Raw genomic sequence first — 72,089 nt, 5'->3', positions numbered from 1 at the left:
TTCTCCCTGGCAAAACTGCTTGCTAAAATAAATTTGGAAGTGCTTTAAGTCAGTGTATCAAGTTGTACCCAGAATCTGGTCCAAGAGGCTGAAAAGTGAAAAAATTCTTTCTCAAGATGGCCTTTTTCATGTGGTCAGGACTCCTCTGACAATGCTCTAGCAGTTGTGAGAACCATTTTAAATTCTGGGGATTTTTGGTCATGGTGAGAAGGTGGAAGAGTGTCACCGACATCTTTTCATAAAAATCCTTTCTTTAGGATTTTTCCCTCTTCTGAGAAGCTGAGGCCCCAGAAAAAGAATGTAAACAATGGTTATTGCATTCAACAGGTTATTGCATTGCAACAGGTGCACCTGTGATTGGCCCACGTTGCATGTTTACAATTAAGGGCCAATCAGAGACTGAGCTCCTTTATTATTCATTCCTTTTCTATTCTCAGCTTAGCAAGCTTCTGAGACTTTTTCTCTCTATTCCTATTAGCATAGTCATAATGTAACATATATAATATAAAAATAAATCCAGCCTTCTGAACATGAGGTCAAGATTCTCGTCTCCTCTTCACCCTGAAAGACCCATGCAAGCCCTGTAACAGAAGAGGGTGTTCTGTTATGTTACATTGGACACTGCCTACCTGAAGTGTCTCAGACTTCTTGGTTGCCTTTCAAAAAATGAATCCATGTCCCAGGTAACTCCTAAGTTGAAAGATGGACAGAAAATACAAAGCAATGTTACATGGCTCTACCAGGTTAGAGCAGCAGAGTGATGCACTAGGACAGCTGGACAACAGGGCAGCTACTTCATGTACCTTATTCCTGCTGACAGTACATCCCTAAACGTCCTAAAGACCTAAAGACCGCTTTCTTGCAAGTCTTTTTTTTTTTTTTTTTTGCTTTTTCAAAAAGGCAAGAAAAAGACTGCTCAGTACTTAAAATCTGGAGCTTATAGTCTCTTCTCAAACTGCTGTCTCCTATCAAGAGCCTATAGAAGAGATGCCTTCAGTGCTCATCACTGGAAAGAACCAATTCACTGGAAAGACCCTCATTCTTGGAGTTCTACCATCATGCTGCATACAACTGAGTGCCTGCCCCAATCAAACAGTTTTTGTTTGGGCACACAGCAGGATGAGGAGGTGTCCTGGCAAGTGCTGGGAATCAGGAAGAGACATTCAGTGACATAAAGTCCTCTGGGTGTCTCCAGTGTAGCCTGCTGAGCTCGTGGGGCACTTGTGTCCGCCTCAAGGGAGCAGAGTGTGACACAGGGAGTGTGCGCCACCTGACAGCATCACCACACAGATGGCCCCAGCAAGCATCCTCAAAGGGCCCTAAGAAAACTGAAATGAGGAAAGAACACAGATGGTATGATTTAAAGTGTCACTTAGCTCAATGGCAAGATCAGAGTGCCACTAGCACTCTTGAGGGGGGAAATCTTCCCAGCAACTTGTCCTTTACACTGTGCTCCTTTCAGGAAAGAGGGAACTGAGGTTGGATGGGTTGGATGTCACTAGTGTCAGCAGGAGCAGAGGCACTTGTGAAGAAAGGCACAGTCTAGATAAGTATTTGGTCATTGCAGGACCTCCTTTCTTCTCTCAATTCTTTTGTTATTTAGTTCTTTGCTACAGTGGGAAATCACCAAGAGCAAGAAGGAAGAAAATACCATTTGTAAATCCTTTCAATAGGCTGGCTACCCAGCTCTGACAGTGGCCACGGGTTGGAGGGTTGCCACCTGGATTTCCAGATCAGACAGCAACACCATTTTTCCACATAACTTTTGTATACAGACCATTTTGAGCAAAATGAAATTATTAAGATGCTTCAGCCAGCTCTCTGAAGAAAACTACACAGGTGTGGACCTATTATACTTGGGATGAATTCAAATACTTTTCACAGCCTTGTCCCAAAATTACAGTCATATTTAAACACCATTCAAGAGCTTCCTTGGCTATTGTAATGCCACATTTACATTTGGCAGAGCTCTTGCTGGCTCCTGTCAGCCCTTTTCATTTGCTCTGAACCAGACAGCACAGTCTCAGAGAAGGGTATTACAGATTTAGACCCTAAATTCAGCTCTCCTCCACACCAGGTTTTGTTGTCTGAAAGGTGAACTCTGAACTGTTGAGGAATTGTGTTAGGTTGTAACAGTTCTCATGAGAAATGAGCAGCTGAGAGACTTCACAGTTTTCATGACCGCCAAGATTCTTCAATTTTATTTTTATACTTTGCACCATTATCCAGCAGGAAGACTTACAGTGGAAACGGGGATTCCATTGAAAGGTGGAAGCAAAACCAGAAGATATTTTGTTGAATTTGCTTTTAACTGGAAAAAAAAAAAGTCTAGTCTTGTTAACTTGTCATAAATACTGTCAACCTCCTGTCCTTCAAAGACAATGCAAAAAGAAATTATATTTTTTAAAAAGTTTCTATTTATAAGTAAGCACTGAAGACATAGGACTTGTAGATTAGTTAAATTAGGGGAAATTATTAGATAGCATTAATAAAAATTCTCCTTCTTTCTCAAAAAAGCCCTTTTGCTGAAGCATAAGCCAAGTTTTTTTAAATAAAACTTCTTAAAACATCTTAACCAAAAAGCATACAGAATTATCACAATGGGCAAGCCTCAGCACTAAAATACCACTTCCACTAAGCTAAATGACATTTTAAAAACAATATCAGTAAGATTTAATATAAATATAAGGCATTTTTATTAATAGACCATGTGGATGGATTATATCTAAAGATGAATATTAGAAAAGTAATTCTTCTGAGTCTTAAGCACCATTCCATTAGCAGCTGTTACTTACAGAGTGTCAGCACAACTTTAGCATGCCTATATTTTGGTGTTGAGTTTTTCAGAACACTATCCTAAGGACCATAGAACACTGCAAAAAAAAATAAAATCTATAAAATATTTCGTATACTAATACTTATTGCTTAAAATCTGTGGACAGAGAGAGGGAGGCTGAACATGGAAAGCATTTGGTGTTCCAAGAGTTACCTGCCTGTTGCTATAATTAACATCAACATTTTTTCAAAATGTTTGCAATTTTAATGACAAAAGTATAATTTTATAAAACAGTAATAAATTTAATTGCCTTTAATTGCCTGTATTATTAGTATTGACTGACACTTGGCACAAGAAAGTCGTGAACCTGTTAGAGTGGGTCCAAATAAGTGCCACAAAAATTATCAGGGGGCTGAAATGCCTCCCCTAATGAAGAAAAGCTGAGAGAATTTTGGTTGTTCAATCTGGAGAAGAGAAGGCTCTGCTGACTCCTTATTGTAACTCACTCATAAAGGAGCGTAGAAGAAAGATGGACAGAGCCTTTTTACCAGGGCATGTGGTGACAAGACAAGGGGTAACGAATTTACACTGAAAGAGGGTAGATTTGAATTAGATCCAAGGAGGGAATTTTTCAATAATGAGGATGGTGAGGCACTGGAACAGGTTGCCCAAAGAAGTTGTAGATTGTCCATCCCTGGAAATGTTTCAGGCCAGGTTGGATGGGGCTTTGAGTAACCTGGCCTAGTGAAAGGTGTCCCTGTCCATGGACAGGGGAGCTGGAACTAGATGATATTTAAGGTACATTCCAAATCATTCTATGATTCCCCAACAGGTGGTTGCTGAGGCAGTAATAATTATCATGGGTTATCTACCACCCTATGGAAAACTAGTAAACCACATATTAAAGTCTGTTCTCCTGGAAATGGTTTCTTGGAATTTATAACTACATAAACACATGCTGCAGGTCACCTTGACCCTTCCCAGCTTTAGAGTTTCAACATTTTCCTGTCAAACACTGGAAAATGTCAAAAGCATACAGCTAACATAGGATTAGCTCAGCTCTCAGATACTGACTAAAGGAAGTAGCTGGGTAGGAGTGGTTGTATGTTACTAAAATATAATTGGTTTTTCACTTCAGCTCTTCAGTGGGTCTGGGTAAAAATAATTGCTGAATATTCAAACACATGGCATCAAAACATGAACTTCAATTAATTAGATTCTTCTGGATATAGCTTAAAATATGACACTGTGTTCAGCTAACTTTCACTTTGGGGACAAAATGCCCTACAAAATCATGCTTAGAGGCATTCTGTCCCTTGCAGTTTGTACAGAATTACTTTCTGGAGACCTTTCACATTGAAATTCTTCAATAAGTTTTCTCTGAACATCCTCTTAAAATCAGAGAGTAATCTCAAAATAATCACACTTACTTGAGATACGGTGCTCTTGCCTCCCTGTTCTTTTTCTCTAGAACATCACCTAGACAACCTGACAGTGCATTTGTGAGACACTGACATCTGCGTATGTCGAGAGCACCGCGTTTCACACTCCTGCCTCATATTCCTGTACATTCTCCTCAAGTCTGTCAGCTTTTCCTCCAACTTCTTTTGAAGTGCTTTTGAAAGGCACTGTACAGTACTTATTTACATAATAATGCCATATAATGGTACTTGCACTGTACTAAATTTGGTATCTACTACCGCCGTGACCCATGTACTTTCATTAAGGTGACGTAGTGGTGGCCATTAGACATTAAATACAAGAGTCTTGAAAGTATCATGACAAGACACAGTTGATAAATGCTAATTGATCTTCTAATAAAGTAATTGTGTGAGAAGGGAAAAAACTTTCTGGAAGACTGAAGAGTCTTAGGATACATTTTCCAGGAATAATGAGAGTTCTTGAGCACTTCATCACCTTAAGAAGTAATTGTGCAGCTTACTTTATAACAGGTAGTTTCAAAGGCAATGATGAGAAAATTCACAGCTGCTTTCTACATGCTGCATAATAAATAGACACTTTGGCAGTGATTAAGTGGCTTCCTTCCATTCCGTAAATTGTTGACATTACAGACCCAAGTTCTTTGCTGCAAACTAAAAAAGCACTGGCAAAATTTTATTCCTTGACATCTTGCTGAAAGAAAAGCAGTTACTAATCTACTTTGTAAGATTTGCAAGACATTTAACCACTGTCTAACCTGTACAGTAATCTGTACTTCTGGGTTGTTCTGGGGGTGGTTTTCCCCTTTTAAACAGAAAAAAAAAAAAAAAAAAAAAAAAAAAAAAAAAAAAAAAGTTAAAAAAAAATCAACCAACCAACCAAACCAAACCAAACCAAACCAAACCAAAAAACCACAAACAAACAAACAAAACTCCACCAGAACCAAAACCAGTGCTTTTGTTTGGAGTCTAGTGAGTGCATGAAACTGTAGAACATTCTTATCACTTGCTCCAGCTTCTAGGATTACGGCCACTTGCCAAAACTCTTGGCACCAGGGCAAAAATGGATTAAAACAGCTTGGTGTAACAAGTTACATCCTTGAGAGTTGCCAGAGAGTTAATCACACTCAGAAAATTAAGCCTATGGCAATCCACACTTGGTCTTCAGCCCTAAGATTTCGGAGACTGCTTGGAATAAAACCTGCTGTCTGTGAAGTCAGTGGCAATGGAGAGGATGGTCAGCAGTGTAGGGAGATGATCTCTCCTACCTGTACCCATGGGAGCATGTAAGCATTTTCCCTGTGCAGCCACCTTAGCCCCAGGAACTTCAGGGTTGTTACTTCACTTCATGCAGTCCTTACTGGAAACACTTGAGGTGTCTGCAGGGCAAAAATGACGAATCAGAGTGGCTGCATCTTTTCTACTCATGGACACCTGAATGACTTTTAATTTGGTCCAAGTTATTGCTTTGTGTAAAACTACCAGAGGGGAAAGTAATAACTGATTTAGTGTTAACTGCCATACTGCTCCAGCTAAAACTCTGACCTGCAGCAGTTTTTCAGCTACTTAATGTTCTTTCATCATTGTTAAAGGAGCTTATGCTTTTAACAAACTGACTTGCCTATGAAGGAAACAGGAAAATCCACTGCTTTACTGATAAAATTTTTGTCTCTTGGGTTTTGTAAAGTTCAGATTGATGCTTCACAATACAAAAACACTTTATGGGATCTGTATTGCTCATAATAATATTTATGTTGATAAAGAAACAAGACTGACCAAATTATAATAAACAATGAATCAGTTTGTAGCAAAGGACAATATTTCTATAAGCAGCTTAGGGTTTGAGAATCTGTATTTCAAAGTATGATCTAGGAAGCATACATCCTAAATTTCTTTTCAGTCATTTCCCTTTTACTTACGTTAATTATTGTACTTAAAGTTGTTGTCCCGTTGTCCACCAGCTTTCCTCAGAATATGTGTTGTATACCAACATGTTTTTAGTACTTCCTTCACTCATTCAGCTTTACCAGCTGAACATTGTCAGTCAAAAATGGATTTCTCATTCAGCTAAAGTTCTGTTCTGAGTTTTTCAAGTTGGTGACTCCAGCCAAGAATTGCCACAGTGTGCCTTTGTAGGCCATAGTAAGTAGCATTTTAGATCCTCATATCTTCTTTAGTGAAAATATTTACACACCCCAAAGAAGGAATCACAGGTCACTGCCTTTAGCAGACAGAACTCTCCACTGTCAGAGGCATTTCCCCTGGATCCCAGAAATACATAGTTCTTTGGGTGGTTTTTTTTTCCTGCCTTCCCTCTGGATTTTCCTAGTCTTCTTATAATGCTGATAGAGGGGTTATACCCAGTATTCCAGTCCCAGCATAAAAATCACCTCACGGCTTGCCTATTTAGACGCCCAAGTATCATATTAACATTTCTGGTACAAGATGCACTCAGAGTTTATATAAAGTTGCTAGTATTTCCAAGGTCTAAGTAATTTTCAGAGGCAGGATATTCTATGTCTGAGTCATTGCAATCAGATTATGACCTGTTGCTTTGGTTTTCTTTTTTAAGAGATCCCTCAAGATGAAAATGAGGTACTAAACTAGGGAATTTCTGAGGTGTTAAAGAGGGCCTTGAATTAAGATAATGCTGGGATGCAACACTGTAACTCTCATAACTTAATCTAGAAAGTTTATAGCAACAGTTTCTCTCAGTTCCTCTTAACTTTTCCTGCATCCCTTTTGTCCCTACACACATAATACATATCATTTGACAGTCAGCACGTCCATTTATAATTGACAATTAAAGTACCTGTTCTGTACTGCTTTTTAATAAAGAGCCATTTCAATCCTTCTGATTAGTCACGTTTTTTTCATTCCTTTCTTGTTTACTCTGAAAGGCCTTTCATCTGATTCCATGTTCAAGAATTTCCGAAAGGAAAGTTTTAAAAGTGATTTCAGTACGCTACACTGCAGAGTGACATTGCAGCTAAAGACATAATTCGTGGTGAAGTAAGGAGGCTGATGTTTGCCTATGTCTGTAAACTGGATAAATGAATTATTGATTTTGCCTGGCTTAAGTGATTGTTTGGTAACTTTACAGATAAACATTTGTTAGCAAAATCAGTGATTTCTCAATTAATGACTATGAAGGAAAGCTTACTGAGTACTAAAGGAAAACAAGCTCTAAGATGTCTATATGTTAGGTTTGTCTTTGAACAAGCCAAGTAATGAAAATAAACTTTATGTCTCTAACTAATAATAACAAGTGGCACAGCTTAGATGATGAATATCAAGGATCAAAACAGGTTATTTGGGAATGATTTACTAAGAAAAATGTATAATTTTGTTAAAGCAGTCTGCAGAGAATGTACTTAATTTATGGAATAATTCACCTAACAAAACTTCTGAAAATGTTTTGGCCATTCAAATCCATCAAAGTGTTAACTGAATTAAGCAACCTACTGAATTAAGCATACCTTGAGAGGTATGCTTTTAGTTCTGTGGTTCTATTTTTTGTTTACACTAGTGGTTTACTCAAACTTTATGTACAGAGAACAGCTGTGATGGTCCAACATTTACATACTGCCTCTTGGCAGTAATAAATAATTTACATCCTAAATTCTACACCTGTCCTGTGAGCACAGCTTCCAGTGAAGTCCATAAACAAAGTAGACAATGAATCAAAATTCCAAGCAGTCCCAAGCTCTTTTCATCAATCAGAGAAACACTGCAAGCGCAACCTGTATACCCATACAGCTTACTGATGTTATTCAATGGATAAACCAGGCAAGTGAGAGCACAAAACTTCAGCCATGAAGCCAAGAACTCTTCTCTTTGAAATTTGGAGCAGACTGGAAGCATCATTCTGGTCTTTCCAGCAAAAAATACTAGTGCTTCTTTAACTGCAAGTGGTTATGGCCTTCCATTTAATAGCCATAGTGAGACCACAAATATCCTCTGTAACAAGCAAATCCACTTGGCATAAATAGAGATTCATGCAGTGCTATTGCCAATTTTTTTACAGCCTCGCTGTTCTATCCAATAACTGGGAAGCAGGGATGAAAGCTCACCACTCCTTTCTGCTGAGCAGTACATGCTGGTGTGTTTAATGGTGTTTGCAGAAAGCTTTCATCAGCAGATGTGCAATATACGCTCATCATATTCTGCAAATTTCATCTTATAATTTGCATCAAGCTGTCCACCTCAGAATCATGTAAATCCAAAAGTGAAAACTTTGAAATCATAAAAATTGAAATCTTAATAAAACCAGGATTGCCACACTTTGGAAAGACTTTTTCACTCATCTAATAGGCTCTCTAGGGAGAGACATGCTGTTTGAGACCTATTTTTTTTAAAGAAAGTTATTGATTTGCTGAGAGACATTTGAGGGACAGAATTGCAGAAAATCTCAAAGAAAATGTTGGTCTGAGTCCTAATGTGTTCTCCTGGAATAAGAGAGTCTATCACCACAAGGAATTTTTTGCTGAATTTTACTATTACACTCATATAATGTTCATTTTTAAGACAAGGCAACTTAAAATTCCAGAAACTGAGTGCTTGTAGAAAGTTCATATCAAAGTAGATAGAGTGATTATAGCCACTTGAGATTCAGAGCCCCTCTTCTACTCCTTTCAGGGCACTCATGCATAAGTGATGATGTCGAGTTGTTCCTAATAATTATTTCCTAACCCAAGTGATATATTTCGATTTCCATGTTAATTAAATTCCTGTAACAAGACTTACTTATCCGAGTGAAGCTGAAGACCTGAAGAAAAAACATTTCCTGAATTATGAGAGTCTTTTCAGTAATGTAAACTGTGATTAACTCGTATGTGCAATTTCCTTCTGCCTACAGCGATCCCTGGGCTACGTGCTGCATAAACACTGCTGGAAACTGGGCTTATATGTGCAAACTGCATCAGGATGCTCTTTCTATCTGATCCCTGGTAACCCCACTTCTCCTCCCCCAGATCTAAGCACAGACTTGCTGTAAGACAGGTTGCTCAATCAAATCATTAGGATTTCTCTTTTCATTGTGCCAAAGAAATCCACCACATGGACAAGCCAAAAATCCAGCAAAAAATCCATGGTGGTTTAAGAACCTCATATTCTTCCCCACTTTCAGGACATAAGAGATTTTTTAACATTTATCCAAGAGCTTTAACAGAGCCCTGAGATCTCCCCTTTGCTCTCTTTCACCTCAAATTACCTGGTACAGATAATAGAAATACATTTGTTCTGGGAGGTGTTTGGCATGCTGCTACTTCCTCTCCTACTATACTACATAAAAAAAAAATCCCTTCTATCCAAAATTTAATTTCATTCATTCCCTTAAACTTTAACTAGCTGTCTTTTTGAAAATGGGAATGAAAGCTAGACAAGGAAGGAAATACAGGTGTATGTTCTTCCACAAAAAGTGCCGCTAGACATCCTGCACCTTCCCCAGCTAACCTTCACCCAGAGGGACAGGAACCCATGCAGCTTGAGTCACACAGGTAAGTGTGATGTGTGAATAAGCTCCAAGCAATGGAGTCCATGGGATGTATTTGTGCAGGCAAATTCAGGTGCACTTGCTGGCAGGATGGTAAGGCAAGTACTTTCCTGGCAGGAGATTTTATATGAGACATTGTTCATATGTCAGACATCACATCCTCCAGGGCTGGCACCATGGCTTCCATGTGGTGCTACTGGTGTCAAGCTCAGGTGATGCTAGAAGGGATCCAGACAGCTAAAAAAAACACAAACCCAAACATAACCCAGATAAGAAATGGCTTTTGAGAAATGAAAGTCAACTGGGTATAATTGCACTGCCAACTTAGGATGCTTAAAGTTTTCCATAGAACACAGACAGTGTGTATCCTTGCTTATCTTGCCCTCTTTATTTTAAAAATCATATTGGGTCCATCACAAATCCAATCTTTCTTTCTCAAGATTCTAGTCTCAAAAAGTTGGATATGCTAATAAACAAATGTATTTCTCCAAGATGGAAAAGGGAAGAGCTCAGATTAGTTTTGGATATTCAAACAGGAAAGTGTTAGGTCTATTACACAGAACATCAAAGAAAGATAAAAATAATTTCCAAAACATTTTAAATATTAGAAGTGTGACAAATTCTTTGAAAAGCAATAACATCCCCTTTTCTACCAGCTGTTACTGTTGAAAAAGAAAACAGTTGTTGAAGGTAGAAGCTCTATTTCAGAAATGAATGAGAAGCAGAGAACTTTAAATATAAATACAAGAACAATGTTCTGTATTTAACATGATAATTTTAAATTATATACAATCTTGCACAAAACATGGTTTATATTTTAAGGGTACAAGAGGGTGCTGAGAAGGGAGAGGTGATAAAACCCCCTCTCAAATGGAAAATAGAGGAGCAGACACTTATCTAGTTCATCTGTAATGACAGCCTTTCCTTGGGTTTCTTGTTTTAATCTCTTTGATTCACAATATAACATAAGAGAGAGTTCAGAGTGTTTTCTGGGAACTGGCTAATGGGCAAAAAGATAATAGTATGGTTTTTTCTGTTTTATTTTTTATTTTGCAGCTAATTTGATTTTAATTCCACTCAGAAATTATTTTTTAAAAAACATATAAATGCAGAACATACTTTTCCTTTCAGCTTCTGTGTGGCTAATACAGTTTTTAAAGCTTCGTACTGCTTTGTACAGCATGTTACTATTTCTCCTCCAGATTGAAACACTGTTTTTCAAACACTTGTGTCCAAAAGGTCTGCTTATGCAAAAGCTGTAAAAATAAATTTTACTGACACAAATACCCTTCAAGCCACATGAGGAATTATTACTGCTCTGTTTTGGAGGCAGAATATCCATCCACAGCTGTGGAGGCCAATATTGCTTTGACTTCAGGTTCTGACATTGCATAACAAAAGAGTTTAATAATAGTTTTATTACATATGGCTGCCTAAATAGGTTTAACCAAATAAAATTTAAAACAGAAGCAGCAATTTAAATTGAATATAAATTTAATTTAAATGTCCAAATCAGCTTCCATTAAAAAATAAGAACTCTTAATTTCTGTGCATATGACACTGAATGATTCTGCTTTCTCTGGAAATACCCATTTCAGAAGTCTTAGAGGTGCTCTTAGGCACACACACATGGTCCTGTGGTAAAAAAGGGTGTGAAATGGCAGCACAGTGGCTGGAGCTTACCTGCCCTTGTCCTCTGACATGGGGCAGCTGTGTGCTGGCTCTGCCCTTGGTCGCAGCAAAAGCTGTGATACGGACAGGGGCACTCATCACCCCGATAACACCGGGCACTGGCAGCCTGAGCTGCTTCTTTCAACATCTTCCCATACACTTGCTCTTCCTTAATGCAATGTAGGCCTTAACCACCCCCTGATCAAGTGAGTTGGAACTCCACTGGCTTTCTGTAGCAAATAAAGGAAAAGCCACACAACTCCCCCAAAACAATTTGTTCTATGCACCTGAGTTCTGATCATTTTTCCCAGTAATACAAAACTGTGTAGTTTTGTGTATCTGTATTTCATCTGTAGTCAGCATGGCAATATAATTTTATCCTCCCACATGCCTTTCACAGCCTTTTGGAAAAATCTGTGTTAATAAGATGACTCCTGCAGTTGTGTAATGGGCTCTTACAAGTAAGGGCATGTCAGGGTTCTGTCAGCTCTCCTCAGACCACATGGAGAAAAAGAAAGACATTGGTCAACCAAGAGTCCTTGCTGGTACCTTCCAAACAATTTACCTTGCACTGAATAGGGCTAGAGGAGGGTGTGTAAGAAAATGCACAGCCAAAATACACCTTGGGCATGAAGGAGGGCAGTGGTGCCAGCTGAGCTCAAGTTTCTACCTGGGAATCTAATCCACATGCTTTCCTACACAAATTTAGTCAAAGGAAAGGGATATATTTTCAGATTTAAAAAAGCAGGCAAGTTAGTAAGGCTGATGACAGCTACACAGGAAAGAGTCCCAAGTGTCAGAGATGATATTCTGCACTGACCAAAGGTCAGAGACACAATCAACAGGATAAGCCGTGGAGAAAACACTCATCAGGGAAGATTTGACAAGTGACATAGCTGTCAACAAACAACTCAAAGGTTTGCCTGCCAGCTCAGTACAAAATTTCTGTAAAGTAATGAAATTTTTAAGAAATAGAGAGGCAGGTGACACAGTCCACTATTAATTTGTCTGTGGTATATTCCAACTTCTCTTGGACATTAAAAATAGTGAATTTATGAAGGTCACGTACTTCAGAAGTTCTCAGAATAGGCTTTTAATTCATACTCTAAGGCAGCTAGAAGGTCTTTCTATTACTTGGATGCAATGGATCACCAAATATATTAATTCATTGAAATTTTTCCTCCATATCCTAGTCTGTCTCACACATGTCAAAATAACATGAGTGATTCATGCACTATTTATCTGTTGCCAAGTACTATGCCTGTCAAGGAATGCAAACTTGGATTTAAAAGGTGTCTAAATTTATCTGGCAAAGTAGACAATTATTTGGATTACTCATTAGCATCAAAGAGCTTTCCACATAGTGCCCACAAAACACGACCCTCTAGGCCACAATTACCCCCTCCTAACTTGTTATTTGTGTGTACATGGTGTGCAGGACAAAATACACAACAGAAAGAGTGTGATCAAATCAGGCACTTCATTATCATGTTTTCCACTCATCTGTCCAATTATGATTCATTTTACTAGGTGAAGTAAATGGTTCAGCACTGACATGCATACTGATCTTGGCTCTTCTAGACACTGTGAATAGATCCAATATTTCCCAATTTAACGTCCCCCTGATGCAGAACAGGTCTTATTTTTAACAAGTAATGTGCATGGGCAAGGGGTTGGTGGAAGAAGATTTTAAGGCTCTTCAAAGCTTTTAAATCCTTTTTAATGCTCCACAGAACTTTAAAATAGTTCATTTTCTCAAAAGCAACATGAATGTGGAATAGGCTTTCCCTCAGTCAAAATATTCATTGACAGAAAGTGTAGGAAGTAGTTTCATTTCCATTACATGAATTCTGCCTTATTAATTAGGAAAATGATTCTCAAAGACTTTCATTGACGAAGACCACTTTTAAGTAAAACAAACACCACTCTTCATTAACTAAAATGTTAAAAACTATTTTCTGCTTTTGTGTTGCTAATTTTTTACTAACCTGTTAATGAATATTGGTAATTCTTCACCAGCAATTAAGAATAGATAGATAATCTGGGGGTTTTTTTTCCCCAATTTCTGTCTTTTCTTTTTGCTTGCCTCTTCACTAAACTCAAGATCATGTATTAATGGCAGCACCATCTGCAACATCTGAGTTCATAAAGAGTATATTGTAGCACTTAAGATTTCCTGAATCAATGCTTCTGTCTTCTATTCCCAAGAACATGCACAAACACCAGTTTTGGAATATCCCCAGCACCAAAACAAAGAGTACTCAGCAGGAGCAATCCACAAAAAATCTTTGCTAGAATGGGAGAGAAGCCCCTGTTTGTTGCTGTATCAGCTGTTGACATCTGAGGTCAATGCAGTTTGTGCTGATAGGTGCACCACTCCCAAGAAATCCTACTCCCACATACCCATCCCATTGTTTAATGGCTTCCATAAATAGCAGAAAACTGCCCACATTTTTCAAATTAAATATCCTGGAGGTGAGAGTGAGAAAAAATTCCCTTTATTTCTAACTGCAGCAATACTCAACATTTGCTGACAGTCCTCTTTGACTCTATGACTCAATAGCAGTCCAGATCCTTTGGTTAGGGAAAACTGCCCTCGTGGTCCAAAAGTCAAAGTACCTGAGCCCTTGATACAGGAGCATGCTTCCACAAGACCAGCATCCCAAGGCAAAGGATGGCAGGAGATGGGAGAGGAAAAAATTTTATGTTGTATTGAAGAAAAAGAAAAAAAAAAAACCACAAACCTGGAAAGCTCTGTCCATAGGGAGATCCTTCTCTCCGCAGGAAAAGGAAGGTAAACTGAAGAGGAAAGCATGACTCCAAACTTTTCGATTTAAATCTAATAAATCTTTTTAATTTTAAAAAAGTATTACTCCTGTAGTTTGGTTAAAAAGGTCAAAAGGAATTGATGCTTTAGTAAGGTCAGGACAGACATGAAAAAAACATGTGGATTTGTGGAAAGAAATTGGGATGCACCAGCCTTGTAAATTGTGCTTAGGTAATACCTACACCACGGGACAGAGCAGCAAGCCAAGGCTTTGTCAGGACTAAACTCAGATACAAAGCATTCTCCATGCACTGCTTTCCATGGCAAGTTGGCTGTCACACAGGCCAAGGCATCCTGGCCCATTCAGGATAATCTCTGTCTGTACAGACAGGGAACCAGGACATAACATTTCTCCAGGTTTTTATGCCTGTCCCTGCAGGACAGACATCTTGAAGCCAATCAGAGCCACTGATGAAGAGCTCAGTGGGGACAAGAACTTTCTGTTCTGTTGGAACACCCTCCAGCTGCACCTAGCCTGTCCATGTTACTGGTGAATGAGATGAACATCCTACGTCCAGCACCAGAAGGAATTGACCCAGCTACTAGCAGCAGCAAATACAGAATAAAAATTTAAAAAAACAGAGTGTGAACAAGACTTTTCAACTGGTTTTGTTTGTTCTTTGTATGTCAATTTCTTTGACAAGCTGATTATACTTCAATAAATCAGAAAAAATATTATTAGAGAAAAAACATCATGGAAGAGCTGGAAAAGACCAGTATACATGACAAAGCCGGCTAATTCTCCAGCCTCATCTCAGAAACTCTTAGATATTCTTACCCCAGTGAACCCTGGCACTGACTACAATAAGGTTGGTTTGGGATAAGAATCCATCACAAAGGACAGGGTTCCAGTGTTTGCCTTTCACTTACAGCGCAACTCATCATGTGGTATAAGTGCCTCACTACTGCACAGACTTTCACACTGGAATAAAGGACAGAGATTAAATAAGGGAGCAATTACGATAAGACATCCAGAAATTAGCTGTCTACAGGTGCTACTAGCAAATCAAGCTTATTTCTATTTCTACTATCTGATAAGGCTAGATGAATTCACTTCCAGATTACCTTTATTTAACTGAACAATAAAATACAGCAGCAGCAGCAAATACAACCAACAGAGAAATCTTCCCTGTGTTACATCTTCCCAACCATTTTCTCACTTTCTAAAATAATTTTATTTACTGCTGTTTTGCTAACTATTAAAAGCATGATACTTTTCTCTAATTTTAAATTCACTTAAAGTCATAACTCATGGCAGCTGAGTACAGCTATGATTAATGTCCCAAATCACTTCTGTTCAAGTTGCCACTGCATTTCACTCTGCAATATCCGAGCACTCAGCACCATCTCTGGCCAACTGTGCTAAGTACAAGCTAAAAATTCAAATAAACAGAAATCCCCGGTACCAAATTCACAGGACTAGGGACAGATGAGGTTGACAGGAAGATTTTGTAGACAAAAAGACCTTTGCTCATCTGGAACATAAGGTGCCCCCAGAAGTGAAAAATGTGAAATTTGATTCAGATCTTTCTATAAAACTCAATGACATTTCTATAAATTTCTATATTATGCTTTACAATTTGTTATTTTGTTTCTCTTTTATCTAAGAAGCATTAAGCCCCTGTGTTTCCTTTTGCACGATGGCATTGTTTTCTGCCTTGAGTTAATCTCACTCTTTAATAGCTGCAGAATGATGGACTAGATAGGGAGATGCTGTGAGCATTAAATCTCTGTGAGGATGGGAATCCATATTTCACACTTCGGCCCCTTACCACAATGAACCAAAACTAAACCACAAATCAAAATACTCATTATTATAACAGAGGAAAATACTGAATTTGAGCTTACATATCTGAACTAAAAAAAAAATGCTCTCCCCAACCTTCATACCATATATTGAAGCGTGCATTTTTCCTTCATATTTTAAAGCGTATATATACTTAAAAGATAAAGATAATATGTGGAATCTGATTTGCATGTCACTTTTCCTTTCAAATCTTAGGAAAAATCAGCTTTAACTTATTTGGTTGCATTAACTCTTTTTCAGGGTTGCAGGTTGAACAATATATGGAAAATATAAAATTACTGTAGTTGAAAAATCATTCTCTCAAGCTACATAAGCTGTAACAGAAATACACTCTCCCTTCCCCAAACATTCATAAATACATGTATGGAAAAGCTACAGTTTTGAGGCTTGTGGGTTAGATCAAGGCTTAGTCTCTGAAAGTGGTTTCATTAACATCTGTTTTTCTTCCCTAGCCTCACATGCATACTTAGCAATGTCCAAGAGGAAAACAAGATCTTCAACTGCATTTGGATTGTACATAGAACAAGGACAGTGATCTCTTGCTTTATAAGTCTGTGTAAAGTGTAAGAGTGTATTTAAATTACACATTAAATTCTGATCCCTGACCCAAAATCACCCAGACATTCACATTGAAGTAAACCTCATATAAATCTTCCTTTCTATTTTCATTCTGTGGTCTCACATTCTATAACATTTCAATTTCTTCTTCACATTAAAAACTGATAATCACCTAATTTATTTAAATGATTTATCAGAATGAGGGTTGACTCATAGGAGAAATCTCAGACTTCAATTCTACAAAAGCCTAAATGACAACTTAGAATAAAAGTATTACAATAACCTATCATAGAAAAGACTGCATCTATTTCTCATCTACTTAAGTTTAAACATATATCATTGGTATTCTAAGTAGCCAGGCATGAAATACCAATGAATCATCCCATTGCACTTTCTCAGATATGCCAGAGACATTAAAAAAGAAATCTAAGTTTTCTTCCCATTTTTTTCACTAGTCCTGTCAAGTATGAAAAAGCTTTACTCAAGAACCACAAGCAGAACGTCTGCTCACCAAGCATGAAAATGTCTGCTCACTGAGCATTTGCTCAGACTTTCATGCTGATTGACTTCCTGCGTTTTCTCATTCCTTGCATGTTCTCTTCCTGTTAAGGTGAAAAGAAACCAGCTTTCAACCGCCTAATGTGGTTGTGGAAAAGACATTTCGGTACACATCTTTGAATAACTACTTGGAAACTTGATTATAATCAGTTATCCTCCTTCATGCCATCTGGAACCTCAGTAGTCAGATGTCATTTGTGTCTCAGTCCTAGAAGACCACACTCATTGCAGCTTCTGAAAGTTGTGCAAGTGTTGCATAAGCAGGGCTCACTGCTTTCCTGCATTTTATTCCTTCAGCTCCCTGTGTGCCATCTGACCCCCGTCCTCTGCTTCTGCCTCATCCAAGGGCTTCCCATCTTCACCCTCCTCCCAAACAGCTCATCTTCAACTCTGCTGTCCCACATTTCCATTTGCCATATTGCCATGCAAAAGGTGTCCCCTACCCTCTTTAATTCTGTCCTCTTTTCTGATGCCAGGATGTCTGGGTAGCTAGTCCTTCACATGCCACACTCTTTTTTTAGATCTTCTTGCTAGGTATAAGGTTTCTCCATGTGTTTACCCCTTCCTATTGCCTCTGCCTCTTACAACTCCTATGAAGTTGCCCACAGATCTAATGCACCGCCCCTGAAAGAAGGTAGGAAAGTAACAATGAGGGTGGTGAAAACAACTTTTGGACAACACTGAGCCTTGCTTGGCTGAGGAAATAATACCAGGGAAAAAAGGGAAAGCAGGAAAAATGAAGGTTAAGAAACCCTGTAATGTGTGTTATTAAATGTTAGTTAGGTTTCTTCTATAAAACAAACAGTAAGGGGAAAAAAATATCAGGAGAGAAAACTGTCTTCTGTTTCTTTCCATACCCCTTTTTATTCATGCTTTCCTCTCAGTTCAGTAGGGTTCTCTCTGCCACTGCCAAGAACCTTGCCTGGAATTTTCATTCATGAGATGCAATTTTCAAAAGTACATGTTGCAGAGAAATGGTCCAATGCACCATGAAGTAAATGTGCAATCTTGGCTGAACCACATGAACTTGGTAGAGCTGATTTCAGTGGTGGGCCCTACATTAAAATTAATATTCAGCAGTTAGCACAGCTAAGCTAATGGCCATTTTTGAAAGCATACTGCAAAGAGAAAAAGAGCCTTATTAAAATAGCCAGTCATCACAGCTAGTTTTCCAGCTCAAGGAGAAAGAGCCTGAGAAAATATAAAAGAATTCAATTTGAGGGAGCAAAGAAACTGTTGATAGAGTGTATGGCATGTTTTCATTCAGCTGCGCTTCTGCAAAATTTTTCATTTATTGCAGGTATCATGGTCTCAAATCCTGTAGCACTGGGGATGGTAGGCTAGCTACAATGCATTTCTGAAGTGCTGTTTCAAATTATATAGAAATTTGCTAGAAAGAAAAGAAGTTAGAAAAGAAGAATTAGCAGCAATTCAGTGGTCAGCCTGAACTGCAAGCCTGTATTAGGGGGAAATGGCATAGCTATGCATGCAGAAATCTCAGAAGAATGCTGCTTCCTTCTAAAAGGGACAGTAGCACCTATAAGGACAATAAACAAGCTGGATCCTGAAGTTTGTGCCTTGTATGACAATTCTTCAAAGCTGTCTCCTAACATCCCAACAGGGCTATGGTTCAGTTATAATTTTATGGGAAATGTGACATCGAAAGCATCAGCATCACTTAGGGATGGTATGTCATTCCCTCAGAGTATCCTCAATTACAAGCAATACAACACCTCAAGGAAATGGCACGGTACATGGAGTTCTTCTCATCAGCTTCTCAGAACAGCTTAGATGAAACAGTGCCACACATGACTTAATTCTTACAACTGGGATTCACTGACAGCTACTTAGATGTTGTTTACTGTCATAAGTCCAGTGACAGTTTGTCCTATATCCCCTTACAACTGTGTTCTGTTAATGAGCTTGGGATGTTTTGTAACAGGAAGCTTTTCTAAGCTTTCCTCTTAGAAAAACATCTTTGAATATGGAAATGATTGCTGATGATGGGACAAACTCTTCCTTAATTAAAAAATTGGTACATGCCCAGACTAAATTTTGCTTTGTACCTCAGCCATTTGCAAATGCTCGCAGATGAGATTGGTCCTCGGCTGTTGCACAAAAATGTGAGCCAAATAAACAGAAATATTGCCTCTTATATTGCAAAAATTCAGAACTACTTTTTGGCATTCCCAGTTTTTATCTTCTCCTCCCAGTTGTTGGATAAATATCAGAGTAAACACCAGAAAAACAGACTTAAAATACTCACACTAATCCTGAAGTCATGTGTAGCATTTACTAATGCCTTTTACTTCTGTCACACAGGATAGACACTCCACTTGTGTCTGACTAAAAAAATGTATGCCAGGGCTGAAATCTTAGAGAGATTGACCAGCTTTGCAGTTGCTATAAATCATTAAAGCTCCAGTGGGTTTCATGCCTTGCAACTGAACAAAGATGGTTTACAGCTTCAGAGAAGGCAATTTGCAGCTGTTCTTCATAATATTTTTGTATAAAACCTTGACATGAATTCATAAAACAGTGGCAAGACACTAACTACAAGGCAGCAAAAAGGAAGATTTGAAAGGATAGTGTGACAAAGAGGAGACAAATATGTACAACAGATGTAAATGCCTCAGAGCTAAAAAGCAAGTGCTACTCCCTTGACATTTCTTTTCTGTCAAAATATAATGAAAGAATAGCAAAAAAAGTGTCTCAGTAATGCACATAATTATGACTCTAGCTGTAGACATATTTGCTTGAAGTGATAATAACAAAGGCATCCCCAGGTGCTAATGGTGACTAATCAATCTTCTCTTAACAGGTAACACACCTTTAACTGAAAGAAAGGAAAAGCACATTTTCCCAAATCAGTCCCAAGAAGTTAATCAAGAGCACAGAAGCATTAGTTATGTATCACAGGCCCTAAACTAATGTGAATTATTAGAATTCAAGAATTACTTCTATCCAAAAAGTTAATATTCCCCCAACCCCTGCAAGAAACTTAATACTGTTGATCACATTTCTTGGAAATTGAATTTCAATTCAAATTTCTTGAACTGAACTTCTTCATATTATTCTTCAGTAAAGAGGGAGAAATCACGAACCTTGACAGGCAGAACTGTTTCCTCATTCTTCTCTGGAGAGAGAGAAGCAAAATTTGCAGCTATTCCTTGCCTGCCTGATCCTTTCCAAAACTCATATCTTTTCAAATCTGTAAAGACTCCAAAGGGTTCAGTGGAGGGAAAATGTGTTTTCATCTAAGCTACCTGATGATGTGCTGTTACACAGATTCACACAAACCTATGTACAGCTGCCCTTAACCTTGACGGCCTTTGGCGTGGCCTTCCTTGCCTCTAACTCTAGAAAGAAGTCATCAAAGAACAGGGAATGGGAAAAAGAATTTCCAATACAAGAATGAGTAAGTAAAAATCATGGCAGAGCCTAGTCCGCCATTCGTAGTGGTGATTTGCTTAGATGTTGCTTAGTCCTTGATTTGCAAGAACTGAGGAAATGCAGAAAGCTCCACTATAGTCCTTCAGAGCAATCCCCACTTCTCTTCTATGTCTTCCACCTTTCTCAAACCTGGAGCTGAAATGATGTCTAGGGGCCCCAGAGAGACCATGCAAAAGCCAGTGCCAATTGAGAAGAGACTGGCAAGCCTACTTCCTGCTCTCAGGATCACTTCTGATTTATGGCTTAATATTGGGAAGCAAGTAAGGAGATGATCAGAGTCCTCCACCTTGGAATTTCCATCACTCCTGCTCTGGAAATGCTGCGACACAGTTGGCACTGAAGGAACTCCAGGTCACAACAGGAGTTAGCTCAAGTTAGCTCAAATGCTGTTTGCATCAAGGTGAAAACTATGACCACAGTACAGGGTCCATCTTTGCCCTGCTTTAATTATCATCATTCTTTTCTAGATGCTGCTTCTCTCTCTCTCTCTCTCTTTGGAAATCCTGCACCTAAGCAGCAGGCATGAAAATCCCCAGTTATATTGCTGGCATCATTGCATTGTTCTCTCACACATTTCTGACTCCCACAATGGCTCCATGGCACCAGTTTCCTCATTTATTGTAAACCTAATGCAATGGTAGTTTCAAAACATCTGCCTGGCTTGTTGATCACCCAAGCAGTCCTTGATGATTTTCCAAGGAGAAAATATTGCTGAAGGAACAAAAAGTGTACAAAAGCCTATTTCTTTTTTTTAATAATGAAAAGTAGGTAAATAAGCAGGGTATATACTCAGGATTTGTAAACACCACTAATTTCTCTTGAGATATTTCATTAGCTCCATTTTAATTCATGTACAGGTAAAGGGTCACATTTGTGAAACATGGTTTTCATTATCTGTGCAAATATTATGATTCACTGTTATTCTCAAAATAAATGTAATGTTCAGGGAGTCCTTTATATAGATCCAGTTCAGCAAAGCTCTTAAACAAATGTTTACACTTTAGTAATGCAGTATGTACAAAACAACATCATACATTTCTTGATTTTCCAAGATGGTTATTGGAATGCCTACTTTGACAGAAGCATTTCCTACAAACATACTCCCACCACACACACACACAGACACACACACAGAGTTAGTAAAGGAATTGTTGGGTTTTCTTTTTAACAATGAATAACTTAGCAATGAACAATCACATCGGCAAACAAACTAATTGTAAGTTCGTAGGTTAAAACACCTCCCGTGTCAGTGTGGAGCAAGTCACATTTAAATCCTGCTTTACAGGTGGGACTCCACAATGCTATTGTACTTAATAGCAAGAATAATAATAATAAGTGCTAACAGCAGTCTGGTCCTTGCTCTCAAAGACATCTCCTTCCACACACAGTGCCTGCTGTGGTACTCTGTCTTCACTGGGGTGAAGCTTCTTGTACCACGGTGTATCAGGAAAATAAAGGAAATGCACTTCCTCAGCAAATGCACCTGAGTCCTGCTCTGCCCACCCAAACCCAAAGGCACATAAAGACTTCCAATCCCTCACAGCACCTGCATTCCCTGGGCTTCACAAGGAATGCAGACAGTACCACAAATGATTCCACCCTGCATCCTGCAAATGACACCTGAATGATTTCAGCCATAGCAAATGTTCTGAGAAATGCAGAAATGGACAAAAAAATTGAATTGACCTTTTACATGTTTTCAGTTAATCGAAAAATGTCTCACTACATTTCTAAAGGAAAAAAAAAATTAATGCCTTTGTGTTTCTTTACTGTATTTAATTTTTTTAAATTTGTTTTGTTCAGATAGCCAACCAAAGTAATTCAACTGTATGAACTTTTCTTAGCAAGTAATGTTTCAATACAAAAACACAAACAATTATGAAAAGAAATGTTCATTAGGGATTTTTATATTAAACCACTATACACTCTTGGAAAATAAAAGAAGGTAGAGAAGAAGAAATGCAGGATAGCTTGTTTTCCCATGAGTCAAAGGCATCAGCTCTTGTCTTTCCATGTCATTTTGCTATCAATAAACTGTTGCTAGGAGGTGAATGTTTCCATGGCAATGCATGAACTCTTAGTTTCACTAACAGCGCTGTTCTCCACACACACTCTCTTTCATTTTCTGAGATTATTTATTTTTTTCATACCTCAGGAACAAATATAGAAATGAAAACAGAACAAGACGGGCAAATCCCGCGTCAGGCTAAAACCTAGAAAGGCCTGAGCACACCAGTGTGACTGCAGGTAAATGTCTCTGAGACAGCATCATGGCTTTTGCCATAGTTTACAGCTGCTTACTTCTACTTCAGGTTTCTGGCAATGGAGCAGGGAACGCTATCAGGTTCAGGAAATTTTCTGAAACCTGAAAGGCGGCAGCTTGCTCAGAGGAAGCCGCAAGTTCAGCGCCGGCTTTGCTGGATGCGCAGCATTTCGGCAGGCAGAGCCCTCTGTGCGTGTGCTCGGTGGAGGCGGGGGGGGCCGAGCCGGGCGGCGATTGCCACCTGTTGGGTCTGCAATGGCAACTGCAGGGTCGGAATGGCACCGGGGGGCCGGGATGGCACCTGGGGGCGGGAATGGCATCTGGGGGCCGAGATGGCACCTGCAGGGTCGGAATGGCACCTGGGGGCGGGAATGGCATCTGGGGGCCGGGACACGAGGGGCGAGGCTGCGGAGCGGCCTACCCGGGCCGGCCGTGCCCGCGTCCCGCCGCCCTCGCTGCGGAGGCCCCGCGGCTCCTCCGGCCCGCGGCGCCCAGAGCCACCCGCGCCTCAGCCTGCCGGTCAGGCACCGACTTCTCCGCAAACTGCTCGACTGAGCAAACATTACACCGGTGTTTGCAAGTATGGTGAGAAAATCAAGCGATGCAGCGACTTCTTCTCTCTTCCCCTCTGGTTTTTGCAGGAGGAAAAACACCTTGGAATGAAATTTGTTGTCTGCAGCTGCTGTCTCCCTCCTTAGGCAGAGGAGAAAACAGGGATAATGCCACGGCTATCACTTCTGTCACTCCTTTTGTGATTTCTTCAAAAGACAGGAAGTTAAATGGGAAAGGGAGAAACAGAAGTGTCCCTTCTCACCTTGCTGCTCCATATCCAAAACATGCTGGGAGCTGCAGGCATCCCCTTGAGATGGATCTAAACACTGACATCACACTCCTACCGCAAGGAAACTCTTGACTGGCTCACCCAGCTGCTCCTTTCAGGAGACTTGCAGCTCATCCTACTGCTCAATCCTTACCATGAGCCTGACTAGACACCTCAGGCTCTACTCAGATGTTTCTGAAGCTACAGGGCAAAACCAGAAGGAAGAAGAAGGTAGTATGTTTACAGAAAAATCATACACAAACAGGGAGGAATCTCGAGAGATATTCTGATTCAGCACATAGAAAGTTGTAGATAAGGCAATAAAAGAAATCCTGATCTGTAATTTCTTCTTTGCCTCCATTTATTAGATGGCTTTCTAGGAAAAAAAAAGTGTGACAGTAAATCCCAACAAGTATAGCCATTGAGGAAGTGAAGTTTAAGGGCAATGGAGATGATTGGCCATGCTAGAAATAAGACCCAGAAACTCATAAAATTATTTAAAAGAACTTTGGTTTAGAGTGGACCTTATTGACCAAAAATGAGAGGCACATTCATTCTTTTCTTAATTACAGGGAAATACAAGTTCATAGCCCGGTTTATGAGCTCTTTACATTCCACCCCTTCTGCCTCACAAAGATTGAATGGCAACTTGTGCTAGACTCTCAAATATACACAGCATGACTTTTTTTTCTCCTTAGCAATAACACATAAATATCTCTGGCATTAATTCTTTTGCGTTGTTTTTTTGCCAAGTGGTTTTGACAGCTCTCCTTGATCATGGGACAACAATTTTCTTTAAAATACTCAATTTTCTAGACAGCCACCTTAGGCAGACGGTTTTCTACAGCCAACATGAAGAATATTTATGGAACGCCATTGTTAAATATTGATCTGTTATTGCTCTTCATCATTTGGGTGGTCCCCTGCTTTCCACAGTCTAAAACCCCACACAGTTAGAATCTCACCAGAGTCACATATTTGGAGGGGTAGTCATGGTCTTCAGAAACAATGAATTTATCTCTTAGCAACCATTGCCTTCCCTTACTTTGATATATCTGCCCTTTCACTGAGCATATTTTCCAGTGCCACATTGAAATTTAAGTGTTTTTCAGTGCTTCCTTCTGAGAGGCCAATGAATCAAAAATAGATCAGCCTCTGACCCATACACCTGTTTGAAGCATTTTTAACCCTAAAAGTATTGTTCCTCACATTCCAAAATTAGTGTAGGGCCTGTGACCTGTAATTAGCAATAGTGATCTTACTGGTTCACATGAAACAACGTTAGTTGATTTCTCATAGCTACTACCTTAACAGTTGTCATAAGGCTGTCTTGTTAACCAACATTACCTGAAGATGGTGAGCTGTGACAGCTGGGGATCCAACACTACAAACTTTGTGCCTCACAATGAACCAATTATTGCAAAGAGTTAAGTAATAAGATACACTTTGGCTTAATCATGTTACTCAAAAGCTGGAATGAGGGACTGTCACCAGCTCAAACAGCTCATGAAGGCACAAGATAAAAAGCACAACACTATCATTATTGCCATTAGCTGTGCTAAATTCATTGAGAATGTCAAATGCATCCAGAAACTTTTTTTAATTTTGTCATTTATCCATTTTCAAAACACTTTATTTGAACGAAAAGGGGCTCAAGCTTGAGACATGGCATAACTTATGCTCACCTTTGACTATATCTAGTGCAGCTGAAGATAAATTATATGCTGGAATATGGTCCCAAACCCACATTGGAATCCTGCAGTGGAATTCAGTAGGCTTTGGGATTACAACCAACTGAGATGTCCTGAAGATAAGAAGAAGCATTGACAGAAGATAACACTTTGGAAAGCCCACATTAATTTCCTAAGAACCATCTCCATGGGAAACTCAAAGGAAAAACACCAGCGTGTCCCTCAGCATTCCTTTCTGGCATGTAAATTATTTTCAAGGAGTACCAGCTATCTTCCCACTGCAAGACAATAATAGCAAAACCCCTCTGGATTGTCAGCTAGCTTCAGATGCTGCTGTGGGAATGCTGCTGGGAAGATCACTGGCAGGACCCAAGGCAATCCTCCCAGGCCAGAGGTGAGAAAGAAATATCACAGTAACTGTCCTGTACTGCTCCCATGGCTGCAGCTCTCTTGCACCCCAGCAAGCTTGTTTAAAGCAAACATGATGCAGTCCTTTCCTCTGGCACCCCAAAGGGTGTAAACACACTTCTGCTTTCCATCATTACTGACAGCTCTCATCCTTCCTGCTTTGAATACAGAGCTAAAACCCTTATTTGAAAACTGGGAGAATGAGTTCCAAAATTAGTTGGGGCTACAAACCCCATCTTCTCCCATCATCTTCCCCAGAGCCCTACCTACATTTCTTGCCTTCTCTTATAGCAAGACCATCAAGGACAGAAAGATTAAACATTATGAGGTTTAAAAATTAGTACAGTGTAAATTAATTTAGATCAACAAACTTTAAAGTTACCTAAATGCAGTCTTGTAGGTTTTGCACAGTGTCACTATGAGGAAAGTGAAGGTTTCTTCCAAAGAAGGTAATTTCATCAGTAATGAATGAAGAAAAATTGAAGGCAACCTCTGAAGTACTTAATGAACAGGACTGCAGCCTTTAAACCAGGTGAGGGTTTGGAAAGGTTCTAAGAGAGAATATTACAATTCCTATCTCATTCAAACACGTTTTTTTACACCTTATAATTTCTAGAATCACTTATCTAATAACACATTCTCTCCATTTTTTATTTCTGGTTTCAGATGAGTTAATTACAATAGCCTGTAAATATATTTAAACGTATTACAACTAAAAGGGTTTAGCTATGTTTCCAACTTGAGCTCTGCTTAAGTTTTTGCCTGTGTATGAGCCAAAAGAGTGAGAACCTGTTCCACGCACTCTTAGTTGGTGATAGAGTTTGATGCAAACTGAGGTACAACTTTTTAAAGAAAAATACATTACTTTACATGATTTTCAGCATTTACCAATCTTTCTTTAATATTTTACTTTCTTCAGTTCTGCTTGTTTATGCAAGATAAAATTAACGTTTTCTTAATACCAAGGAACCTGATGTTTTCTGTCGGTTTATCATTTATCTGTTCCAGTTTCTTGATCTAGGGCTGTCATTGCATAAAAACTGTCCTTTTATCTGCATTCACCAGGTTTTACGTCTTGCATACACTCAAGACAGCTTGCTTTTCATTTTGTTACTGCTAATAAAGCTAACATCCTTTGACAGTTGTATTCTGAAAACATCTTTATTTCACCACTGAGAAATGTAAGACAATATCTAATTTGGAGATGTGGCATATCAGGAAATCTGGATTGTTGTTCAAGTTGAACAAGAACTGGCACCTAGAATGATTAGACATCTGCTAAAAAGCCTCAGATTTCAGCCCTAACAAAGCCATGCAGGTTTTCCTCACATTTTGAAAGTCATGTTTCCAGGAATGAAGGGGAGAAAAGTGGGGGCATAATTTCTAGAAGAATCAATCTAACGTTATTTTGGCAGTACTTGAGAGGCAATCATATGCCATCAGGATTTGGTATGGCCCATGGAGAAAATAAAAAGTTATGGGGGCTTTCTGGTGACACCAAGCCGTCAGGACAGCTGGGTCAGTTAGGTGGGGACACTCTTCCAACTCAGGTGGTGATTGCTTACAAGCATGAAGCAATGGCTCAGCAGAGGTGATGTAAGTTCTTCCCTAAAGCAACAGGGCAGCAATCATTGGTCATAAGCTGGATACCACCTTTGCCCATGCCAGGCTCCTGGAAGGTCAGGCTGGCTGCTGGTAAGGGAGTGGGACAGAGTTTTTGGGGATTGAGGAAACTGGATTCACACTCATGCTTTTGTTCAATCCCCCACACAAGAAACCTGTCTGCCCTAGACAAAGGCTCCATCCCCTCCCTGTCTCCTCGTCTGTTTTCTCTGTCTATTTTCCTCCCTCTACTCCTGTCAAAGGGCAGGAGCAGCTAAGACTGAGCCCAGGTGTGTTCCCCACTGATTTGCACTGCAGCACCTTGTTTAAACCTACTCTGCAAACAAATTTACAGTTAGCTAGAGCTTTGGCCTGCGTGAACCAGAATAAAATGAAATATTCCTGGCAGAATACCTGGCTCCTTCTAAGAATTTAGAGCAGACACGGACTTTTTTCCAGAGATCAGTTCCAGTCTCCTCCTAGTACCAGATGTTATACACAGATCCCTTTCACAGACCTGGTCAAGTTTGGTAAGGCTCCAATCCTGACACTATTTAGCATTTCAATCCCTTTACTGCTCTCAGAAAGTGTTCCAAGAAACGGGTTGTTTGGAGCAGAAACCTCCTCCCAGTACTGAGGGAACATACAAACATTTGCTACAAGTGTACTTTGCATATTTAGTTCTGTCTTAGGACTGGGGAAAAACTAAGTATGTTCCCAAGGCTCCTTCCAGCCTTAAAATTCTGTGATGCAAATTTATTTCCCATCTCTCACTCTTCTTTTTATTTCTTGTTTTGGTTTCTTTTTATTCATCTCTCACTCTTTATACATCCTAATCAGTCTCTTTACCTTTGGCTTTCAATGGCCATCAATGATTGCTACCTTTATGTTGGCACAGTGTCTTAAATATAGACCTTTGTGAGGCATTAAGACCAAAAGTTAAGAGAAAGCACTTCACATCCCAACAGTATTAACATATTTTCTAGAGTTAACATATAGCTAAGCTAAAGTAAGGTTAGAGGTTAAGCTAAAGTAAGGTTAGCAATTTTTTTTTTCATAGACTACAGTACAATGCTGTATGTAATAATATATCATTTCAGCGAGGCTGAAGTTTTGATTCCCTTTGATGTATCACAGGTATCAGCTTGTCTGCAGTTACTTGGGTGGTAATTATGTTCCTCTCAGAACACCTCAATAAAAGAACTCATTGTATGGTGGAAATTCTCCCTTTGCAAGTGATCTTATCTAGATAGTATTTACAAGTCTGGGTCTTTTTTATTGTTTGCTGTTATTACTCTGGAAAGCAGCCTTTGCCTTTTTATCTGATTTGCTGTTGTTTACAAATTGCTTAGTGAGTGTAACCTCTGGGAAAAGAATATTAACGATGAATTGGCAGCCAAGATAGAATATTAGCAAGCGTGGCTTCACAGTTTAGTAGTTTGAGCACTGAGATTAAAGTGAGGAGGCTCAGGTTCCCATCCTAGTTTACAGACATTTGTGTGCTCTAGTCAAAGACTGCTTGACATAAGTGATTGTTTAAACAGGAGTCCCATGCTATTTTATCTCCCAAGTGAACAGCCAAAACATGTAGCTAAAGACCAGACCTCTTTTTTGACACTTTTTTTCACAGATACTCTGAGCAATGCTACAACTATAACAATGACAACAACAAAGGTACAATCTTTTGAGAAGGAAAATACTGATTCTTTTTTCAGAGGGAAATGGAAAGTGATGTCAGGAGAGGCAGAACTTTGCATATGTGTTGTAGCCAGGGAGCTCTTGCTTAGCAAGGGGGCATCTACTTGGAAAGAAACCAATGGTCCCTGCAGTGTCACCTGCAACCTGGGCATCATGCTCTGAAATTTCTCACAAAACCAAACTCCTGAATCTAGACAAGTGGAGGAGAACCTTCAGTGAGATCCCATATGGATTCATTTATTTTACAGTAAAATGGGAATGCCGCAGTGTTGGATAGAGTGCCTCAGATGACAGAAAAGCTGCTAGCAGCTCACAGATGACAATTGGATACAAATTGTTTTATTTCATGGTCTCAGGCAGCTACCTATATCTGTCTATAGCATTTCTATAACACATATACCTCCATACTGTATTGTCTCTCAGTCATGCACAACAGCCAGCTATAGTGGAGTGCAAGTCTCCTTTTCCCATTTTCAATATTTCACAACCATCAAAAAAACTCTGCAGGTGTTCTACAGAAATCAAGCATAAGATGAACTTCTTTTACTCTTCAATTTATGGTATATTACACAAAGTGTAAATGTTGAATTTACAACATTCTGCTTGTCACAAACTTCAGGTTTCTTGCACCTGTCTAGGATTTAGCACTTTATTCTCCTTTTAGAATTATTTTGCCAAAATATGGCAAAAAACTATATCCACAGAAAGCCTAACTAGCCCTTGAATAATCTATTAGTGGTCAATACCACATGCAGTTAGTCTGCAGAGAGCTTTTTGATCTCCAGGGGAATTACTTGCACAAAAGAAAAGCATTGATTCATTTCTTATGTTTCTTTAAACACTATCAGATATATTATATATATTGTTAGCTCATTGTTTAAAATTTCATAAGGGGTGGGGGCATGCTATGAGCATGCCCCCTGTCATGTACCAGTGAGGAGATTGCAGGTGTCACCATGTTCAGTGGAATTGAAATTCAGATTTTGTCCCATGTGGCAATTCCTTCCCCAGGTATCAGAACCAGATCCATCCTGTTCTCAAAACAAACCTTGGCCTGAAATCTTTGGAAGGACTGAAATGTCAGCAGCAAAAGTCTGCCTGTTGAGTCTTCTTTTTATTTTCCTTCTCATGGTGTGATTCTTGGGGTAGTCCTGTGCAGGGCCAGGAGTTGGACTTTGGTGATCCTTGTGGGTCCCTTCCACCTTCAGATATTCTATTACTCTGTGGAAACTTTTCCTAAGATCAGAAAAAAGTTTGAAAGTTTCTGGGAAACTCAGCATGTATATGAATTCAGTGCCAAAGGAGCACTACCTTCACAAAGGACTATTCTTTTATTATCTTCCTCACTAATATAAAATCATCCTTATGTACAATGGGCAATTGGATACCATCTTAGCAAAATAAGAGAAAGTATAAGTAGACTGCAACCTTTGCAGTCAAGCCAATTCCACTATCTTTCTTTCCAGAGGAAATCCCTAGCTCACCTCATTTTCTCATGTCAGTTTTCCAGTCATCTGATTTTCAACTTAGCTAGAGCTATGCTGACACAAACCACTTGAAACAGTTACTCATAAATGCTGCAGTGCTACTTACATCTTGTTCTGTCCCCGGTGGTTTTCATGTATTATTCCCTACATTATCTGACAGTAACTGCCACAGGCTTGCTAGAAGAGTTGGTTTAAATGCATAAAGAATAAAGCTACATGAAGCTACTGCGTATCTTGGGTGTTTATAGATCTAGTCCTGATTTAATTAACCTAAAGCATGTAATTTAAATAGGAGGTGAAAGCATGAATACTTCTGTGGCTGAACTGCAAATCAGGAATTCATAAACTAAGGTCACAGTTTGCTTAACATTCACAAAACATGCCCACAGATTCGATTTTTTTCCTCCAATCCAGGGAGCAATCCAAATAACACTAAAAATTAATCCATCATTGAGTTTTTGCTCATGCAGTAAACAGCACTCTCTTCCTGAGGAGAAACCAAACTAGGTAAGACCAGCAGTTCAAACACAGTTTTCCTTAACCTGTGAGACAGGAAAAAAAGAAAAAGGGAAAGAAAAAAAGAAAAAGAAAAAGAAAAAGAAAAAGAAAAAGAAAAAGAAAAAGAAAAAGAAAAAGAAAAAGAAAAAGAAAGGAAGTGTTAAGTTTTCTTCCAAAAAAAAAAAAAAGAAAACAGAAAAGGAGAGTTTTCTTTTCTGGTTTTGCACACTGTTTTCTTTGACAAAAATATTTTTGCAACCCCAAGTCTCTCTGGCTTTTCATGCCTTTTCCCAGGAGTTCTCCTAATGCAACACCAGATGAGAACATGCTGAGCAAATTCACTCAGCTTTGACATGGTAAAGGACAGTGCTGAGCAAAGAGTAGCTGCATCTTTAGCAAACCAACATAACACCTTCCCTTACTGCAGAAATTATGAATAGGAAAATGCATTTCCTTTGAAGAAACTATTCACATGGATAGTTTTAGATGTATGTGTAGTGTATGCTGAGGCAAACTAGATAATGGCCGTGCTTGTTTGCATGCCAGCAGTCAGGAAACTGAGATTAATCAGAAAACAAATTAGAGATCAGCAAGTCACTGCTAAGAGTGCATATGTAGTGGATGGCAAACAGTAGCCAAAAAGAGCAGACTATCATACAAGGAGGAATATGAATCATTGAGAAAATATCTGTATACCTTATATTATAGTGCCATATCTTTGGAAATAATTGAACTCTATCCTTAACTGCACTGCCTACTGGCAGTCATGATGCATGGGTAGAGGAAGAGACACTGACATTCGAAAATATTACATTAAGTACAGATGGGTGTTAATGACTTCCAGACAAGACAGGGCTAAATGCAAAGTGCCTTCAATTCAATTTTGTTGTTATTTACAGCTGACAGTGGATTTCTGATGAATGTGTAAAGATAGACATAGGTGTAGGTGGTTCTCAGACAGTAGAAAATAGCATTAACATACCATACTTGTCTATGAAAAATTCCAAGGTTGCAAACTGATCCCAGGGAAGGCTCACTGACAGTTCCTCATGCATTATTATAGCTCATTATTATGGTATTCATAACAAAAACTCTTCCATGGAGGGAAGGGAAGGGAAGGGAAGGGAAGGGAAGGGAAGGGAAGGGAAGGGAAGGGAAGGGAAGGGAAGGGAAAGGGCTAAGTAATGTCTTGGCAAATGTAAGGATATTCTCTATCTTGGGAAGATCCTAAGTGAAAACTTATGGAAACCAGAAGAAAATCTACTCCATGCTGGTACTGCTACTATTGTGTTACAGACAGCACCTGCTACTGATGACTAACAAAGCCAGAATTTTGGGTGACATCTTTATATTCCTAATCAGTATGTGGTTCTGTGAATCATAAATAGTATTCTGGCTTTTCCAAGTAAACACAGCCCTGCAGTGGTCTGAGTTCTGCCGAAACATGTCACTAGGTTGTATCTTAACTTCAGCATCTGCTTAACCCCAAGTTCAGTGAAACTGCTGCTGTAATTCACTTTAAATAAGCCATAAGGACAGGATTCTTCTACTGTCTAAGGACACCACGTGGCAGCAATGACACAAGATTCTGAAGACTCAACAGGGGACCAGATGAACACCTTAAAGGATATCTTTAATGGCAATGGATGTCCTTGTTCAAGGAACTGGACTCCACCCTGTTCGAATCGGCCACTGAGAAAGCCCATATCAAAGCTGATCTCTTTAATTCAAATTCACCAGCCCACATTTTGCAACGCTTTTTTTTTTCCTTGTTTTGCTTTTTTTTTTAGCTGTTAATGCACAATTAAATATTCTGCTGGTTTGGGACACAGAGAAGGTACTAATGTCTAAAAGCCAATGGGTAAGATATGCCCTGGGACTTGCACTGGAGAAGGTCAGAACTTGAATATTTATTTCATTTAGTTGATGAATGTCATTCCAACCCTTTGAATATAATGGGAGAAACCACAGCAAGTCCCAACACTGTGGGGCTGAGTTAGAAGATTGTTCCATGTGAAGAAGAGCACAGTGAATCTCATGGCAGGGAAGGATAGAAAGAGACAAAAGGTCTTGGTGTCTGAACTGGAGATTCTGTGATTACTAAAACATTTCACAGAGAACCATGACTGTGCTGAAAACTAATTTTGATTTGACTTTTCATTTTAAAATTTTCATTAGAGCAGATGAGACTAATAAAAATAAATCATAGATGAAAAAAAATAGCAATTTGAAAGTAAAACTTTGCTCCATGTGAAATTATTTTTTCTTGATATTCTTCCTTGGCAAATTTTAAAATATCAGGTTATGTATATAGCTGAAATTAAAGTAATTTTTTAAAACTGTAAGTTTCTCTGAGAGAATGAATTTCTACTCTGTGTGTCTCAGAGATTCTGTGTGGGCTTGAGAAATTTAGGCTGGAACAAGGAATTTTTGAAGGAGACAGGAAAAGATACATGTTAAAGTAAATTATTAAAATTTTCAGTATTAAGCAATTTTAAAGTGAATTGCTCCTTAGCTGCTGGACTTCTAAACTACATCCAAACCTTGCTTCAACATAAGGACAACATATTCTAAATTAAAGTAGCGTTAGGGCCAGACTGAGAAGGCAGAGAAGGCAGCCTGTACTCTCCATTTGTGGAGTTGGTTGAGACATAAATTAGTTATATCAGGTTGGGTCGCTTATTTCTTCGTGCCCCAAGGTTTCAATTTGGAATATAGACTTCTGACTGCATTTACAGTGTCCTTCCATTCCAGTGTCCTTCTGAGGAAGGAAAGGGAGTTGGTCTTTTCTTCCATCTGGAGGACCATACAAAGGAAGACACATGCTGTATACATATGTTTCTCCACAGATAGGCTGTTTTCTCTTTTCCCCTCCCTTCTTTCCCCTTTCTTCTACTCTTAATGCTAGAAATAAGTAAAAGTTTGTGGTCTTTGTAGGAGGTGGGATTTAAGGCAGAAATAGAGATCCATCTTTTAATTGAGGATCACATAAAATGAACATTGATAATACCCATACCTGTACATCCTTAAACACCATTCTGAGATTACAAATGAGCCTCTTTTGAAAAAAGGGGAAAACTTCCAGCCTCCAGGGCACAAATCTGTTTCCCAAGATGACTGGAAACATCTGGTAATCATCTCTCATTGCCTCTGACATACAAATATTTATTAGATGGGAGGAGCAAACACTTTAAATAGAAGATAATGGGTATTTTTAAAGCACATTGGGACAAGATTAGCCCTTCACTCCTTTAAAAATGAAAGTATCTGCTGTTGCATAAAGCTACTCTACTCATATTTTTCTATACTACCAAAGACAAGTTCAAATCAATGGTAAAAAATAGAAATATATTTAGGGTGAGAAGACATCATCCACTAATACCTGACAACAGATATGGTGATTGATACACCTTGGTTTATTTGCTAGTGTTGCTTACAGAACACCACAAAAAAGTAGCCAGGAATATTTACAAGTAACAAGTAGCATTTGTACCAAGTGAGGAGTCAGCCCTGGCACCTCTGAAATGCCCCTGCCAGAACAGGGAGGTGCTTTTGTGGACAGTCAGTGCAGCGAAGGCATGGCTTGGGATCTGAATTCATGCTGACAGGTCCACAAGCAAGGAGCTGTCTGACAAGGCACCAGACAGGGAATGTGCCCAGCCCCAGTTCAGGATTCCTACCTTTCTGCAGGCACTGTAGTCTGAAAGCAACCTACATCAATTTACATCCAGTAGAGAAATAAGATGTTCCTTATTGTAACAATGCCATAAATGGAAACAGATACAGATAAACTGATGGATAAACTCCATGGCTTTAGTCAACAAAAAATTCTATTTATCCCAGGGCATAGGTCATTACATGTTCTCATGGGCAAGTCATTCCCTGGAAATTTATGAAATTGAAGACTAGACTCATATTACTTGGACACTTAACAGAGGCACCTGTGTTAGGGATTTTTGAGGTCCAACATGGACACAGGACACAGAAAGACAGAGGCTTCCTCAGGAGAGAAAAATGCCTCTTGCACATGATTCAATGCACTTCCCATTCTGCCACTACTTCTTCTCCTCACTGTAGCTCTACAGTGCATCCTACAGAACTGGAACTGTTTCTTCATTTCCTGGCAGAAAGGGAATTTCAATACGGATGGGATGGAATAACAGCAGGTGCCATAAGAAAAGTGATAACTGGAAGTTGCTGCACTCATGAACAAAGGAAAGTTTTCCTAGAAGAACCTGGAAGGGAAGAAATAAACTCACCAGCTTGCTGAGTTATTTATTAGAGCGAGATTCTCATCTGCAAATGCATCTTCTGTATTACAGCTGAAGGACACTATCCATTTTCTTACATTTTGTTTTGTGCTTGTGCCCTGACCCCATTCAGCACTTGATGGTCCAATGCTCTCGTGGGCGCTTGCATTTAGGGAGCCTCATCCGAAGGGCTTCCTGACCGAGCAAGTGTGCTATTGGAAAGCTATTGTGCTATTCACACACAATGAACTGTGGGGTGCTCTGAAACCAGTTCCACAATACCTGAATATGAAAAACATATATTCATTCAAAGAGGGCAATTTGACTTCAGCCTTTCTGCTGCACAAATGATTCATTCCAGGACTAATGAAATGTCAAGGTTTTGGCAACCATACTCCGACAGTCTGCCATATCCAGGCACAACCTTACAAGGACAATCTGAACTCTGAATTCATGTTCTAATTACTCTGCATACTCGACACTCAACCTTGGGAGTTGTGAGAGGACTGCAAAGGTAATCATTGTCTGGCAAGTGAAACACTCACAATAGCATTGTGGATCGTGGTTCCTGCCTCCTAGACTTCCTTTCCTTTATGCTTGCTTTCACAATAACTTCATAGGTCCTTACAAGATGTGAGACTGAGAATTGTTAAGATTTTTATATAAATGAAGTCTTGAACAACGATTTGTCACTCTCCCTTCAATTGTAAGCGATTTCAGTGAGCTGCAAAATCTCACACCCACTAATGCTATATTTGGCCAGTACTGCTGCACAAGTTCAAGTGGTCTTCTAACCAAGAAGAGAACACTTCTACACAGGAGTAACTTGATGAAAGATACACTGCAAAAATCATGCATTTAATGGATAATAATAATTTTGTATGCTTCCACTGTACATGTCATCTGAGGATTGCAGAACACTTCTCAAATGTTAATTGAACTTCGTAATACCCTTCTGAGACACATAAAAGATGTAATGAAGGCTTCAGCTCCTCAGTAAACTGTACTAGCTTCCAAGAGAGAATCAAGAAATTATCTGACAGTATATAAACACTTCTGCAGGAAGTGAGAAATGTCAGCATATTGCTTTGAAATAAAGCAAAGGGAATTCAGTAGCAGTTTATTCTAGAAGGCTAAAACTTCCTTTTGCTTCAGATTGACTGAAATATTAATGAAAATACAAGTCAGGAATTTACTATTCTCTCCTATTATCACAGCTGACTATTTAATAATGCTAGTAATACTAGTGCCCCAAGCTCTTTTTGAAGTACCTGCAGTAAATTCTGCCAAAAAGCAGCATCCATTGCTTCTCTTCTCCACTTCCTGCATCATTTGCTATCCCTGTATGGCAGCTATAACCATCAACTGTGGCTATTGTACAGCCTCTCACTATGGGTCATTATATGGATGCAGCGTGAAGTGGTGTGTCCCCAGGCAAGCCAATTCTGTGAGGTCAAGGCTCTGGAGACATAGAATCATAGAATTACAAATGGTTAGGATTGGAAGGCACCTTAAAGATCATCTAGGTCCAACCCCCTCACCATGGGCAGGGACACCTTTCACTAGGCCAGTTTACTCAAAGCTCCCTCCAGCCTGGCCTTAAACACTTACAGGGATGAGGCATCCACAGCTTCTCTGGACAACCTGTTCCAATACCTCTACCTTATGGTGAAGAATTTCTTCCTACTATCTAAGCTAAACCAACTCTCCTTCAGCGAAAAGCCATTGTCCCTTGTCCTATCACAACATGCTCTTGTGCAAAGTCCCTTTCCATTTCTCTTCTAGGTCCCCTTTTGGTACTGGAAGGTATTGTTATGAGATCTCATCACAGCCTTTTTTTCTCCAGGTTGAACAATCTCAATTCTCTCAACCTTTCTTTATAGGAGAGCTACTCCAGCCCCTCTGATCATCTTCATGGTTCTCCTCCAAACTCATTCCAACAGGTCAAGGCCTTTCTTGTGCTGGGTGCCCCAGAGCTGGATGCAGCACTCCAGGTGGGCACTCCGCACAAGAGCAGAGTAGAGGGGGAGAATCACCTCCCTTGCCCTGCTGCCCACGCTGCTTTAGAAGCAGTGCAGGACGTGGTTGCCTTTCTGGGCTGCAAGCACATGTTGAGCTTTTTGTTCACAAACCTCCCCAAGTCCTTGTGCCCAGTCTTGATCCTTTCTACACCCAGTCTGTACTTTGCTTGGGATTGCCCCAACCCAGGCGCAGGACCTTACACTTCACCTTGCTGAACTTCATGAAGATTGCACAGACCCACTTCTCAAACCTGCCAATGTCCCTTCAGATGCCATCTCTTGCCTCCAGCTTGATGATCACGCCACATAGTTCCATGTCATTGGCAAACTTGCCACGAGTACATTTGATCCCACTGTCCATGTTATTGACAAAGACATTAAGAGGTGTAATACCAACCCCTGAGGAATGCCACGTGTCACTGCTTTCCAATTGGACATTGAGACGTGGACTGCAACTCGCTGGCTGTGACCATCCAGCCAGTTTCTTACCCACCAAATAGTTGATTTATCAAATCCATGTCTCTCCAGCTTAGAGACAAGGATATAATGGGACAGCATCAAATGCTTTGCACAAGTCCAGATGGATAATGTCAGTTAGGCCTTTCTCATCTGTCCTTGCTGTAACTCCACAGTAGAAGGCCATCAAATTTTTCAGGCATGATTTGCCTTTAGAGAAGCCATGTTGGCTGTTACAAATTACTTCTTCATTTTTCATGTGACCTCCTTTGCCATGACTCTTTTCCCTGGCCCTCTACCACACTAAACATTTACTTACAGCAAAAGGAAGTTCTTTCCCACCTCCTAGAACTTGCATTCTAAGTACATCAAGAGAGCAGACAGAATCTGTTCCCCTAGGTAGCAATAATCAAGTCTTTCCTCAAGTTCTGTTGCCCTGTGAAGCTCCATTGATTTCATCAGAATTATTATACCTTACTTACTCCAGCAATATCAAAGACAAACTAGTCCCATTGGGTTTTTTATGGTTAAATGATTCATGGTACAAAAACATAATGCATCCAGAAAGGAGAATTTTGAATGTGATGCTAAGCATGGCATATCCAAACCAGAAAGAATAAGGCTACCATGGATACTACTACTCTATCATTTCAAGCACTTCAAATACATAAAACATTAAAAGATAATTATGCAACTACAATATCCATGTTTATAGTCATCCATCACACAACTTTCTACTGCACACCCCATATGTGTTCCCATTTACCTCAGGCAAAAAAAGGAACATGCTTCTTCACTCTGTTTATTCTTGCAGGCAAAGACAACAAAGTCACACATCAGAGGTTACAAGAGATCTTAACCTAACAGACTACAGATGTTTCATAGAAGGGAGAAATCAAAGAGAGAAAAGATATTCTGAACTAGTTTGAAATCATAGAAATTTCAATGGACAATAATTTCCACAATCTAATGGGGTAGGAGTGCAAGGACTATTTTTTCCCATCACTTCAAATGTCATTGTACCCCGCAAGGACACCTTTCTATTGCCAGGGGCATTCAGAATCTTAGTGACAAATTAAAGGTCATTTCCCTATATGTCATATCCTACTGCAAATTAGTTTTTGCAATCACTAATTGATGAGAAACTGGAAGCGCTTATTATACAGATAAGTGTGAAATCTTCAAGTTGATTTCTTTCTCCTATTGTGGTTGTTTGGAAATGAATCATCTCCTATGCTCTCATTTTAGTAACTGCAGACTACTTGCAACTAAAAAGAAAATAGAAAAGGAAGGGAGAATATAAATCAGAAAAATCAGAAAGAAAAGTTTATTTAAAATTTCAGATTTTATGTTACTTAAAAATACATAGATAAATACTTGACATGCTTGTGACCTTTCATCCTGTCATAAGTAGTACTATTATCCCTCCTATGCAAATGTGAAGACTATGACTCAGACATCTAATTTGTGTAGCTTGCTGATTCTGTTATGCATTTGATAAAGAGCCTTAATAACACACTGAGCAGAGTCTCTGCATGCTTGCACATATTCACAATACAAATACTGCATTCAGAATACAATAGGACATCACCATGTTCCAGTGAAATCCTATGCCATGTGACACCAAGATTATTACCTGTTCATATGTTGCCTCTTGTACTTGCTGCAAAGAATAAACTGGGCAGATATACTTTTCCAAGAAAAATTAACCAGGAAAACTCTTTGCCCTCCTTCAATATCTCCCCTCACCAGGTTCATTGTTCAAAATGGATTAGTGTGGGAGCAAGGCTACAATAGTTCATCCTTTTCTTGGCTCATGAACTGGCAAGCCGCATGTGAAAAATCATTATACCAAGAGAATTCTGCTTTCTGAGTGTCATGTTTAACCCCAGCTGGCAACTAAGTACCACAGAGCCAGGAGATGGAGAAGGAGAAAGAGAGAGGAACACAACACAGGAAAATTAAGTGATGACCAATACAAGCGCTCACCACTCACTCATCAATGCTCAGCCCATCTCCAAGCAGTAATTATCCCCTCCCAACCAACTCCTCCCAGTTCATATACAGGAAATTATGTTCTATTGTATGGAATGCCCATTTAGACCATTTGGACTGTGCTCCCTCCTGCTTCTTGTGCACCCCCTCACTGTCAGAGCATGAGACACTGAGAAGTCTCTGATTTAGGGTAAGCACCACTTACCAACAAACAAACAAAATGTCAGTGTGCTATCAACAGTATCCTTGTACTAAATCCAAAACACAAGACTGTGCCAGCTATTGAGAAGAAAATGAATTCTATCCCAGCTGAAACCAGGACACTTAGGAAAAAATAAGTGGAGAAGTATAAGTATCTTTCTTTTGTGTTTTATATAGATGCAATCCTTGTATGATGCAAACTCAAACATTTGTCAAACGTATGACAAGGACAAATGCAAGTAAACAACCTGAGAAGGAGTAGTGCCATGCTTTCTGTCATAAATCTAAGCTGAGATTACACCAGCACTTTGCTTAAGACACTCTATTTAGACAGTGTCATTATCTCACAACAGTCATCTATAGAGCACTGTGTGGGCTGAGTTCAAACCCCAAGGTTTCTTTAAAATAGGCATTTGCAAGTGATAAAGTGAATTTGAGCACGAAAATCAGAATTTATCCTTTGGACATAAGCTACCCAGTACCTTCCCCAGTACCTGAGGAAGATGCCTCCCTCAAATTGAAATCACAACTCCTTCCCCTGCTGGGTGTCCATGTCCATGTCACTTCATCAATCACTGCTGCCGCTGCTCCTATGCCTTCTATCTCATATGCTCTAATATGCACCCCAAGAACAAGACACCCTGCAAAGACGATGGAATGCCTGAGCTCTCATCTCTCATGGGATCAAAATAACCTAAGCACAATTTTTAGCCGAGTACTTAAACAGTAGATGATAGTTCAGGGGATACTGGGAGAAAAAAGGATGTGAAAGATCTCTCTTTTTGGAAGCTGCTCCATTTAGTTGTGGATAATTAACCATTTACTTACCCAGAGCAAAGGGAAAACGACAATTCCCACTTCAGCAATTAAGAAGTTTTGCTTCCTGAGGTGAACTTTAACACCAATGCCTATTCCAGCGAACACTGTTAATACAAAATATATAGCATCTAGTGACACATGGCAGCCAAATAAAAGTATGGAACTTTACATATTGGAAAGAAGTGATTTAGTGACCAAATATCTAAACCTTTTGGTCAAACTGGCTTTTTCTGGCTAAACTGATGTCTTGAACGTGAAGAACTCATGTTACATCTCAAAGTGATTGCTCCTACTAGTCAAAAACACAAAAGGAGGTTCAGCCTCCATCTCTATTTGCAGGCATTTTTCTAGGACTGCACCTGGTGCTATGAGAGGCCAGATTGACATCAGACTCTTTATGGGATTCCAGTTTTCCAGCGTGCCTTTTCCTTTCCTGTTGTTTGTCTTTGCTTAGCCTCTAGCCCTACTTATGTCTTACATCTGTTATGTGCAAGGTTTAAAGTGTAGTGCTGTCTTACAAAAACAGGCAGCCTTCCCTTCTGAAAGGAGCAAGGCATGCTGCACACAGCAAGAATGCACACAAAGGCTTCAAGAGCATTTTGAGTATCAATTGTCAGAGCAGAGAAATCAAGCAAGAAGCAACAATTATGAGCTGGAAGACAGAGGACCTTATTTTACACTAATTGATACTTACTGGGAAGACAAAAGAGAGATTAATTCACTTTGCAGTATCACTTACTGTGGAAAGGTTTGAAAAAAAGCCCATGGCATGCCTGTAGGTAATTGCTCTCACTTGAGTGTGTTCCCAGTGCCTTTGCAAGTATTGTTTGTGAGGACACTGCATTCATGATTTATATGAGCCTCTAAAATTATCTCCCTACAAATTACTGCAGATATGGTGGCAAAGTGGGCTTCCTCTGCATGTGGAAGAACAGAGAGATAAAGGCTGGGAGGAGGTGTGCTGAATTTTTATTTTGGCTCATTTCAGTGGTGCCTCAGCTCTGGCTTATGCTTTTGTGAGGGAGAAAACAGGATATTTGAAGGGCACATAATTTTTAACATTTGTATGCAAGAATAATTAGAAGTAAAACTATCCATTTGTTCAAAACTCCCCATTATTTCCCATTAAAAGTATTCATATGGGAACATGAATGATGGCAATTATATCAGCAGGGTTACACTGGACAGATTTCCCTATGATAGATCAAATGTATGTTTAATCACTTCTTGTTAGGGCTGCAAAGGAAATAAAAAACAAGGAAGGATTTAAAAGGGAAAAGGGCATGAGTTTGAAGGACAGAATAAATAATGCAGTCCTAAAAACAGATCCATATAGGATGTCCACAAAAAGGTTTTGGAAACGTAAGCAGGTAGAGGCAAAGAAATGTTAAATTTGATAAACACATCAGGAAACAAAATCCTGCAGTTGGGTTTATGGAAAAAATCATAAGTTCACACTTCACACAGGAGGAAATTGAAACTATTTCCTCATTTGAAAATAAGTAGAGCTTGTCAGATTTTAAATTCTGTAACTTTTAATCATTTCTAAAATTAATCAAAACACAGATTGGGAAATTCTCAAAATCATAATCCCTCATTTTCCCTCTCCTTTTGATTTTGAAAATATTTTATTTCTCAAAATAAAATCACATGGATAAATCAAAAAGTCAGATATCACACTGCCCATTCTGTAGAGATTTTGCTAGTGTCCTCCCCTTCCAAGAATCAAAGTCAGCTCTTTATTCTGCCACACTGTATTATTTAATTTCATTAATCACGTAATGGGTGGCAATTACTTAGTGTCACATAATGCTCTACTTTTAGTGCTACCAAAGTGGCATTACACTGTAGTTTAGAAGTTATATTTGTCACAGGGCAATTTATGATGGCTCAGAGTTTTCCATTTATTTCTGAATGCCTTGTGGAACCTGTGAGGCCCATAACAAATATTTTATTTGTGCATTCTGAGGATTTCCTAGAAGTATATAACTGTATTTATATTATCTATTTGAATCTCCTCCCTTCAGCAAAAGCCAATTTTATGGCCACATAAATATTTTTCCCTACATTACCATCTGTGAGTGGGCAGAGTAGTCAGTCTCTGTGGACAGTATTTCTCCAACACGTGCATCCTTTGTGTATACCTAATGCTGCCTTTTTGGCATATTAGAGAAGTCAGTATTTAGCAGTGAGATTGCCAGAGATGACTCTTAAGTTATCTGATCTGTATCTGCACACATGCAGGGAGAGGCAGAGACAGCAGCAGGTGGGGGAACCTTAATAATTCTCTGCTATGGCTACTGCAGGAGCCACCAGAGGAGCCACCATCCCAAGAAGGACCCATCTCCTCACACAGGAGGGAACCCCAGGACACAAGGGCAGGTGGGGAACACTGATAATGCCATCAGAGAAATGAGATCTCTCCCTAGAGTGTCCCCAGGCTGTCACAGGGAAGCCTCAGCCCCTGTGATATGGGGAGCAGATACCTGGAGCACCTCCCAGTCTGTAGGGTGTCACTGCTAGGGCTATGGGACACAATATGGGATGCAGGAGAAGAGTATCTTGGAATTGTACAAAAATGTGTCATGAGATGCTGAAGGGAGGAGGAGACACAGGCAGGAAAAGAGAGGGATACAGGCCAGCTACTGGGTACACTGAGTCTGAGGATGGTTCCTAGGGGGCCTTAGTGTGTCCTCCCATGTGTGTGTTGGGTGTCTGAACGTGAGTCCATATGCACAGCCTGAGTGGTGCTGCAGCCTCAGGGCTCCTATGTCCATGTGCAAGCAGCTACTGGGCAGACTGTCTGATCCAGGTGCTCACTGAGGAGAGCCATATGGTGTACACATACACATATATATTCCCACTAGAACATTCTCACCCCGAACTGAGCAGGGTGCAGGAGGCTGTTGGTGCAGTTTGTGTTTCTGTTAGTGCTGCTTGTGTCTGTGCTGGTCTGTGGGGCCAGCTCTGTGTATATGTTTATGTGTGGGTTCTATAAAAGTGTTTGCAGGCGTGACTGTTGGGAATACAAGCCCAGGTCTGGCTATTAGCTGGACCTAAGAGCACAGAGCTGCAGCAATCTCCCCTCTGTTGAGCTACTGGATTTGGAAAGCCTAATCAATGACCAAGAATTGAACTTGCAGAGTCAAAATACCTAAGAACTAGAAAATGTAAGATTGTATGAACTGAGCTGTTCTGCTTACTATTGTATTAAATTATATCTCACACTAACTTCCTCTAGACCCTTATGTCATTAACTACAGTGGTGGTTTTTTGGAACTCCTTTCACTCTTCTCATTCAATATGTAGCTCCAACTCAGCAAAATAAAACTATTAATTTGTCAAGGATAGTTGAGAATATAGCTAACTATCAAGGACAGCTAATACAGTCCCTAACAAACTGTCATGAATCTGCTTTGTTGCCTTGCCAGATAAGGAAATTGAAAACTATATCACAGAACCACTGAATGGTCAAGGTTGGGAGAGACCTTAAAGATCACCTAATCCAACCATCAATGTGGTCCAACTGACACCCTTCAGACTTGTTATGCAAACACAAAAGCTATCACTTATAGCTACATTTATTAACTTTGAAGAGACATTTTATTTTCTACAAGGGCAGAAGAACTCAGATATGATGAAACTTAAAGTACTTATTTTCAACTAATGGATATAGTATTTGCCACTCTGCAGATTGCCCTTATCTGCAGAGTCACTGTCAAAATATAGACACAGGTGATCTGTGAATACAGAAATTATGCCGATGACTGAGACTGCTTCTTTTCTATGAAGAAGGAAAAATCTGAACTACTACCATCAAGAAGGAATTACTGGTCTTCAACTTCACAAACACTCTTTCACCAGAATCTTGGCTACACAGTCCTATATTATCTGAAATTATTTGAAGAAAGGGTCTCACACATTATTACACGCAAAATGATCTTTACCATCTGAAAGCATTGTTCTAAACATTTATTTCACATTGCCCATGTCATCGGGAAATAACACTAGTAATAACTTTGCAAAGAGGCACATTTAACTATCACTCCCCTACCTTGAAATTTTGCTTAATGAGGCCTGTCTTAAACAGGCTCAACTCCCAGGGCTTTTTGCCAGCCCTCTCTGCATCCTACGATTTCATCTGCACCAGCCAAAAGTTTGATTTATTTGGGCATAATAATTTTTTTTGTGTGTAATCACTTTTCTGTGAGCAGTCATAAAGACCTGTATATAGCAATCAATTTACCTGGGCATCTGTTTTTGAGGGTTTTTTAAAAGATATTTTAATGTAGTTTTTATGTCAATTTTAATGCATAGTCTTCTGATAGTGAGGATGATACAAATCTGGCTATGGCTCAAGATATGGAGTGGATCTCCTGGCAGCCTTGATTTTTGCTCTCTATCTTCCCTTCCACAGCCAGGCACAGTTGTGCTCAAAGGGCTAAATACTAATTGTGTACTTGTGGCTTACCTTAAACTCTTCTGATGGCTTTGGTGTAACAAAGGGCAAGCACAGAGTGAGGCTCCCACACTCTGTGCACATGCACAGAGATGAAAGCCTCTGAGAAAAGCTCAGTTTTAAAGCCTTGATCCTCCTGCTCTGTGTACATGCTGTATTTCAACAGGGGATAAAGAGGCAGTGTCTTTGACCACATAAAATCTCTGAGTCCTTGCTTTCATTTCCCCTTGTCCACAGCTTTTTCCAGAGACAAAAATAACTCCTATTCTAAAGCTCATCCTACATGCTAAATGGGCTCTCTCCTACCCAATGAACAATGCTGAAAATACTCTCTCTGGCCATGAAGCAATACATGCTATCTACTGAAAGTGCCCATTAATAGCTTACTTTTTTCTTCTCCTTACATTTCACTTTAGAATGAAAAAAGGAATACAAATTCTCCATATCTGTACCCCTCTCGAAGTCCAGTGACACCCCTTTCCCACTGCCTCTTCTTCCTCCCCACAAATTATCAGATACACATTGAAAGAGTGTGTGGTCAATTCTGCCACTGTTACCTGCCCTGAGCAGCACTGGTTCCCACTGCTTGTGGCACAAGCACATGGGTAACCCTTATACTGAAATGCCAGGGATTCTGCATCTTTCTCTTAGGTTGCTACTTGCTTCTTCTCCACTTTTGTCATTACCACTCTTGAAATAGCGGGAGCTGCTCTGCACAGGGTGAGCAGAACAAGTGTGCATCCATGATGAGGCAGCGGGAGCAATCACTGCTACTCTGTCACCTTCCTGTTCACCAGGAGATATTTTTTTCTGCCTTACCAGGGATCTCTTCTGATTTCATTAGTGAGACGGTAAATGAGCTAAGTCCTAATAATCAGCCATCAGGCAGTCCTGCACCTCGGTACTCATTTGGAACAAGTGATCAGGGAAAGGTGCCCGTGTAAACGAACGGTGGGCAAATTAAGCACCCAGTAACAATGAGTGTACGGTTTCGATGTCGTTCTTATCTGTGTTATCACGTCTGATAACAATCACACCAAGACTGGGGGAGAACATTTTTGGAGCTCTGAACAGAAGGTTCTCTGAAAATCCTAAGGATCCTTGAGATCCGAGTAATTTCTAAAGGATAATTCTGTTCACAACCACCCCCTCCGAAGTGTTGCCGTAAAGTTCGTCACGTCTTAACAAGGTTCTGTTATCTCTATAATCACTGAGGACATCGTTTTGCCAAGACGATAATCACTGATCTCCTCTCTCTGCACCGGCCTCTATCTCGCCAAGTCCGTTTCCCCCGGTTCTCTCTTTCCGACGTTTGCCACCGATGCGTGTGGCGCTGGGCAAAGGAACATTTTAAGCGCTTTGCCTCCAAGTGCCACCCGCAGGGGGGGCGAACACCTCCGGCGCGCCGCCCGCTGCCCCCCGCAGGTGCGGCCCGCTCGCCGCTGGGAGCGGCCGCCACCGCGTCCCGCGGGCCGGGGAGGAGCGGCGGCGGGCGGCGGGCCGCGGGTGCGGGAGGCGGCTCCCGCCGCTCCTGCGGACACGGCCCCTCCTCCCGGCCCGCCCCGCCCGCCGCGCACATGTGCCCGCAGCCAGCGGCGGGGCGCGCCGTCGGGGCGGGCGGGTGCCGTCGCCGGGCCGAGACCGCGGCAGCAGCAGCAGCAGCAGCGCGGCGCGCCTGGGGCGCGGGGCGTCCCTGGGGCGCGGGGAGCGAGCGGGGCAACGCGCTGAGGCCGTGGCTGTCAGACAGCCATGGCTGTCGCCTACCTGCTGGGAAACGGGTCCGCGCCGCTCCTCGCCGGAGCCCTGGAGGTCCCGCTCGCCGCCAACGCCTCCGCCTGCCGCCCGCCCTGCCCGGCCTGGGGCAACGCCTCGGCGGCGCTGGGCTGGAACCGCTCCGAGCCCTGCGGCGGCAATGGCAATGGCAGCGCGGGCGGCGGCGGGCCCTGCGCGCCCGCGGGCGGCGGCCCCTCCGTGGTCACCGCCATCGCCATCATGGCCCTCTACTCCGTGGTCTGCGTCGTGGGGCTCTTCGGCAACTTCTTGGTCATGTATGTCATCGTCAGGTGAGTGCCGCCCTGCCCCGCCCCGCAGCCCACGGCCGCTGCCGTCGGGGCGGAACCCCGCGCCCGGAGCCGGGATGCGGGACGGTGTCCCGGCAGGGATGCTGCGGCCCCCTCCGCCGGGCAGCGCGCAGAGAGTGCACTGGGGTTGCGGACGGGCGCAAGAAAGGGAAAGGGAAGGAGGCTTTTGATAAAGAGCCGGAGCGGGTGATGGGGGAAGAGAAACTTGCGGTGGAGCAGTGAGGGGCGGCCGGTCCGTCAGAAACCGCTGCGCGTCCGAGGATGTTCTAAGGACCCTCCGAGCTGCCCACCTCTGCGAGCGGCTCTGGCACACGGGGCCTGAATCCCGGACTTGTCCCCTAAGGAGCGAGGATTTAAAGGCACTGTAGCCACTGCCTGTGAGCGTGTATGGGCACGGGCTGGTGCATGGATACGGGGTGGTAACAGGGATAGCCGGGACGCATCCACCTGTCTTTCCACCCAGCTCTCTCAAATGCACGAACAAAATGTAAATGGCACTGCTTCTCTGTGGCCGTGTTTGGAGATCCTCTGCCTCATGTCTAGATCTATATGTGTATATTGAAATACATTTCTATATGTGTGTAGACATACATGCGTATACACGTGTATAAATACGTATGCCGTGATTGCGAACGGTTTCTGTGATCCCGGCGTTCCGGCTGTGCTGCTGCGCTTCGCAACTTTCTCGCCCGCAAGAGGAAAAGCCCCCAGTGGGGCTGTTACAGATCAGATCACGCGCGATAAATCCATTGCCCGTAAATGAGCGGAAAACGAGTGAGCGGGAGATGAGAGAGGCTCCCGTGCCGGCCCGGAGCTGGGCAGGTGGCTAGGTGGCTTCCGTGGGGGAACACTGCCACCACCCGGGAGCCGCGGGACGGCGGGGCGCGACAGGACGGGGCCGGCCGAGCTCATCTCCCTTCGTGGCTGCTCGTCGTTCCCAAACCAAGCATCCATTGAGCCCTGGAGAGCCCAGCGGGCGCTTTTAAGGGAGGAGATAGGAGTGGCCGCGGGGCGCGCTCCGTTCCTATCGAGGCATCCCCATCACTTCCATTTCCCCCCCGCCGTCTGGGGCGTCCGTTCTCCCTCTGAGCTCCGCGCTCCCCGAGGAGTCGGGGCCGCAGGAGCCGGGGCTGTCTCCTGGCGTGCCTGGCAAACCAGCGGCCGCGGGCGGCTTTGGGGTGTATGGATGCAGAGCGAGCAGTGCCAGCTGTGGAAAGCCGGGGGTGAGGGTCGCGGTCACCGTGGGGTGTCGCAGCAGGACGGAGGATGCGACACGTGTTAGGGATGTCACTGCAAAGCCTGTGCATCTGGTGGACCCAGTGGGAACTCAAGTGATACCCATCAGTGGTTCAGACTAGAGCGGTTCAGAAGCCTTGTGGTTTAGCTGTGCTTTAGAGGCTGCATGCACGGAGCTGGGGAGATTGTCTTCTGTCCTGTGGTTTTGGTCAGTGTGAAACTCAAGCTGTCTGTGTGAGGATACATCTGCAGAAAGGCTTCTGAGTTTCTGTTTTTTTACGACTGCAATCACCGTAGCAGTGTTGAATGCATTCCTCTGGGAGGAAAAGCAGATGTACAGTGTAACAGAGACAGGATAGCTGTCAGCAGAGAAATATGCCGCAGCTTGTCCCTGGAATTATGTATTTATTATCCTGGGCATAACCCTTACTAGGTTCATATTTCTTACAGTAATTAATTGAATTACACTTGCACCACAAAGCCAAATCTAATGAGGCACTTGTATTTAGATTCCTATCTAATGAGAGCATTTTTCCCTGAGATGGCAGCTTACAAACAAAAGCCAGAAGCAATCGGAGAAAGCAAATATATATTTTCATTTTACAGAAGAAAACACAAATTAAGTGGCTTGTCCAAAACCATCAGGAATTTTAGGGCAAACCCCACATCTCCTGTGCAAAAACAGCTTTTGGTATGACAGAATTGCTTCCCAGTTAGCACCACAGCTGTTTAGCAATTGGGATGACAAGGACTTTATATGCTAATGGCTGAATAGCATCTGTGGCTTAAGCAGCATAAAAATACATTCCCTTTCTGTGCTTCTCTGCACGTGTACTGTATCTGGTCAGCAAGAGGGAACTTAGTGATTTAGTTCCTGCTGCAAGCTATACAAGCTTGAAAGTGTTTCAGATCATGGAATATGATTATATGTGCTCACATTCATGCCTCCTTGCATCCAACTACATGTAAGAGGCCAAAGTTTCACTAGATTGAATTTGTCATCATATAAATCTCCCTTTCTTTATTTGACTCTCCCATCATGCCTGCTCAGGAAGAACAAAACATTGAGCTTCAAATTAATTGTGAGAGGAATTGAGGCTACTAAAAATAAGATTTTGGAGTAATATTGGTACCTAGTTTGTCTTGAAAATACTATGAGTTGGGAGGTAGGTGCTTAGATGTTTGAAACTGTCCTACCCACCTTTCAGAGTCCAGCCCCAGTGAAAGCAGCAGTGACTTCAGATCAAGTGTACTGCATGCTGTCATCTCGTGCTTGGTTTCTTTGGAAATGGTTTTAAAATAATTATATCATTCTTATAAACATTATTACTCTCAAAATTTTTCCACATGAGGCAAAGCCAGGGGTTTGGAGCCAGAGTTGTGCAAGTGCAGGCCTGGCAGGGAACTATCATTATCATAGACAATGCCACCCTGCTATCTCTGCTGGGACAGACAGAGGTCAGAAAGCAGATATGTTCAAGGAGGAGTTAGAAATGTATTGTGATTATCAATGTGAAAAGAAGGCTCTTCCTGCAGAGCAGACTGACCAAATGCATTCCAAGATTTCCAATTTATACACATTACATAATAATTAATGTATTTTCATCCACTCTCCTCATCCTTCCAGATGGTTCCTATTCAGCTGAATGCTTTCATCCTTGAATTAATATTTAGATGTTTTATATGTAGTATGTGAGGCTTAACCTCCTGTTACTATCACTGAAGTGTTCCCTTTCTCAAGTACCAAAAAATGCCTTCAAGTGACAGCAGTAGTAGTTTAATAGGTTTTACTGCTAGTCATGAATTTCCTGTAATCTGAAAAAATCTATAGATAATTTTTACTATCTGTTTTCCTCATGTGCTTTGTGTAAGTGTAAATTACTAATATGAATACAATGTCATGCAATACAATTATGGCTATATCAACAGCAAATGCTACTTCTATCTGCTGTGGAGTACAAGAAGACAGTGTGCAATTAGTAACATGTGGCATTGAATTAGCTTACACAGTAATCCAAAGGCTTTTCTGGCTTTCTCATTGAGTTGGTGGGATATTAGTCTCACAATTAGAGCAGAAATAACAATATGCCTTGTGATTAAGGCAAGAAAGCTGCAATAGAGCCTAGATGAAAATCTTAAGCACTGCAGGTCTAGAAGAGAGGAATAGCTCACAGAGGCCCCAGTCCTCCTCAAACCAAATGCTCTGGGAGAATTGTAATTCCACCAACAGCCATTGAAGTCACTCAAGTTCAGTGATTCCTCATTTGTTTTGCTGTAAATTTTTCACATACCATAAACAAACAGGTCTCAGGTTCTCTGCAATCCTTTGTACAGGAAGGAAATCTCTTTTTTCATTGAGTAAATTATTATACTGCTTTAAGGAGAAAAGAAAAGGCAAATAGGGAAGGATGCTGAAGAAATACTCTCTCTGAATTTAAGAGAAATCTGTGTGTCTCAAAACAGCTTCTTAATAGTGCTTTGAAAAAAAGAGCTGTGGCTGAAGCATCATCTAATCTGGAAAGACTGTGCAGCACTCAAAACTCTGGTTCAGCCGAGTTCACTCACAATTCAGAAAACTGTTTTGTTAAGTAGAACAGACTTAGAGTTGAATTTTCAGTTGTGGAAATAATTTATATCACCAGAGAAATAAATATTCTCACACATGTGCACAGATGTGTGGACTCCTTTTACAGAAAAAAAATCTGGAAATTATCTCAAGCTTGAAAGTGAGTGAAGTAAAACAAGTGTTTCTAAAAAATATGTTCCTTGCAAGGTGACATGGTGTTATGGATGCTGTATGTAAGGTGACCTTCAGCATCCTTTGTAGCAGCACAGATCAGGGAGCTTAGTAACCAAGAAGTGCATAAAATTCCTGCTTTTCTTTTCTGTCCACAGCCTCATGAACCTCTCTTGCAGAGGTTTGCACAGCATTGCTTGTGTGGGTGTCCTGCCTCTTCCACTGACTGCAAAGATTCTGCCCCCGTGCTTAGAGCTGAAAGCCTCAGCAGCTTTATCCAGTCATGTCAATTATGAATTAATACAGCTCACAGCACCAGCCAGAGGAGACCTGGGGACACAACTGAGGGAGCACTCTTGGGCAGGAGCAGCAGAGGAGCTGAATTAAATCAGCAGCATAGCAAGGGGCTGACCCTCAGCATCCTGCCTTGCAGAAAGGCAGGTGTCCCTGTTTGCATACTGTTTGTGACAGAGTTTACCAACCTTTGCTAGTGGGTAAATGTTTAACTAGCAAGAAGATCCCCTCCCTCCCCCAAGATGAAGGAAAGCAGACAGATAAAATGGAATGTATATCTTTATGGGTTTTTTTAAATTATGTTTTTACAGACATGATGAAAATTTGACCAAAAACACATGAGGCTGCAGCCTGGCGGTAACACCCATCTCAGTGAGGAAGCAGAGACACCTGAGGGATGAGTGGGAGCTCTGCAGCCCCAGACTCATCTCCAGAGCCTGTGCCTGGCCCCAGTCCCAGTGAACCCCTGCACACAGGACAGTGTGCCAGGCCCAGGTGCGCAGACCCTCTGGCTCTGCCAGTGCCTGCCACCAGGCAGTGCTGGGCAGGAAACAACCCCTCTCACTCCATTTGCCTGTAAAAAGCTGTTTGATCCCACTGTACTTTTCCTGGAGTGACATTATGGTAATGGCTCCCATGAAAAAATAGTGTTAAACACTTCCTCTTTTTTTTTTTTTTTTTTTTTATAAAAATAATCAAAAGTTACCAATTTTTCAAGGCTTCAGTAGGGATAGAAAATACTGTATGCACATATTGCTTACATTACATAATTACTAGCAAGCTAATGACTAATGAGCTATTTAGCTAACATAATCCTGAAGTACTGCTTTATTTCATTTTAATTTACAGTGTTTTCCCAAACCATAGAGCATAACTTTTGCTGAACACTGTGGATAAGCTTTTATAACTTTTCTAGATCAAAAGGTGACATATTTACAAAAATACCAAACATAACATGGTGCAAGTCCAAATGTCACAGGATCACAATTTAGCTCACTACCCTCTTTTCTAGCCATAGCCAGCAGCTGGTGTTTAGTCACAGAGTGGAAAAAAAATAGGGGCAAAACTGTGTGAGTATCCTTCTAATAGACTTTTAGACTGCAGAGATTTTCTGAGATGCAGTTTGCATCAGCATTTATTCAGTAGCTTTTTGTGGACATTTCTAACATGCTGTATTCCCCAAAAAAATGAGGATCAAAAATAAGATTGGAAGAAGGTCACAAAGACTGCCACTACTAAACAAAATTTCTTCAAAACAAACATGTGAAGCATTTTTATGGATTACAGTTTGGTTATTTTTAAGCTTAGGTGTTCTAAGATGGTTGTAGAGATCTTCATTAACAGACATTTTCAAAAAATTATTTATTTTCGTAATGATTCTAAGTGAAAACAAGTTTTCAATGCTTGATAATTCTCTTCAAAATACAAATCAACTCCTGTAACTATATTTTTTAAAAATCCAAAAGCAACTATTTTCTGGATTGTTGTGCTCAAGACAATCTCAAAGAAAGCTCTTTCTGTAACCATCTGTGTCTTCTTTGGTTTATGTCATGCAGTTTGGGTTTATGTTGTTGAAAGTGAGAATATTATAATTATCTTTCAAAGACCTCTAGTCCTTTTTGGAAGTGAGCTTTTAATGATGTTCACTATCAAGGAGTTCCACAGCTTAGGCAAGCTGTGATAAGCATTCTCATTCATTCATTTAATGTTAAACACTTCTAAATTTTATTTATATTTTCCTTTGAATTTACATGATGAAAAAAGGTAGGGATGACGATGCACCATAGCTAATCAAATAACTGTGAAGGACATGAAATAGATTTTTTCCACCTTCTTACTGAGAAGTGTTCAATTATCAGCTATAAGATCTGGTATCTCAGATCAAGAATAAAACTTCAGAACAAAAATGTTTGTGTAAAATGGAACATCTCCTCCTGTTTGTGTTGTGTGGAGCAGTTCCAACTGAGTGAAGTCTCTATTTTAAGGGGGGCAGGGAGCAACAGTTGTCACAGTGCTAATCTTCAGCCCTGGGATGTGCTGCCCCTATAGAAAAATCATCTAAGGAGCCAATTACCCAAATCACTCTCATAAGGTTGTGGTGTTTGTGATTCCCTCAGAGCCACAGTTTCAGACGCAATCTCATCCTTGTCATGCAGAGACTGAGTCCATTATTTCAGTACTTATATGATGATTTATACTTATATGATGATTTGTACTTATATACATGATTTCAGGTCTTTTCACATATCACATAGCTGTGCTCCTTCTTCCTCTCATGCCAGCTTCCACTGTTGCCTGCTTTCCCCTTCTCCCCACACCACAGGCAAGCCTTCCTCCACATTTATTCTCTCAAATTCCTTTGTCTCACCTCTGTCACTCCTTTACAGATCACACTCCACAGCTTCACCAGATAATCCCAATCTCCTGCATGCAAGAGGCCATACTTGTATACCTGGTGTTCTTTGGTGTGTACAGTGTGTGTATGGCCTGGCCTCCAGCCCCATGCCACCTCCCTGCCGCCCTCTGACCAGGGGCATTGCTTACCTGCTGCTCCCTACCACACCTTTAGGGATCTCACGTCTACTAGCATTAAAACTGTCTTCAAAGGCTTCCCTGCCAGCTTCCCTGCTGCCCAGGGATATTTCATGTACAGTCCTTATCTCAGGTGATCAATCTGCAGATCAGGAGTAAGGTACCAGCACCTGGAAACCAGACAAAGTAGCTGATAAGTTGTTCCCTCTAGGAAAATGTCACCACATTATCTGTTATCAGAGGTGTAGTCAGCAGTTTTACTCTCAATCACACTTCCCTGAAGGCAGAGGGGAAAAAGTCAAATTGAATATACTGACAGTTTTCCTTTATATGTCTTCCTAGCAAAGCAAAAGCTTCAACAATAAGCACCTGCTGCTGGATAATGGAAATATATTGAAGTTAGCCTTTTTAGCACCATTGATTTATTTCAGAGAGATATGTTACACAATAACCATGAAAGCAATGACCTTTATTGGAGACCCACATATGCCTCAGCCCCAGGCAAACAGAGACTCAAATAAAAGTGTTTTAACAAACAGGCCAGATTAAGTTCTGAAATAATTGGCAGGTAATTTTCCCCCTGTTCAACTAGGCTGGAAGGGAAGGAAGTGTACCAGCAGATGACTCTTTGGGCACTGAAGCATACTTATTACTGTCATTTGTTTTTTATCATTAAGTAGCTTTTTATGATGTCTGGGGAAAGCTTGTTTTATTTTCTCCGTGTAGGGACTAAACTCACTGGCCTAAACTAAATAGCAGAAAGAAAACTTCTATGTTATGCCTTTCAGTAGCAAAAAAAAAAAAAAATTGGGAAGAGCCACAAAGACAGCAGCAAGTCATTTTTAGTCCAAAGTCCATCACAGAAAAACAGGATGAGTCAGATGCCCTCACAACTCCACATCATTTCCCAAAAGACTGGCACTGAAGACTAAAGGTGACTCTGTCTAAAAGGCTCTTGTTTAGCTCACCCTCTCCCAAAGCTGAGGTATGAGATAAATTCCTGATGGGTTCTGAGTACCAGAAAAAATGAGTTGGTGCTACTTCCCAGGAGATGATGTGCTCTGCTTGCTTCTCCTGCATCCTGTAAGCAAATACTGCTGGATCTGCACCTGCCTTGGCACTGTCCTGATGAGAGGAAGGGATAAGCTGGGTGGGAAGTCAGAGATGCCAACAAGGTAACCCATGGGAAGTAAATTTTGGTGTCATTCTGGCCAAATCTCAGTTGTACCATGGATTAGAATAAAGTGACAAAGCAGTGGGAAAACAAATTTCTAGGGAGAAAAGAGAGAACAACTGAAGCAGCTACAGTGCAGCAGTTCCCTGCCCTGTGCTCAGGCCCACACTGACCCCATGCATGCTCAGACTCCTTCAGAAAATGGACAGCCCCTTGCCAGTGAGTGAAGGAAGGAGAGAAAGCTGCTCTAGAACAATGTGTGTGAAGTATGACCGAGTATGTCAAATAACTCTTTGATCTTAGATCTACTGCACTCCCTCAGGATGTCATGCCCTGACACCTAAGTGATGCCTAGTATTTTTCATCTCTAATTAAACCACCATGACAGGTCACAGCAGTGGCACTGTGCTGGGAGTCAGGATGCAAGACTTTAGCAGGAGGGAACAGCAGCTGCTTCTGTCTTTCTTAAAGGCAGCAAAAGCTTTCTCACTCCCCCATTTCAGCCTTTACCCCCAAACTCAGGATGGGTGCAGGAAGTAAGTGAATGTCGTGCAAATTGCACAATTTCATTGCAACCAAGTGTGAACGTTTTCAGCTCTATTATACCTGCTTAAGGCTTTGTTTCATTTTTCAATTTGTTGTTGGTTTGGTTCACTCAGGGTTTACTGTGTTGAAATTACAGCCTTGTATAAGATCTCTTAGTAGAATATTCATCAAAAGGATGCAGAGGTTGTTAACCACAAGATGGCACTTCCAGTCTGGGTGGCCTTACTGCCTAATAACCTATGAGGGTTGTGCACAAATTTATGGTGCTTGTAGCCAGAGATGAAATTAAATGGCTTAAGGAAAAAGCATTCCGAAGTACCCATTAATAGAAAAATCAAAGACCTAAGTTTTCAAGGTAATTAAATCATGTGCTCACAGACAGGAAGGTTAGACCTATCCAGAATATATATAACTTCAAAACTTTTAATAGGTTACAGCCTGCCACAGCACATGTCTTAGCTGTGGCTGAGATATAGTATGGGTCTTTCACTCTATGGAGACCCATTACTGTGGGAAGAAAAGGATAATAAAATAGATGGACGTCAGTAAAGTCCCTTTTGAGACCCTTTAGCTCAAAGGTACTTTCCAGAATGTGGCTTGAGAGACTTCATTTCAGTGTTAAATATTAAAACTGGATTGGCAGACAGAAAAATTTTTCAGGTTTTTACAGACCACCTTGAGTAGGTCATGACTTTGTTCAAAGCTTTAAGGGCTCAAGAAAAATTGAAAGTACCTGATATCTTAAGAAAACATGCCAAAAAATCCCTTTTTCCTACTGTTTTTGAGTTGCGTTATACAAGGTACACTGGAACAGTCATGGGGGAAAAAAAATTAAATTGATTCAACTAGGCATACTTCACATGTTTTTAATCTTGCCACCCAAGACAGCCTCAGCTAATCTAATGTATGCACATAATGATTCTTCATTTGTTTAACAAGTCATTTATGCAAGAAGAGCATGAATTTGAAATGCTAACCTAATCTCCAGCATCAGGAAGAGTTATGTCAGGTTGTCTGTATGCAAGACCTAACTGCTGGCTGTTGTTTCTTTCAGCAGCCAAACCATTCTGAGTGACTGCTTTCTGCAGTGAATCTCCAGTGATTTTGTCCAGTTGTTCATGTATTTTGTGCTGAACTTCAACACAGATCTTGAAGTAGTCTTTGTCTCCAAATTAGCATTCTGTAGGCAAAACCTTGCATGCCTTTGTGCTGCTGAAAGTAATTATTACCAGTCTGTCATTGACCAGCCCATTCCATTTCCTAAGTGCAAAAGATTTTCTGCTTTCCTCCTCATTGATGTTAGTCAGAGAGGAAATTCTTCAAATTAATTTGTAATGTTATGTATTATTCTGAGCTGCATCATTATCATTAGTAATAATATTATAACAATATAGTAATAATTTATCATTATTATTTTTGTTGGTGGTGGTCTTGTTATTAATAATAATAATAATACTAATAATAGTACTCTGTATTACACTGAACTAAATGTGGACCTCTCTAGCTTCTTTGCACCAGCCCAGTGGTCCAAGGATGCTGTAAATCTGATCTGATCCAGAAGGGCAGAGGAGAGGATCTCTCAACAATCCACATGGATGTAAACTACTTGACTAGAGAGCAGTAGGGACAAGACTACATCAGTTGTATAGACCACAATAGCACTATAAAAACTCTGTGAGGCTTAAATAAGAGTCACAAACATGCTCACATCTGTCCTGCTGCATGAAACGTGGAAGGGAAGGTGCTGTTACCCTTGGGAGCCAGAGTCTCTCTGAAGTTAATCTGGTGAAAGATTAACCTGGTGAAAGTTTTATTTGGTTTACAAACTACAAGTGGCCTGTGGGCAGACGGTTGAGGGGTCCATTTCAAGGCTTTCTATTAATCCTTGAATGCTAGGAACATGGTGACTATCTGAGCTGAATTCTCACTCTTTTCTCCATTGCTTTTTCTCATTCCAAGCAAATCTCAGTTGAGTGGACCTGTACAGTTCAGGTCTTCAAACTTGAAGTCTACCTTAAAGCTTTGTAGGATTGAAGATAAAGACAAGGCTGAGCTTTCCCTAAAAAATTAGACAGACATAAAGTGTATTCTTACTGTTGTAAACCTGATTTATCATCTACTATTAGCAGCAAAACAACAATTTTTGAACAGATATTTTATGATACAAACCCTGCACTGAGGAATTAGATGGGGTTATACTAGTAGATGCCAGTATTATAATGAGCATAATTAATTTGGATATATACCAAGAGCAGTATTTCACTAAATATTCACAAAAAACCCCCAGTTCATCACATTCTATTAGTTTTTTCCTTGCAGAGTTGTAAAATAAAAGTAAGGCCACCCAAAACTAACTTCTGTCTTCACTTGCAACCTTGTGCTTTTTTGTGCAGAATTTAATACACTTGATATTTTAGATGCTGAAATTTCAATGCAATCTAAATACCAAAATTCAAATTTTTATGAGTTCGCAATTAAGATTTTTTTCTCTACATGTCTGTTAAGTTTTATATTCTCTAGTAAGTTTGAATGAAAGTGTGAAAGCAGTATCTATAAATTTTGGTATTACTAAGTCCATCTCAACTGTAGAAGTAGAATCACATAACCATCTGTGTCTGGATAATGGAAGTATTTGTTCTGCTTGTTCACATAGGTGGACTGATACCTTAGCAAAAAGTACAATAGCAGCTAAGTTCAAGACTTTGAAAAGCTTCATTTTGACTGACTGTTGCTTTTCATGCTGTTAAAATTATGTTTAATCAAGTGCTTTGGTATTTATTTGTTCATGCCAAAAAAATAATCCTGGGAACACTGATAATCTACTAATTTAGAAAAATACATGTTTTGCAAAATGTACCTTGCAGAAATAAGCCCCTTATAAAATCTTTAAATATTTCGTACCGAGAAATGCCCATAGAATTCACTGAAAAGAATATTGTAAATTTCAATAGGCTTTTGTTGATTAGGCAGCAGGTGGAGGTAAATACTTTCTATCGCCGTAAGAGCTCTGCTTCTATTCATTGTAAGAACAGCATGATTAGAAGTACAAAGATTACTGAGTACATCAAGCAAAACCCTTCAGTAATGGTCTATAGAGGCCATTAAACAAAGCAAATCCAAGAACTTTTAAACTTAAACTGGCAATGAAAATTAGATTGCAAAACTGAAAAATATGTAGCTTTTAAGTGGGATAAGCCCCATGCCCAGTGAAGAAACTTTATTCTATTTATTCAGAGTGTTTTTCTATCCATCCTCTGTCATGCTAACCTGAAAGTCATTTACATATTGGTTGATGGTTTGGGCTTTTTTGCTGCATCAAGCATTCCTTTTAAATCATAATGGCTTTAAATACTGCTGACAAAGCATTGTCATTATTACCTGACGATGCGCTCTGCAGACAGACCTGTCCCAGAATCGCGTGTGATGGCAGCAGCACTGAGCAGCATTCCCAAGTGGGCTTTCTTGTCCAGCTGTGAAGAAGGCAGGCAATCATCCAAGGTCTGAGCAGGGCTCAGCAGCCCAGGTGAGGGCACAGAATCCTCGTCACCTTTGAGAGCCACTGCCCCTCTGTCGCTGTCCCAGCCTGAGCAGATCAGGTGGGAGCAAGCTGGATATATCTGCTCACAGCACAATCAAACCTTCAGGTCAGCTCTGGACAAACCTTCAGCTATTCCTGGATATCTCAGACCTTTGGAGAGATACTCGTTTTGATAAACCACAGAGCTTAGTACTGGATAATATTAAAAGCAGAATATAAATGTTGCTGCTTTCATTCTCATCTGGAAGATTCTCCAGCAAATTGCCAGAGAAATATTTTCTTCTACTTCCAAACAGTTTTTAGAGCTGTAGCTTTTATTGTGTACCTCTCCCACACTGCAATCCTATACATATTCCCCAATTTCCAGAAGAGAGAGTTGTAGATGCTTGCAGCATCTACCTCCTCCTATGTTAGTTACAAACTTGTTATATCAATGGAGTAAGGAAAGTTTTTACGGGACTTTCAGAATATGGAGTTTATTTACAACTTGAACATATCATATTCAGATCATACTTTCTCAAGGCAACAGTCAAGATAACGTTTGTATCTTCTTGAAAATCTGTTTTAAAAGCCACCCTAAATTAAAATTAGGATTGTTAGTGTGTTCTCATGCTCAGTGCTAAAAGTGAGAGAACAAATCCAGCATCAATGACTTCAAATGTTCATCATAAAAGCTTTCTAGGTCCATTCAACATGAAGGCTGCATTTCTGCACAGTCCACCAAAGAAAAGTTCCAAATGCACATTCACTATACAATCCTTTCATTGGGATTTTTTGCCACTGACTCATGTTCTGAAGCAATCTAACTCAGAGAGATAAAACCCACAAAATTATATATTTTACATTTTGCTTTCCCTAGCAGGTTCCCTGACAAGTCTTTTGAAATGAGCTATTCCTCTTGAAAAGCACTCTATAAATTGTAAAATATTTGATCAAACACTCTTCTTATTAGTTTTGCAGAAATGGAAGGAAGTTTCATCAAAAGAGCAAGCCATCTGACCCCCCAAAATCCAACTAGCCACAGGGCCCAGCAACCTCAGCAGCGATCAGGGCAGCATGGCCAGGAACATTACTTAAATTGAAACTTTTTTTGTACTACTGCAAAAGTACAGCATCCACATAAAAATGAGTCTTAAATGCTGCATTTGGAATGATATCATTACTACTTCACAACCCAGAGATGAATTTTCTATTTCTACAGAATATAGTTATGATATTTGGCATGACATCAGCAGGTACAGAAAATCTATCCGTGTAGTACAGTATCTGATCTGAAAACATACAATTTTTTTCATCTTCTCAATTTTTTAGCATCTATAATATTGTTTCTTCTATGTGTATCTTTTTCTTCTGCACAAGTTAAATTAATCTTTTTTTCCTTACACCCTTTAGCTGATGTCTTACTGAACCACCAACATGGAGGTGAATCATAGTGTGGTCATTTCTTTAAAAGCAGGAAATGTGATCTTTGACAGTATCTAGCACATTATTTTACAGAAGCTTTTTATAGATGATGCACTGAATTTGGTTTTATTTAACAATGTCAGTTGTGGTCATTCACATGCTCTGCCAATTTTTTTTCCTAGGTACACAAAAATGAAGACTGCCACCAACATCTATATTTTCAATCTTGCATTGGCAGATGCCCTAGCAACAAGTACTCTGCCATTCCAGAGCGTGAATTACTTGATGGGAACCTGGCCATTCGGTACCATCCTCTGTAAGATTGTTATATCCATAGACTACTACAATATGTTCACCAGTATCTTCACTCTCTGCACCATGAGTGTGGATCGATACGTGGCTGTTTGCCACCCCGTTAAGGCCCTTGATTTCCGCACCCCCCGAAATGCCAAAATTGTCAATGTCTGCAACTGGATTCTTTCCTCTGCCATTGGCCTGCCAGTTATGTTCATGGCGACTACTAAATACAGGCATGGTAAGTCTGACTTTCATTCCTAAATTGAATACTGTACATTTCAACTCTTTTCTGCATTGTTTCACTGTATTGTAGAGGCGTTGAATTAACTTCTGACCTCCAACATGTGTAAAGGAAGTATCAGTGCAAATGAGCCCCTTCAACAATTTTGCATCTGGCTGTAGTTGACTGGACAAGCAGTGCATGTGATCTGTGTTTTACAACAAGCAGCTCCAGCTCCTTCAGTGGGTTCTTGCAAGTCTTGCTGTCCCACTCAGTTACTGCAGTGTTTGGAAAAGCCAATCTGTTCCTGCCTACCTTCTGCAGTGAGGCAGTTCTGCACTGCCCTTCAGCACAGGAGCCTGTGCTTTACCCAGGATACTCCCTCTGGGAAGCTGACAGTCATAGATATGTTACTCTCTGCCTGGCAGGACATGATACAGAGCAGAGAGCACGTTCTGGACCACTGGTGCTCCGAGACCTTCCATAAAGGGGAAGTGACAGCACGTCAGCATAAATCCAGACCCTCCACAGTGCATAGTTACCAAGTGTCATGGCATTCTCTTCCCCATTGCCCTGAAATGCCCAAATTCTCAGCATATATATGGTGGCTTAACAATCTTTCTTTTCACCATGTTTTATACTGAAAGTGAAAATCAGTCAAAGCTTAAGCATATATGACAATTCAATTCTTTTTCTTGTTTATTATCCATTAAATTCCAAGCCATAATGTGCTAAAGAGAACGTGTTAATTTGGTTTTGTTTTCCTAACTCAAGCTTCATGCACTCCATCCTACCAATATTTGTGTAAATGACAGGTCACAGATTGCTTCATTTTACACGTTTGCTTAGGTGTAAAGTCTTCATATATTTGCCTACGATATTTAATTAAAGAAAGGATTAAAGAAAAGCAAATGCAAAACTGACCTGAATGTTCTTCTCTGCTGTTTTCCTTTTCCTCAGGCTCAATTGACTGCACCCTTACATTCTCCCACCCTGCTTGGTACTGGGAGAACCTCCTGAAGATCTGTGTGTTCATCTTTGCCTTCATCATGCCGGTGCTGATCATTACGGTGTGTTACGGGCTGATGATTTTACGCCTGAAGAGTGTCCGCATGTTGTCCGGCTCCAAAGAGAAGGACAGGAACCTGCGGAGAATCACCAGGATGGTTCTTGTGGTGGTGGCAGTGTTCATTGTCTGCTGGACTCCCATCCACATTTATGTCATCATTAAAGCCCTGGTCAACATCCCAGAAACTACTTTCCAGACTGTCTCCTGGCACTTCTGTATTGCTCTAGGGTATACAAATAGCTGCCTTAATCCGGTCCTTTATGCGTTTCTAGATGAGAATTTCAAAAGGTGTTTCAGAGAGTTCTGCATCCCCACTTCCTCAACCATTGAGCAGCAAAACTCCACCCGAGTCCGACAAAACACTCGCGACCATGCTTCCACTGCCAACACTGTGGATAGGACTAACCACCAGGTATGACTAGCAGTGGAGATGTCATCTCTGGATCCAGGCCACCCGCTTGGAGATGACATGTGTTCTGAAGTTACCACTTACACTGATTTGTAGCTTTTGGAAGGTCTGAACACTTTCAAAGTTATGTTTAAAACTGGTGTATGCATACACAGAGACCCCAGTCCTGCATGGTGCTAAGTTGTTCTCTGCCTTGCTTGATGCTCAGAAGCCAAGGGTTCTAAAGGGTACCTTGAGTGACTGGGTTCAGCGTGCATGCATGTACAAAGCACATTTTAAAAAGTGTTTCACTTGCAGGGTGTTTGCAACAGGTTGGAAAACACAGATTTTCCTGGTCATACTCCTTGTCTGCTGATGGAGACAGGAGTGGGACAGAATATAGAGCTCTCATCTTCTCCCATTGCAACAGTGAATAAAAAGATAAAAAACTGTGCATGTTCACTTTGATTGATGTATACAAAGAAGGCCTACCTGGCCTTGCTTGTCCTGAAAGTCATGCAAGAGTTAGACCAAGGCTTGTCTACATGCAGCTCTTGTGTCAGATAATTATGTGGTGAATAAGGTGGGGTTAGATGTGTTTATATATGTATATATAGATATGAAAATATATACACAGTATATGTTAAATACTAATGTGCCATTTTGACATTTCAGGTATACCAAGAAAGTACCTTTTCCATGTAGAAAAAGCTTTTAAGAGGTAGGGATTTTATGGCACATCAGATGACAAGAGTTGTTTGTGGTTTTTTTATTCAGCATATTTTTGCATCATGTTTGCAAATAAGCTGTTTTGTACATGTTCAATATCCATGGTCCTGTGCTTACTCTTGAGATTTTCCAAGCTTCATCTCTCAGCAAAACAGGAAAGCAAATCTTAACATTCACGAAAGTAACTCAAGCACATTGCAAGCACTAAACAAAGTCCGAGTTGTCTCTGTAATTCCTTAAAAATAAGAACAAAAGGCATAAGCCCGGTTCATTCCTTGCTGTATCACCTTTCAGCAATATACTCAGGTTGCTCATGCAACAGTTCCTCACTGCTGCCACTTCAGCCACAAGCTGGCTGCCTCCTCCAGGTGCAGAACTCGGGGGCTTCTTGTGAAAGCAGCTACCTGCCTGACACTCAGCTGCTGCCAGATAGCCCAAATAAGAGAATTCCCATCTCCAAGGAGACTAAACAGTAATTGCACCACAAAAGAGGAGGAAAGTCTAAAGGGAGAAGGGCTAAAGCGAGAAGCTTTATTAAGCATCAACAATTGGTGTTGTTCACCCGTGTCTGACTCATCCCTGCCAAACTGTGGCCTGTGAAATCAGCAGCTGCTCGGTCTGGTGGTGAGGCAGAACCGCCAAACTTGGCACAGGTGCACATATATATGTATGTATGTATGTATGTATTGTAGTATTTACTAGGTGTAGCAAACTGCTACATTCATCTGTTAATAATGCATTTGTAATCCTCAGTGGAGTCAATATTGTGCTTGTGTCTGACAGCAAGATTGTATTTCTGTCTGGTACAATTCCAGCTTTAAAGAGTGCAGTATGTATGCACCCATTTTCTACATTTAGTTGTATATCTTTGTATTACTTCTAGGAGAGCTGTAGGCTTCTAAACTTCTACCCATAGAAAAGATTAGTGTGTACTAGGTACTGCCTAGAGGTTGAGTGAAATAAAACCTGTTTGCCTGAGCACAGAATAGAAGATGATGTTTCCCATAGAGATGTTTCAGCCTACACCACCAAGAGAGACAGCCTGCTGGGGCAGGGATGGAGCAAGCAAGTGCTGTAATCTTGAGAGTGGCAATAAGGAAGAAGCTAGTCCTATAGTTGGGTTCTTTGCTGGTTAGAGTTTGTTTTCTCTTCAGGGAATAGTGATGAAATTAGTTATGAAGAAATCAAGCATATGTAAAGAGCAGGAAAGGGAAGGATGCTGAAGGGAAGGGGAAGTGAGAGGAAGAATGTTGAGGAGAGAGAGAAACCTAAGGAATGAGGTCCAAGTGTGGCAGTAAGGATGGAAACTGAAGCAAAGAGCCAATCTGCATGGAACAAAAAAGGTGTGTGCAGAGCTGGAAGAAATTGTTTGACTGCTTTGGTAGCTGTTGCTAGCAACTAACCATCACTTTTCCCCAGAGGCAGGGAGAAGAAGCCAGCCCTTGGTAGCTCAGGCACTCATAGGTGGTGGATGGGACTTTGCATGTTCAGGTATTTGAAAGACTCTGAAGTTGCCAACTCCCCTTCCCTCCCCACCATCCTGCAGTCTTTGGCAGCTGCTGATGCCAGATGTGCTCCCTGAATGCTGACCTGGGCCTTCTCCCTGCAGTTCAGCTCAGCAGCTGTTTGGTACAATCTTTCTCACTCTCCACAATGTCTGTGGAATACATTCACAGCAAGCCATGTTCAAAGCTTAATATTAAAGTCAATTTATCTTTTTTTTTTCTCCTGCAAACATTGCTGTTAGGGACATTTTTGATGTCTGCTTTTATCAGAATGAGAGACAAGATTGTTGAACTAATCTACACTAAACAGATTCTCTGGAATAGCAACTAAAAATGTAATACCTAATACTTTTTATTATTAAACACAAAAGGCCCTAGAATGAATGAAGCTTTAGCTCTCAGAAAGTAAAAAAGAAAATAAATCCCCAGACAAATCAATATTTGCTCAGACAGTGAGATTCTTTAAATTCTATAGACAGGGTATTCTTTTTACAGGTAAGTGCTTTCTGTGAAAGAAAGTTAGTTTGTGTACCCATTGATTGAGGTATACTGACAAGCTCTTTCTTGTATAGACAAGGCCTTGGAGAGCATTTGGCATGAATTCTAATTGCAAGGCTGTGTAGTACTTGGCACATTTCATACAATTTTCTAAGAAACAGATGTTCTACAAGTTGTTTTTTTGCCAAGTAAAAATTCTTTTCTGCTGCTAAATGAGAGCTGCAAGGCTCAATCACATACAGCCTAACACTCTCAAAGCATTTAAAAGCATTTAGAGTTGACACTTTTAAGTATTTAGGTTGTTGGAAGGAACAACAGTGTCTTCTACCAGTTCAAAAGCACCAACAGGAAACATCATAAATATTCATATTATTCTGAGTTAATAAAGTGGCCTTGGGCCTACTCTGTGGCTCCTTGGCATTGGCAAAAAGGTTTAGATTAAGTGCTTATAGTTTTCAGGAGGGTTTATGCAATCTTGTAAGTGCATTTGCATGGAGAAGGAGTGATGGAATCCTGGGGGGAAAAAATGCTTGAAAAGCAAAACTGCTTTCTTTGAACTTTTCTCTATGACCAAGTATTGGCAGGGGGGGAATGGAAGCCCAAATAGAAGCCTTTGCAAATGGCTGAGGGTGTTTGATGTTGTTGACATTAACTGACTCATATCAAAATCTTGGCAAGTGTATTGAAATGGCTTTTACTTGAGATGCTCAGAGACTCTCTGCATCAGTTTATCTCTGAGATAAAAGAAGGTTTAATTTCTCCAATTTAAAATCAATTGATAGTTATTTTCCCGTGAAAACTGAGTTTTTGCTAGGATCTATGTGTTAACAACTAAAAATCCTAAATAATTAGGGAACTGGATTATTAATAATTATAGAAATCTGAGAATTTTAATTTGTTGCAGTGATTAGTTTCTTTGTGACCCATTTTTATAGCTGCTTTTATAGCAGCTTCACCTGAATGTATCCAAGCAGTTAAGGAAATTATGTATAGGGACATCTTTGAGACAATTTAGTGTGTAACTCTTCTTTTCAATTTTAGCTTCTGATGCTTTTTTCTCAACTACTGAAATATATTTAAATACCCTAATGGAAACTCTAAGTCCTCCCCATATGCTGAAAATGAGGCCTCAGATATGTTCAACAACAAAAGGCTCAGCCCTGAAAGCTTTGCCTTTACTGCCTGGATTGGCAGCCACATGTAGAAATCAAAAGAATATTGGATTCAATAAAAAGTTTTATGTTAAAACAAGGAAAAATTGAAAGCTAGTTTCACTTTGATTAAATGAATGAAATAAGTGTTTTCTTACTTCTTAATTTTCCTTGTGCTATATGACCCACTGTGAACAAACATGGGGAATGCTGGTGATTCCTGTTGCAGAAACATGAAAAAAGTTGAGCAGCTTCTTGGCAGATTCACATCTATCTGTATTAACAGAGAATAGCCTTCCTGTGTGTTTTTAGAAAGTTAATATTTCTCCTTTCTGAATTATATTGTATTTCAATAATAATTTTAAAGTACTGGTTTCTTAAAAAGCAAGATAGTGACATCTGGTGAATTTCTGGTGAGATAGTGACATCTATGAAACACCTGTAATAGATCCTTAAAACTGGGCTTTCTTTTGTAGCTGATATGCATTGATATGGGCTCTTTGTGAATCTCCAGGCTCCATCTGTGTCTATGCCATTCCATAAACCCTTGATTTGCAGTGTGTCTCACTCAGCTCTCAGCAGGTTCTTGTACAAAATTTGCTGAGCAAAAAGGGGTTGCAGCCTTTCAGGATGTGCCATGCAGCAATCAGGTTTTCTTGGTGAAAACATCTGTAGTGCTACTGTGCCTGCAAGTAGGACTCAGCCTGGAGACTATGCACAGGCAGGGCTGAGGGATGGTTGGGTTTGTTTGCTGATGTGAGCCCACCTCACACAGAATTTAAACTAGACTATAACTGAAAATCCAAAAGTTAGACATTGTTCTGATATGAACACAGAACGCGTTCAACTAAAGCACGAATTCCCCTGTAACAGCTACAGAAAGAATACAGAGAGGGAGTGAAATTTTTCCGTGCTCATGAAATTCATAGAGAGTTCCACCCTAGAAAGAGAACAAATGGTTTGATATGAAGTATATTCTAATTCAAATTTCAGACCTACTAATGTTTCTTTGTGATCATTTCCTCTGTTGCTTCAGACAAAAGCATAGCCTTGCCTTACTCTGGGCTATGTGCTCAGCTTGATACATCAGAACAGTAGCTGCAATTGAGAAATAAATTCCTCCTAAAAAAAACACACACACACACAAACTTGTGGGTGGGAAGATATCAAGCAATTGTTCATTGTATTTGCAATTTCTTTCCTTTCAGTTGGAACTTCAAGAAGCTGAAACTACTCCACTGCCGTGACAGGGTCTCCGGCTGCATGGCTCTCAGAGCAGTTGCCACTGCCTCATTGTGCTAGTGGGAACATGTAGGTTTTGCTTTCCCTCAAAAAAAAAAATACCACAGAGGAAAGTGCCTGCTTTTCCAGTCTGTCAAAAATTGCTTCTGCAGCACATCTGCATTGCACTTAACAGAAGCATGAAATGTAACAGCGAGCAGAGCCAGGAGATGTGGGGGCCTTTCCAGAATCCAGTGCTCAAAGCATTCCTGTTTACCAGGAGCACTTACATTAGTCTAAAACAAAGCTACTGTGCCTGTAGCAACCTGACATGCTCTTGGTAAGTTACAGTGGTGTTAAAACAGGTTGGAAACAAAAACTCAAAGGCTCAACAACCATAGTTTGAAAAATAAGGTGAGCTTTTGAGGATGGAAAATAATGGGATATGAAGTTGTAATAATGTTGGGTACACTCTATTTACTCTTAAAATTTATTTGTAGAGGTGTTTTCTGTGCAGGTTATTTACATGCTGAAGTCTCATGAGGTCATGTAGAGCAACACATTTTTAGTTCAAGAGGTCTTCTCTTGCAAGGGTTGCATGTTTTGCAGTTTCAAAGGAAAAATTTTTTTTTCAGTGATCCCTTAAAAAAAATAAAAAACAAAAAAAGAAACCAAAACAACCAAAACAAGATAAAAAAACCCCAAAAAAGCCTCCAAGCTTCATCTTCTCCTTCTATTTCACATAAATTAAAAAAAAACAGTAAAATCAAAACAATGAGCTATCACTTTTTCTAAAAGATAGGAGTAAACGAAAGTATTCTGCATTGTTATTGATTGTCAAATGATCCCCAAAATAGCATAGATTAACATAAATTTCTTTGGGAATAAAAATGCAGCTATAAGCCTGTCACAGCTTGCACAGGCTGATGATGAAACTACTCTTTCAAGTAGTTTCTCAAATTTCAGCTGCTCTGTCAGCAGCATTTTCACTTTGTGAGTAAACAACAGCCCTTATGTGAAGTACTTGGAGCAGTTAATGCATTAGACCTTTTTTAAAAAGAAATTTTAAAACCAATTTTAAAATAGACATCTACTTTTTCTTAACCAAACCCACAGTATGTTTGCTTTTCTAATTAACATGATACAGTCTGCATCTGCATTTTGTATTAGCTGCTAAAACACATTAAGATTTCAGGAAGAAACAATGTGCTGCAGCAAATGCCTTCTTAGCTGTTTTCTATTATGAAGATTAGAAATATCCATGTAGATAACTTGTGGTTCAATGGTATTTTCTAGACATTGTTTGTTACTTGCTCTGTAAATAAATCATCAGTAGTTAACTGGAGGAAAATTGTACTTTGATGAATTTAAGTGTATTCTGAAATACAACTATATGGAACAGGTTTTTTTTTTGTTTGTTTGTTTTTATCATTCTGCAGCCAAAATATATTTCTTATTTTCATTGTTAAAGTATGTGTAAATATAAGGTTATAATGTGAAATTGTTTGTTTCTGCCATAGACTGCATAATAAAGATTGAAGACCAAGTCCTTGCAAGTTGTAAATTAAAGGATTATTTGAGTTTCATCACTGTGTTGCAGCTAAATATGTAGCCTATATATCAGCGGAATATGAAGCTAGATATAACAGAAGTGCCTTAATTTTTTTCTCTTTCTGTTGAAAATTCAACTGTGTGGTCGTATGAATTTATGTTTAATTTTGTGTTAGTTTAGCTGTATCACCTCATAGCCATCATTAAAGTTTAAACTAGAGTCATCACCATTCTAAGGGGTTTTGCATCTAATTTTTGAACAACATAAGATAGGCACTTAGAAGAAGTCAATACCTTGTTTTCCACCACACAGCAGTATTATTTAAATAACAAAATCAACATAGAATTCACTAGATTTAAATGCAGTAACATCCTATGACATTTCTACCTGATGGATTCAGAGTAGTCTGACATGCTCACATACAACAATCAAAAAATTTTTAAAAATTGAATTAATATTTGGAAAGTCTAAACTGATAGACCAAAAATGTGTTTGAGTAAACTTCAGAGCATAGTTTTGTGGGGAGTCAAAAGTTCAGCTTTCACAAAATTTACATAATTAATTGAAACCATTATTTCTTCTTTACTTTGCATGAAGCACAGGCAAAATACTGTGACTTGCCAGCAGATAGCCAAATATTTTTAAGGACATTTTCTGTTTCTGCAATCCAAAAATTGAGAAACCTGACTGTAAATATGTTTAGCAGTAATAATGTTGTACCCTTGATGGCTTAAGGATATGAGGAAGTAAATTTTATTAGCAGAGCACTAGCAAAAAGTAAGAAAAATGTCTTTTTTTCTATAAGGCTTGAATGTTCATTGGTAGTGCTTTGCAGTAAGTAGCATATTATTACACAACTTCTGTATCTGCGTTGTAAACCTTTAATAAAAATGTCTCTGTTTCTTGTGGATTTGCACTCCACCCCATTGTCCATGTTTGTGGTGAAAACATTAAATAGCACTGATCCCAAACAGACCCCTGAGGGAGACTGTTTGTCACCGATGTCCATATGAACTCTGGGTATGGCTGTCCAAGCAGTTTCTCATCTGTTGAACAGTGTACCCATCAAAGCCATGTGTGCCCAATTTAGAGAGAGGGACATTGTGGGAGACGTGTCAAAAGTCTTACCTATGTCCAGATAGATGACACCCAAGGCCCTTCTCTACACTGATGTGGTCACTCCATCATAGAAGGCCACAAGGCTGGTGAGGCAGAATTTGCCCTTGTTGAAGCCATACAGGCTGTCCCAAATCACCTCCCTGTCCCCTGTGTGCCTTGACATAACTTCTAGGAGCTCCATGATGCTCCCAGACAAAGGTGAGGCTGATTTGTTGGTTCTCAGGAGCCTCCTTTCTACCCATTTTAAAGACAGGTGCAATGTTTCCCTTTTTCCAGTCACCTGGGACTACACTTGATCACCATGACTTTTCAAATGTGATGGAGAATGTTTCAGCAATTACATCAACCAATTCCCTCTCTACTTTAAGGAGTCTTTTTACAAGGGAAGAGGAAAATTGGGTTGACATTTTCCACTGCACAGATAGACCCCATGAACCCAAGTCTCTTTGTGTGAGTTTGTCTCTCCTGAAGCTGGAATGTAGCTGAGTGTAATTGCAGATGCTCTAGCAGAAGAAATATGCAGCTGAGTTGGCTTTCAGCTGACTTGTGCAGGTTCACTCAGCTGAAAAAGGGAAGGGAGAGCTCAACAGCTGAACCCCCCATCCTTTCGGTTTTATTGTCAATAAAGTCAAGGCAGCTTGAGTGTGATTACCTGTGCTACAGGCATCTGGCTCTCATTTTGAATAATGGGAAGAAACCTTAGAAATCTACATCATGCCCTTCCATATCTCCCAATTAATAAAAAAATAGGGCACTTAGATTGCATCGTGGGCAAAATAGTCTCAACTAATCCTTGCTAATTAACCATAAGGATTCAGGTAATTTGGAAAAACTCTGGAAATCAGCTATATGCCACTGCAGTGGTAAAAATACTACTTTGGTGGCCTCCAGTGGGTCCCTGCCCCAGTGTGGGTTGCCAGCAGACACAGCCTCTGGGGGGCATCCCTGTCCTTGCTACTTATTTTTCACAGGTTTTGGTGTGTTGGGGTCTTTTTGATCAAAGCAGTTTTCTATATAAGGTCAGTGTTTTGCCAAATTTATGAAAAAACAGTTTAACTCTGATTTTCCAAAGACCATTCCATAATTTTTACTTTTTTTTAGGTGACCTACTTCTGTGTTACTTGATTTTCTTAGAACTATGTTTTTAAGGTCGTCTTCTCCTGAAAGCCTTTTTGTACAAACAAACTGAAAGACGTTCTTTCAGTTTTTGCTTTGCATCAAACATTTTCCTCAAGGTGTAGGATCAAAGTGATGACTTTTGTGTCAAGACGGTAAACTGTCTGGAAAATATATAATCTGGGAATTGCCAGTACTGAAATCTCCAAACCAGGTGATAAGGTCAGCACTTTACTTTCTACTGGTATCCAGTTCCTAATTTGACCAGCTGCTGTTTCTCCTCATCTTTCAAAAATTTTCTCTTGATTAGTGACTCCATGTACTATATTTTGTCAAATAACATGAAAGTAAAAGTGTTTGACTCTGGCTGAACTTTTTACCTGACACAGGATCATATTCTTCTCCTTTCTTTCCCCCACATAGATTTCCAA

At 40.3% G+C, this 72,089-nt stretch overlaps 1 protein-coding gene across 1 annotated transcript; it reads left to right on the top strand.

Annotated features, from left to right (window-relative positions):
* The first annotated feature begins 46,948 nt into the window (after positions 1-46,948).
* Positions 46,949-70,308, top strand: OPRM1 (opioid receptor mu 1). The gene is made up of 4 exons (XM_054279465.1): positions 46,949-47,314; positions 60,976-61,328; positions 62,271-62,791; positions 67,859-70,308. Exons 1-4 carry the CDS (start codon positions 47,001-47,003, stop codon positions 67,895-67,897), a joined length of 1,227 nt encoding a protein of 408 aa, XP_054135440.1. The 5' UTR covers positions 46,949-47,000; the 3' UTR covers positions 67,898-70,308.
* The last annotated feature ends 1,781 nt before the right edge of the window (positions 70,309-72,089 follow it).

Source organism: Melozone crissalis, unplaced genomic scaffold (assembly GCF_028551555.1).
Source record: "Melozone crissalis strain CALT ecotype California unplaced genomic scaffold, PUWL_Pcris_2 ptg000027l_1, whole genome shotgun sequence".
Taxonomy (NCBI): domain Eukaryota; kingdom Metazoa; phylum Chordata; class Aves; order Passeriformes; family Passerellidae; genus Melozone; species Melozone crissalis.
This window is presented reverse-complemented; position numbering and strand designations above follow the sequence as displayed.

Bases quoted from the DNA above. Each gene is read 5' to 3' on its own strand.
- OPRM1 (XM_054279465.1), top strand. From the start codon at position 47,001: ATGGCTGTCGCCTACCTGCTGGGAAACGGGTCCGCGCCGCTCCTCGCC. The intron at 47,315-60,975 runs GTGAGTGCCGCC...TTTTTTTCCTAG, and splicing joins GTCATGTATGTCATCGTCAG to GTACACAAAAATGAAGACTG. The intron at 61,329-62,270 runs GTAAGTCTGACT...CCTTTTCCTCAG, and splicing joins GACTACTAAATACAGGCATG to GCTCAATTGACTGCACCCTT.